The 57,767-nt window shown below is 40.4% G+C and overlaps 1 protein-coding gene and 1 pseudogene across 2 annotated transcripts; both read left to right on the forward strand.

Annotated features, from left to right (window-relative positions):
* Window positions 1-24,676: 24,676 nt before the first annotated feature.
* On the forward strand, window positions 24,677-50,215 carry LOC137709918 (expansin-A7-like; annotated as a pseudogene).
* A 1,567-nt stretch (window positions 50,216-51,782) lies between these two features.
* LOC137709741 (uncharacterized) lies at window positions 51,783-53,305 on the forward strand. 2 transcript variants are annotated; one of them, XM_088695813.1, is made up of 2 exons: window positions 51,783-52,006; window positions 52,288-53,305. In XM_088695813.1, coding segments are annotated over exons 1-2 (873 nt in total). In that variant the 5' UTR covers window positions 51,783-52,005; the 3' UTR covers window positions 53,160-53,305. The 2 variants fall into 2 exon arrangements, with proteins under 2 accessions (XP_088551939.1, XP_068304821.2); XM_068448720.2 differs by lacking the exon at window positions 51,783-52,006 and having other exon boundaries at window positions 52,041-53,305.
* Window positions 53,306-57,767: the final 4,462 nt, after the last annotated feature.

Raw genomic sequence — 57,767 nt, forward strand, 5'->3', positions numbered from 1 at the left:
CATGTTAAAAATCATCATTCCCACAAATTTTAGTCATCTTCACACTTAAGTACATTCTTAATCATAGTCACCACATACTAGTTCACAATTAAGCATTTAAAACCATGTTTTGAATGTAGTAACATGCCTTAGAGAATTTGCTCAATTCCTTACAAGATATGCACTCAATTTTCACTCCGATTTTCTGACTACACCTTAATCTAGTTATATGTAAGAAGATTGATGTAAACATGAAAATGAACACTCACATATATGTATCACAAAGAAAGCAATTTCTGGAGTTAATAAGCATGTTTAGATATGATCTCATGAATGGAATGCTACTACTTAGATGCGAGAACCAGTGACACCACATGCTCATACCAAGTTCAAACTCCACAAATTGAAACACATAACACTCAAGATTGAAGTCACGGGTTGTAATGGGGCTTGGTGTGTTTGGCTAACAAAGAAGTGATATGGAAAACAAAGGTTCTTAAAGAAATAGTGAGCAAAGCATTTGAATCAACTTAGAATTCACTTTTGAATGCAAACTCAACTTTTGAACAAAAAGGGAGAATTTAGACAATTTATGGCCAGATTTGGTGTTTTGGACCCTTTCTTCAACATTCAACACTTAATCACTCATTCTTTCATCTTTTCAAGCTCTTTTTCCTTTCTTTCTTTCTTTTCTTTTCTGTTGAATCTCAAAACATACATATGAACTTAAGAACAAACTTTCCCTCCCCCACACTCATTTTCTTGCATAATGTAACTCAAAAGGAATTCATTTAAGTCATGCTCACTATCTTTTAAGAACAAGGGTGTGGATTGTCCTAAACTAGGCTAGGTGAGGATAATGTGGGTTAACAAAGAATAAAGGCTAAACAAGGCTCAACGGGGTTAACTTAAACAAAAAATGAAGTAGGATACACGGCAATTTGGCTTTGGTGGTGGTCACTACACAACTTCTTCTTGAATATGTGTTATGCGAATCAATAACATGCTTTGAATGAAATGGGCATGAGTTCTAGCATTTGGAACTATATGATGAAACGCCTTCTAAGTAGTAACCAAGCAAAGAATAATGAGATCATGCAACGACTTTTAGAAACAATAATGCACATATTTTAACTCTCCAAATAACGTTTAGGCTCAAGTCTCACAAGGTTGTAGCGTTTGTTTGAGTTCCTTCCTTCAAGCATGTTACAAAAACGAATTTTTCTTTTATGATTGCATGTGAAGTCATACATTATAATCATAACCAAGCATATACCAAGAGTAAATCAAACTTTTCTCCATGTTTATAACTCTTTTTAACAGTCATGCAATTACAAACCAAATCCTCATCATTGTGTTGGAAGGTATCCTAAGACACAAACACACAAAAACGACTCAAAACACTCTTTTTAGGCTTTTCAAAACATGTTTTTCAAATTTTTATGTGATTTTCGGAGTTATAAAACAAAACACACTAAAACACTCCAAATCAGCTTAAAAACATTTTAAAACAGCAAGGAACAACACTTGGAAGTTATGGGTGATAAAATCCAACGAATTTGCATCAACATACTTAGTTACCATCAACATACTTAGTTACCCCCCCCCCCCCCCCCACACTTAAATCAAACATTGTCCTCAATGTTTTAAGCATAGTTTCACACCAAACATAAGTAAACACATAAACAGCACTTAAACATACTAAACATGGCAGAATGTAACTAACAAAGAGAAGAGTTTAGGGACGCAAATCTGGTTATGGAGTGTAAATTCCATCTTCTCCTTGGTGATTACATTGAGGCTTGATATTGGTGATTCCACAGGCTTAATCTTGAACTGGGCTGGAGGATTCTTTTGGTCTCCCCCGAAGGTCTGAGCTTACTCCTTTTATCTGTTTCTTTGTTCAATCTCTCCAATTCGTATTGAAGAGGGTTAGAGGATAACTCAGCATAGTTGTTGCGCTTGTCTCCACATGCTTCAATGTATCATTTTCACTTGCCTTACTTGCTCCCCTTGCAGAAGTGGTCCCTTCTCTGGAAGTGTATCAACCGTTGAAGATGACTACTCGAGAGCAATGCTAGGTAAGCAACCAGGGAATAGATTCCAGGTAGTCGGTTCCAGATCGGAAGACTGACTCCAAGTGCCGGCTGATTGCTTTCTTTCACTTTGCTATGCGAGTAAGAACAAGGACAAAGGAAAAGACAGGGAAAGAGCATGATATGAGATACCTTTGCTTTCGCCTTTGATGATATGAGATACTTTTGCTTTTCAAGAGGCAGCGAATGAATCAGCACATTGGGGAAGAAGAAAAATTGAGTATTTCGAGAGGCTTTGCTGGGAGTGCGCCCTCAGAGGTGAGGAAGAGTTGGGCATTTTCTTCAGGTCTGCCTTGCCATAAAAGATGAAGGTCGACATATATAGGGATTTCCCAATAGCAAATGGTGGTACTGTTCCTTTACCTTTGTCGACAAACGCTTCTTCGATTTTTGAGCAAGCGCCTCTTCGATTTCTGAGCAAGCGCCTCTTCGATTTCTGAACAAACGTCTCTTCGATTTCTGAACAAACGCCTCTTCGATTTCTGAACGACAAGTAGTAGTGCGGATGCGGCTCTGTCACCCACGCTTGTCGGCAAAAGTGTGTAGTTGGGATGATGACCTCCACGTGTTTTCAACTTTGTCAGAGATCTTTTGACAAAGTTGCACGCGTTATCTGAAAAGCCGCGAGTGTGTCTGAAAAGTGTGGCGAACTTTACGCAGGAAAATCCGGCTGTTTGAATCGGTGGTTGTGTCGCCTCTCCTTTTATAGTGGTATCGATCACCTCAAACATGCACACTTTGAAGATTGCCCATTTGTGAAAATCGTCTCCGGCCCTTTTAGATTTAACTCCATCCACCCTTCTCTTTTCACACCTTTGCAAATGGCTAACCCATCTAACATTTGCTTAGATTTGAGTCTCAGCAGTGATCCAGGTGCGCCGCGTCAGGCTAAGGTATGGTGCCCGTCTTTCTTATCTTCTAATGGCCCTCTTACAGGTGAAGACTCCATGATGACGGATGCAACAACAGCTACGATAGTAGCTAGGAACCTCCTCACTCCTAAAGATAGTAGGCTGCTTTCAGGACGGTCCGATGAGTTGGCCGTTCAAGAGTCCTTAGCTCTCAGTGTTCAGTGTGCGGGCTCTGTGTCCAACATGGGCCAACGCCTACTTGCTCGCTCCCGTCAAGTTGAATCGTTGATGGCAGAGGTGGAAAATCTTAAGCAAGAGATCAAACAGCTTAAGCACGAGAATAGAAGTTTGCACGTGCTTGCAAATAATTATTCGACGGGCATGAAGAGGAAGCTTGATGCGAGAATTATACGCGCACAAATTAAACCCTATTTGTGACAATTGTAGTAATGATGTAAGTAGGGATCGTTCTAACCGGGGATTAACTAGGGGTGCTAATCTATTTTGAATTGACTTGAAAACACAAAAACTAAATGTAAATACTCTTAACAAGACTACTATGACTCAGAATGGCTTTGAAAAACTCAAACTGCCTAAAACAATCAAACTGACTCAAATAGAAACTAGAACTTGATTTAGACGAATTTGAAACTGTTTATGACTCCAAAAGCTTAAAGATATAAAAATAAAACAAATACGAATGATTAAGACTCAACGAAATATGGGGGAAATGTGTTTGGACGATATTAAATTAAATGGACAGAATATAATTAAAGGCAAAATGTAAATATGAATGTGATGAAAATATGGATGATGGAATAGCCAAGGGGTTCTTCTCCACATATGTTACACTTGCATACAATATTGATTCTCAGTTGGTCTTTCGATAAGTTGTGAAACTCAACACCCCGGGTTAATTAGGTCCGCTTAAATTAACCGTCAAGTTCTCCTTAAATTAATGAATTGGATGGGTTAGCGCAACGCAATTCACCACATTCTCCAAAAGTCCTTTACGTGAAAAGCACAATAAAGATACAATCAAAGATCATTAAGCATTTATGAAAACTATAAGTGTTGACGAGGCATTCGTTACTATGATGAGCATGAAACTAGTGCCAAGAATTCATTTAACGCGATTGTTTATAAGCAACCTCCACTACTTGTGAATATAAGTTCATAACGATTAGGTGAAATTCACTTATATTCTAGCGTCATATTCATGCATGAAAATTAAGCGCGCATTCTTAATAAACATACATAAATAAGTTATCAATCAAACGGTTAAACAAATTGAATCAACAACTTATGAAATTCCAACGAAAGTTAATCAATTCATATTGCAAACATAAACATAGTTTCGAATCACCCCCTAGCTAAAGGGGGGTTTATTTCCTCATAACTTTGAAATCAAAGAAACACCTAAACATTCCAACAAATCAAACTTGAATTGTATGAACGTTTAGGCACTCTTTTCTTCCATTCCTCATACGTACAAAACAAAGAGAATTGAATTTAAACTTTGAAATCAAAGAAACACCTAAACATTCCAACAACTCAAACTTGAATTGTATGAACGTTTAGGCCCTCTTATCTTCCTCGTTGTTGTAGCACAAGGTCTAAGGTGAGGTTTGGGGGATTATGGAAATGGATGAGGAGTGGTTTGGAGGGTTGGGAAGTGGTGGAAATAGAAGGGAATGATGCTGGAAATGAAGAGAACCCACAGCAACAAGGTTGCTGTTTTTGTGTTTGTTGTTGTGTTGTGAATGGAATGATGATTTGGTGAATGGAATGCAAGGGTATTTATAGGAGGAGTGGAGATGTATATGGCTGTTTGTTTAAGGTGTTTGTGGCTGCAATGATGAAGAGTTAGAGCTGGAAATGAAAGGGAAAGCTGGAAAGGTAAATGAAATGCACGGCATAGAATGAATGGTGCTGTTTTTTGTATGTGAATGCATGCTGGAATTAAAAGGGAAAGCTGGAAAGGTGATGAAATGCACGGCATAGAATGAATGGTTGTTGGTGTGTGAATGCATGTGTTGAATGATTAAAGTGTATGTGGGTGAATATGTAGCTGAAAATGCATGTGAATGCATGCTGGAAATGCAATGTGAAGTCACGGCAAAGGGTGAAGTGGATGTGAAATGGGAGTGCATGTGTGTGAATGTGATGAAAATGCATGTGATGCATGGCAAAGGGCTTTGTTTATGTGTTGGCATGGGAATTTCTGGTTCTAAGGCTTTGTTTGCTTGGGCTAGGCCCTTTGTTTTATGTTCTAAAGTGCACACAAAGCTTCAATTTTGTCCAACACTTTGGCTCCAAGCATAAGCTATCCATTCTTGGCCCAAAAATGCTCCAAAAGGCTCCAAAATGCACTTCTTTGCTCCTTTAGCCCTTAGAACCTGAAATCATACGAAAATGACTTAAAACACTTAAAGAACTAAGAAACAACAACATAAATGCACGAAAACAAGCTAAGTAAGTCGCCTAAATATGTTCCTATCAGATTCCCCCACACTTAGCTTTTGCTAGTCCTCGAGCAAAACAAAACGATAACATACAAACAAACGACACTAAACAAGTAAAACACAACCTAAACCTTCCAACAATCGTCTTAGGGATTTCCAATGCACATGACATGTTAAAAATCATCATTCCCACAGATTTTAGTCATCTTCGCACTTAAGTACATTCTTAATCATCGTCACCACATACTATTTCACAATTAAGCATTTAAAACCATATTTTGAATGTAGTAACATGCCTTAGAGAATTTGCTCAATTCCTCACAAGATATGCACTCAATTTCACTCAGATTTACTGACTACACACCCTACACTAAGTATATGTGAGAAGATTGATGTAAACATGAAAATGAACACTCACATATATGTATCACAAAGAACGCAATTTCTGGAGTTAATAAGCATGTTTAGATATGATCTCATGAATGGAATGCTACTACTTAGACGCGAGAACCAGTGACACCATATGCTCATACCAAGTTCAAACTCCACAAATTGAAACACATAACACTCAAGATTGAAGTCACGGGTTGTAATGGGGTTCGGAGCGTGTGGATAACAATGAAGGGATATGGAAAACAAAGGTTTTTAAAGAAATAGTGAGCAAAGCATTTGAATCAACTTAGAATTCACTTTTGAATGAAAACTCAACTTTTGAACAAAAAGGGAGAATTTAGACAATTTACGCCCAGAATTGGTGTTTTGGAACCTTTCTTCAATCACTTATTCTTTCATTTTTTTTTTTTTTCAAGCTCTTTTTTTTTTTTTTTCTTTCTTTCTTTCTTTTCTCCTTTTTTTTTTTTTTTTTTTTTTTTTTTTTTTTCTTTTCTTTTTCTTTTCTTTTGAAACTCAAAACATAAACACTTAAACATTCTCTCCCCCACACTTATTTTCTTTCATAATGTAACTCAAAAGGAATTCAATTAAGTCATGCTCACTATCTTTTAAGAACAAGGGTGGGGATTGTCCTAAACTAGGCTAGGTGAGGAAAATGTGGGTAAACAAAGAATAAAGGCTAAACAAGGCTCAACGGGGTTAAAACTTACAACATAAACGAAGTATGGGAAGTAAGGCTATTTGGCTATGGTGGTGGTCACTACACAACTTCTTCTTGAATACGTGTTATGCAAATCAATAACATGCTTTGAATGAAATGGGCATGAGTTCTAGCATTTGGAACTATATGATGAAACGCCTTCTAAGTAGTAACCAAGCAAAGAATAATGAGATCATGCAACGACTTTAGAAAACAAGAAATCACAGATTATACTCTCCAAAGAATGTTATAGGCTCAAGTCTCTCAGGGTTGTAGCGTTTGTTTGAGTTCCTTCCTTCAAGCATGTTACAAAAATGAATTTTTTTCTTTTATGATTGCATGTGAAGTCATACATTATAACCATAACCAAGCATATACCAAGAGTAAATCAAACTTTTCTCTATGTTTATAACTTTTTTTTTTTTTAACAGTCATGCAATTAGAAACCAAATCCTTATCATTGTGTTGGAAGGTGACCTACGACACAAAAACGACTCAAAACACTCTTTTTAGGCTTTTCAAAACATGTTTTTCAAATTTTTATGTGATTTTCGAATTTTTAAGTCAAAACACACTAAACACGCTTAAAAACACTTAAAAACAGCAAGAAACAACATTTGAAGCTATGGTGGATAAAACCCTACGAATTTGCATCAAAACACTTTAGTAACTCCCCCCCACTTAAATCAAACATTGTCCTCAATGTTTTAAGCTTAAAACCACACTGAACACAAGCAAACATACAAAAAGCAACTAAACATACTAAACATGGCAAAATGTAATTAACAAAGAGAAGAGTTTAGGGACGCAAATCTGGTTATGGAGTGTAAATTCCATCTTCTCTTTGTTGATTGCATTGAGGCTTGTTCTTGATGATTCCACAGGCTTACTCTCGAACTGGTTGCCACCCATCGTTGATTTTCCTTTGTGCTACTCTTGATCTGGGCAGCAGGATTCTTTTGGTCTCCCCCGAAGGTCTGAGCTTACTCCTTTGGTCTGTTTCTTTGTTCAATCTTTCCAATTCGTATTGAAAAAGGTTGGAGGAAAACTCAGCCTAAGTTTGTCTCCACATGCTTCAATGTATCATTTTCACTTGCCTTACTCGCTCCCATTTGCAGAAGTGGTCCCTTCTCTGGAAGTGTATCAACCGTTGAAGATGACTACTCGAGAGCAACGCTAGGTAAGCAATCAGGAATAGATTCCAGGCAGTTGGCTCCAGATCGGAAGACTGACTCCAAGTGCCGGCTGATTGCTTCTTTTACTTTGCCATGCGAGTAAGAACAAGGACAAAGAAAAAGACAGGGAAAGAGCATGATATGAGATACTTTTGCTTTTGACCTTGATGATATGAGATACCTTTGCTTTTGAAGAAGCGGTGAATGAATCAGCATACTTCAATCTGCCGTTTCCTCCTGGGTCATCTGTACTCCAGGCATCTGGTATCATCTTTGGGGAAGAAGAAAGAATTGAGTATTTCGAAAGGCTTTGTTGGGAGTGTGCCCTCAGAGGTGAGAGAGAGTTGGGCATTTTCTTCAGGTTTGCCTTGCCATAAAAGACGAAGGTCGACATATATAGAAATAATATCAAGTGGTGGTACTGTTCTTTTACCCTTGTCGACAAATGTCTCTTCGATATCTGAACGACGCCTCTTCGATTTCTGAGCAGGTGCCCTTTCGATTTCTGAACGACGCCCCTTTGCTTTCTGAACGACACGTAGTAGTGCGGATGCGGCTCCTTTTGACAAAGCTGCATGCGTTTTCTGAAAAGCAGAGAAAGCGTCGCCGAACTTTGCGCTTGTCGGCTAAAGATATGTAGTTGCGGTGATGGCCTCCACGTGTTGTCTGAAAAGAAGAAATCTTTTGACAAAGTTGAACGCGTCTTCTGAAAAGCCGAGAAAGCGTCGCCTAACTTACGTCGGAAAATCCGGCTCTTTGAATCGGTGGACACGTCGCTTTGGCTTTTTATAGAGCTATCGATCACCGCCAAGAACACACTCTGAAGATTTCCCATTCTTGAAAATCGACTCCGGCCCTTGGAAATTTAACTCCATCCACCCCTTCTCTTTGAACATTTTTGAAAAATGGCAAACCCATCGAACCTTAGCATGGAATTGAGCCTTAGCAGTGATACGGGCGCGCCGCGTCAAGGTAACGTATGGCGCCCTTCTTTCTTATCTTCTAACGGTCCTCTTTCAGGTGAAGACTCTGTGATGCAGGACGCCACAACAGCTACAATAGTAGCTAGGAACCTCCTTACTCTAAAAGATAGTAGGCTGCTGTCAGGACGGTCCGATGAGTTGGCCGTTCAAGAGTCCCTCGCACTTAGTGTTCAGTGTGCGAGTTCTGTGTCCAACATGGGCCAACGCCTGCTTGCCCGCTCCCGTCAGGTGGAATCATTGATGGCAGAGGTGGAAAGTCTCAAGTAGGATATCAAACTGCTTAAGTACGAGAATAGAAGTTTGCACGTGCTTGCCAACAACTATTCGACGGGTATGAAGAGGAAGCTTGATGAGCTACAAGAATCCAATGGTCGGATGCAAAGTGACCGTCAAACTGACCGTCAAAGGCTTTCGGCTTACTTCCAGAGGCACATTTTTCCTAGCTCGTCCAGCGTTTGGCCAAGTATTGGGGCCTGGAATGCTCTAGCTCCGATGCCTCCTGCTCCGATGCCTCCCGCTTCGATGCCTCCCGCATCTATGCCTTCCGCTTCGACGCCTCCTACTTCTAGAATTTTGCCCAGTAGTGGGGCTTCAAGTAAACGCCCTTTGTGAAAGCTCCATCTTTCCTTGTTTAGCAGTGCCTATCAATAAACCAAACATTTTCTCAATGTTACAATCATAGACTCACACAATTAATAAACAAACAAACAATAACAACTAAACAACCTAATAAGGCAGAAACGAAATAACAACAAAGAGAAGAGTTTTTAGGAATCTGGAATTGGAGTGCTTTCTAAGTCTTCCTTTGTTGAATGCATGGGTTGCCTCCCAAGTAGCGCTTTCTTTTACGTCTTGCAGCCGGACGGTACCTCCGTTTAAGCTTGACTAGGTTTCACGGCATCCTCCTTATGCACCATACGGCTTAAGTGGTCAGCCACCACGTTTTCACTTCCCTTCTTGTCCCGGATTTCGATATCGAACTCTTGGAGAAGAAGCATCCATCGGAGAAGCCTCGGCTTTGCTTCCTTTTTCGTGAGCAAGTACTTCAAAGCTGCATGATCAGAATAAACGATTACTTTAGTACCAATTAAATATGAACGGAATTTATCTAAAGCAAAAACCACAGCTAGAAGTTCTTTTTCCGTCGTGGAGTAGTTTAATTGGGCATCATTGAGAGTCCGAGAGGCATAGTATATGACATGCGGCCGCTTGTCTCTTCTTTGTCCTAGAACAGCTCCTAATGCATAGTCGGATGCATCGCACATGAGCTCGAACGGAAGGCTCCAATCTGGAGGTACAATAATGGGGGCCGAGACTAGCTTCTCCTTGAGTTGGTTAAATGCCGAATTACACTCTTCATCAAACTTGAATGGCACATCTTTTTGAAGCAATCGGCAAAGAGGGTTGGATATCTTGGAGAAGTCCTTGATAAAATGCCTATAGAACCCTGCATGGCCAAGAAACGAACGTACCTCTCTAATCGAAGTAGGAGAGGGTAAGTGACGTACAAGGTATATTTTCGATTTATCTACTTCAATTCCTTTTTCTGAAACAATATGTCCTAAAACTATACCTTGTTTCACCATAAAGTGACATTTCTCCCAATTCAAGACAAGGTTAGTTTCAACACATCGCTTCAAAATTAAGGTCAGATTATCCAAGCAATTATCAAATGAACTCCCAAATACACTGAAATCATCCATGAAAACCTCAATGATCTTTTCAACAAAATCGGAAAATATACTTACCATACACCTTTGGAAAGTGGCCGGTGCGTTGCATAAGCCAAATGGCATGCGACGATAAGCAAATGTTCCAAAGGGACATGTGAATGTGGTCTTCTCTTGATCATCTGAGGCTATCACAATTTGGTTATATCCAGAGTATCCATCAAGAAAACAGTAAAAAGCATGACCGGCTAACCTTTCGAGCATCTGGTCGATGAATGGCAAAGGAAAGTGATCTTTCCTAGTCATGGCATTTAGCTTCCGGTAATCGATACATACTCGCCATCCAGTCTGAATGCGTGTAGGCACGAGCTCATTCTCATCATTCTTGATAACAGTTACTCCGGACTTCTTGGGAACGACTTGAACTGGAGAGACCCAACGGCTATTGGAGATAGGGTAAATCACTCCGCAATCCAAAAGCTTGATTATTTCCTTCTCCACCACTTCCATCATCGGAGGGTTGAGACGGCGTTGAGCCTCTCGGGATGGCTTAGTCCCCTCCTCAAGAAGTATACGGTGCATGCATGTGGTAGGGCTTATTCCTTTAATGTCGGCCAAAGTCCACCCTATGGCCGTTTTGTGCTCTCGCAGCACCCTCATAAGCTTCTCCTCCTCCATTGCCGTGAGACTTGATGAAATGATGACGGGCAATGTTTCGCCTTCTCCCAAAAACACATACTTCAAATGGTCCGGCAATGGCTTAAGTTCAAGCGATGATGCCTGAACAACAGAAGGTAGCATCTTAGTGGAAACTGAATTTGAAAGTGAGAGTGGAACCTTACCATATTGTTGTGGCAATGACTCAAGGGCTGCCACAACCTCAATTATTTCTTCACTAGAACCCATTGCAAAGAATTCCTTCTCCTTGTCGTGGCCTTGCATTGGCCCAAATCCTTCATTTTTGCGCTCTATGGCCTTAGTGATGGTTGTTTCCAGGGCGTCCTCGTTCAATTCTTCAAGGTATACCTGCGCCAAAGAATCGATAACATCAATGGAAAAACAAGAATGGTCATCAACGGGATATCTCATAGTTTCAGAAATATTAAAATCAATCACTTCCCCATCGAATTCCATTGTCAAGGTGCCTTTGTATACATCAATCTTCGTTCGGGCCGTCTTCATGAATGGCCTACCAAGGAGAATCGGCAAAGATGTAGAATGGGCTGAATCCTCCATGTCTAGGACGTAGAAATCAGCCGGAAAAATTAAATGGTTCACCTGCACAAGCACATCTTCCAAAACTCCCTTTGGATACGCGTTAGAACGATCGGCCAATTGTATAATTACACCATCTTGTTTTAATTCACCCAAATTCATAGATGCATAAATAGAATAAGGCATGACATTTATGGATGCACCTAAATCAAGCATGGCATTTTCAAAACGATTATGTCCAATCACACAAGGAATCGTGAAACTACCGGGGTCTTTGCACTTGGTAGGCAGTTTACGTTGCAAAACAGCGGACACATTCTCGCTTACCTTCACTACCTCTTTGTTTGCCCTTCTTCTCTTTGTATTGCATAGGTCCTTGAGGAATTTAGCATACTTTGGAACCTGTTTGATTGCATCGAGAAGCGGTATGTTCACTTGCACCTTCCGGAATGTTTCAAGAATGTCCTTCTCGCTTTCTTCCTTTTTTTCTTGCATGAACCTTTGAGGAAAAGGTACATTGGGCAGATTAGGACGTGAAGTACATGAATTTGAACTTAAATTACCTGATTTGGCCGAGTTAGGGTGATTGGGGGCCTGCGGCATTGGGTTTTTCACCCTTTCCGTGGGTGAGCTAGACACTTCCTCAGGTTGTGTCGTCTCTTCATCTACTTTCTGGGCAGATTTGGGATTGTTTGGCTCGGCCCCAACTTCTTTTCCACCCCTTAGGGTGATGGCCTTGGCGGATTCGAATCCTCCCTTTGGATTGACTGTGGTTGAGCTAGGAAGCTTTCCTTGCTCTCTAATCTGTCCAAGGAACTCAGAAATCTGCCCTATTTGTTTCTTCATATCCATCATCTCCTTCTCGTTATTTGCTATCCGGTTGTTTTGATTTTGCAACCCCTGCGAAATAGAGGTTAGTAATTGCATAGCTTGATCACTTTCCAAGGACGTACCTGAATGAGATGATGCCGAAGGTTGTTGGGGTTGTTGGGGTGCATACGGCTTGGAATAAAAACCAGGGGGGTTTGGCCTAAATCCTCCTTGTTGGGCAGCTTGTTGTGGCTCCCTCCATTTGAAGTTTGGATGGTCCCTCCATCCGACATTGTAAGTGTTCGAGTATGGGTTGTTTTGATTTTGTCCTTGGAAACCAATTGCATTGGCAGATTCCCACCCACCATTCTCGATTAGTTGAGGGCACTTGTCGGATGGATGCCCTTGAATTGAGCACACGCCACAAACTTGGTGTTCTTGTGCTTTTGGACCAATCACAACCTGAGAAACAAGAGAAGTAAGATTAGCAAGTTGTGATTGAATTTCAGAAATAGCACTCACCTCATTTACACTTTGTTGCCGTGGGGCTTCCCTTTGGCCCACTCCTTCATATTGTTGAGCGTTGAGCGCTCGGTTGGCTATGAGAATCTTGGCATCCCTTGGTGTTTTGTCCACCAATGCTCCTCCCGCTGATGCATTAAGCATTTGACGTTCGATAGGAAGGAGGCCCTCATAGAAATATTGAAGGAGAAGTTCCTCCTTCATTTGATGTTGAGGACATGAAGCTACAAGGCCCTTGAAGCGCTCATGATAAGCCGGGAATGTCTCACCATGATTCTATTGAATACCACTAATTTTCTTCCGTAGGAGAATCACTCTCGAAGTAGGGAAGAATTTCTCCAAGAAAGCACGCTTCATACTCTCCCACGAAGTCACAGTTCCCGGGGCTAGTTCGTAGAGCCAATCTTTGGCCTTGTCCATAAGTGAAAATGGAAAGGCCTTCATCTTCAATATACTCCCATCCACAGTGACGGGGGTTATGCTCGAACAAACCACCTCGAACTCCTTCAAGTGTTTGTTGGGGTCTTCCATAGACAAGCCATGGAACTTCGGAATATGGTGTAACAAACTGGATTTGAGTTCAAATAAATCAGTCTTCCCCTCTGCAGCCGTGGGGTATTGGATACAAAGAGGCAATGCATTATCCAAACCCGAGGCCGAAAGCTCCTTGATGGTTCGATTGTCCACGGCCATGGTTGGTACTTCCTCTTTAACCCAATCTGTGGCTTCCTCTTCTACGTCAGGTTCGGGACCAGGAGGATTAGACTCTTGCAATTTCTTGTTCCTTCTCAAAGTCCTCTCAAAATCACCGTCAAAGTCGGAGATATGCTCACGAACAGATTGTGAGTTACGGGTCATAAACTAGTACCTACACACAAAAGTAAACAAGATAAGTAACCAACTTAATAGACTTGGCACAAGTAAGAAAACAAGTTGCCACACACTAAACAATTTAAACAAGACTCAAGACAAGGGATTAGCAATTTTGCCAATCCCCGGCAACGGCGCCAAAATTTGATGCGAGAATTATACGCGCACAAATTAAACCCTATTTGTGACAATTGTAGTAATGATGTAAGTAGGGATCGTTCTAACCGGGGATTAACTAGGGGTGCTAATCTATTTTGAATTGACTTGAAAACACAAAAACTAAATGTAAATACTCTTAACAAGACTACTATGACTCAGAATGGCTTTGAAAAACTCAAACTGCCTAAAACAATCAAACTGACTCAAATAGAAACTAGAACTTGATTTAGACGAATTTGAAACTGTTTATGACTCCAAAAGCTTAAAGATATAAAAATAAAACAAATACGAATGATTAAGACTCAACGAAATATGGGGGAAATGTGTTTGGACGATATTAAATTAAATGGACAGAATATAATTAAAGGCAAAATGTAAATATGAATGTGATGAAAATATGGATGATGGAATAGCCAAGGGGTTCTTCTCCACATATGTTACACTTGCATACAATATTGATTCTCAGTTGGTCTTTCGATAAGTTGTGAAACTCAACACCCCGGGTTAATTAGGTCCGCTTAAATTAACCGTCAAGTTCTCCTTAAATTAATGAATTGGATGGGTTAGCGCAACGCAATTCACCACATTCTCCAAAAGTCCTTTACGTGAAAAGCACAATAAAGATACAATCAAAGATCATTAAGCATTTATGAAAACTATAAGTGTTGACGAGGCATTCGTTACTATGATGAGCATGAAACTAGTGCCAAGAATTCATTTAACGCGATTGTTTATAAGCAACCTCCACTACTTGTGAATATAAGTTCATAACGATTAGGTGAAATTCACTTATATTCTAGCGTCATATTCATGCATGAAAATTAAGCGCGCATTCTTAATAAACATACATAAATAAGTTATCAATCAAACGGTTAAACAAATTGAATCAACAACTTATGAAATTCCAACGAAAGTTAATCAATTCATATTGCAAACATAAACATAGTTTCGAATCACCCCCTAGCTAAAGGGGGGTTTATTTCCTCATAACTTTGAAATCAAAGAAACACCTAAACATTCCAACAAATCAAACTTGAATTGTATGAACGTTTAGGCACTTTTTTCTTCCATTCCTCATACGTACAAAACAAAGAGAATTGAATTTAAACTTTGAAATCAAAGAAACACCTAAACATTCCAACAACTCAAACTTGAATTGTATGAACGTTTAGGCCCTCTTATCTTCCTCGTTGTTGTAGCACAAGGTCTAAGGTGAGGTTTGGGGGATTATGGAAATGGATGAGGAGTGGTTTGGAGGGTTGGGAAGTGGTGGAAATAGAAGGGAATGATGCTGGAAATGAAGAGAACCCACGGCAACAAGGTTGCTGTTTTTGTGTTTGTTGTTGTGTTGTGAATGGAATGATGATTTGGTGAATGGAATGCAAGGGTATTTATAGGAGGAGTGGAGATGTATATGGCTGTTTGTTTAAGGTGTTTGTGGCTGCAATGATGAAGAGTTAGAGCTGGAAATGAAAGGGAAAGCTGGAAAGGTAAATGAAATGCACGGCATAGAATGAATGGTGCTGTTTTTTGTATGTGAATGCATGCTGGAATTAAAAGGGAAAGCTGGAAAGGTGATGAAATGCACGGCATAGAATGAATGGTTGTTGGTGTGTGAATGCATGTGTTGAATGATTAAAGTGTATGTGGGTGAATATGTAGCTGAAAATGCATGTGAATGCATGCTGGAAATGCAATGTGAAGTCACGGCAAAGGGTGAAGTGGATGTGAAATGGGAGTGCATGTGTGTGAATGTGATGAAAATGCATGTGATGCATGGCAAAGGGCTTTGTTTATGTGTTGGCATGGGAATTTCTGGTTCTAAGGCTTTGTTTGCTTGGGCTAGGCCCTTTGTTTTATGTTCTAAAGTGCACACAAAGCTTCAATTTTGTCCAACACTTTGGCTCCAAGCATAAGCTATCCATTCTTGGCCCTCTTACAGGTGAAGACTCCATGATGACGGATGCAACAACAGCTACGATAGTAGCTAGGAACCTCCTCACTCCTAAAGATAGTAGGCTGCTTTCAGGACGGTCCGATGAGTTGGCCGTTCAAGAGTCCCTAGCTCTCAGTGTTCAGTGTGCGGGCTCTGTGTCCAACATGGGCCAACGCCTACTTGCTCGCTCCCGTCAAGTTGAATCGTTGATGGCAGAGGTGGAAAATCTTAAGCAAGAGATCAAACAGCTTAAGCACGAGAATAGAAGTTTGCACGTGCTTGCAAATAATTATTCGACGGGCATGAAGAGGAAGCTTGATGAGCTGCAAGAATCTGAATGCCGAATTCAAAGTGACCGTCAAAGGCTTTCGGCTTTCCTCCAGAGGCACCTTTTTCCTGCGTCATCTAGCGTTCCACCAAGTATTGAGGCCTCGAATGATCTATCTTCGATGCCTCCCGCTTCGATGCCTCCCGCTCCGATGCCTCCCGCTCCGATGCCTCCCGCTTCTAGAGTTTTGCCAAGTAGTGGGGATTCACGTAAACAACCTTTGTGAAAGTTACATTCTTTTATTCTTTTTTTTTTTTTTTTTTTTAATTGTAACTTCTCGGAGATCAATGCTTTATTTTATTCAGTGTATTGGGTTGCCTCCCAAGTAGCGCTTTCTTTATCGTCTTGCAGCCGGACGATGGTATGCTCATTCCTCACTTAAGGCCCACGACATGGAGGAGTATGTCCTCCACGACATGCCCTTCAACACTTCCATAATACGGCTCACTGAATGGGCGGGGATAATGATCCTCCCTGATGGTGATGTTTTGTTTCTGAACGTCCATGTACATGCTCCCATCACCTTGAAATTGATTGGGTACCTGCACCAAAGAAGGTAACAACCTATTAGTTGAAATGGGAATCGGAATTGGGATTGGAGACTTACTAGGATGTTGTGGCAGTGCCCCAAGGGCAGCCACCCTCTTGCCAATTTTAGCACAAGGCACGACCATATTGGATGTTTTTAGGGTAGTGGCATGCTCGTTGTGCTCCAATCCAATTCCTTCCTCGATGGTGATTCTAGATGCATCCTTCTTGATTTGTGCGGATCCTTTCGGCCCTATGTCCTTATGCACATCTATGACAAAACAAGAATGAACATCATTAGTATTCTTAATAGATTCAGAAACTTTAAAGTTAATCGTATCACCACCAAACTCCATAGTTAAGGCTCCTTTGGCCACGTCAATCTTGGTGTAGGCTGTTTTCATGAAAGGTCGTCCAAGTAAGAGTGGCGATGGTGGAGAGTGGGTTGAATCCTCCATGTCAAGCACATAGAAATCTGCAGGAAAAATCAAGTGGTCCACCTGCACCAAAACATCTTCCAAAACTCCTCTCGGGTATGCATTAGATCGATCAGCTAATTGAATAATGACACCATCATTTTTAAGCTCTCCTAGATTCATAGATGCATAAACAGAGTATGGCATGACATTAATTGATGCACCTAAATCTAGCATAGCATGTTCGAACCTTTTATTACCAATTACACAAGGGATGGTGAAACTACCTGGATCTTTGCATTTAGGTGGTAACTTCCTTTGCAATATTGCAGAGACATTCTCACTTACATGTACCACCTCTTTCTCCCGAATCCGTTTCCTTGTTGTACAAATCTTCTTCAAAAACTTAGCGTACTTTGGAATTTGCTTTATTGCATCAAGGAGCGGGATATTGACATGCACCTTCCTAAACGTCTCCAGGATGTCTTTTTCATCCTCCTCTATCTTGGCTTGCATAAACCTGCTAGGAAAGGGCACGTTTGGTGGAATCACATTAGAAACAATTGAGTTTGGACCTACTTACATTTGTTGGACGGCCTAGGAGCTTGAAGTGGTTGCGGCAAAGGTTGCTCCACCCTTGCCGTGGCTTTGCCCTTGCTCTCTTCCTCTTTCAGCAACCTTTCATCCTCTTCTTGGCTTGATTTTGGTGGTTGTGAGGTGGTTCCAACTTCCTTGCCACTTCTTAAGGTGATTGCATTGGCAGTTTTGAAACCACCCTTTGGATTGACTACCGTAGTGCTTGGTAACTTACCATTTTCACGGAATTGTCCCAAAAATTCGGCCATTTGGCCCATTTGCTTCTTTAGCTCATTAACCTCCTTTGCTTGGTTCTGTATTCCCTGCGCCATTGTGGTTAGTAACTGATATGTTTTATCGTCATTCATAGACGTACCTGTGTTGGTTTGGGATGATTGTGCCTGAGGAGGTGGTTGTGGTGCCATTGGCCTTGGAAAGAAACCCGGGGGTTGTCGGAATCCACTTTGTTGGGCATATTGTGGTGCATCTCTCCATCTGAAATTGGGGTGATCTCTCCATCCGGGGTTGTAGGTGTTGGAGTATGGATCATGTTTGGGTTGGTTTTGGCCTTGGAAACCAATGGCATTGGCAGACTCCCATCCTCCATTCTCTATCAACTGAGGGCATGTCTCGGATGGATGCCCTTGCATTGAACACACGCCACACACTTGGTTTTCTTGTGGTTTTGACCCCTTGACAACCTGAGACACGAGAGAAGTAAGATTAGCCGATTGTGATTGAATATCAGAAATTGCACTTACCTCATTCACACTTTGTTGCCATGGCCCCTCTCTTTGTCCAACACCTTCATATTGTTGAGCGTTGTGTGCTCGGTTGGCAATTAGAGCTTTTGCATCCACTAGAGTCTTGTCCACTAATGCACCACCCGCCGAAGCATCTAGCATTTGACGTTCCATGGGAAGGAGTCCCTCGTAGAAATATTGAATGAGCAGCTCATCCTTCATTTGGTGCTGTAGACATGAAGCAACAAGTGATTTAAAACGTTCATAATAAGATGGAAACGACTCACCTTGATTTTGTTGGATGCCACTAATTCGTTTCCTCAAGAGAATGATCTTTGCAATGGGAAAGAATTTCTCTAAGAATGCACGTTTCATACTTTCCCAAGAATTGACAGTTCCAGGGGACAATTCAAACAACCAATCTTTGGCCTTGTCCATAAGTGAGAATGGAAAGGTCTTCATCTTCAAAATATTCCCATCAACGTTTATGGGTGTCATACTTGAGCAAACTACTTCAAATTCCTTAAGATGTTTGTTAGGATCTTCCATGGACAACCCATGGAATTTAGGAATATGATGTAATAAACTAGACTTAAGTTCAAACTCATCGGTCTTCTCAGGGGCTGCATTGGGGTATTGGATGCAAAGAAGGGCTGCATTGGCCAAACCCGAGGCAGAAAGCTCCTTGATGGTCCGATTGTCCACTGCCATGGTTGGTACTTCCTCTTTAAATTCAGGTTCGGGACTAGGAGGATTAGACGCTTGCGATTTCTTTTTCCTTCTCAAAGTCCTCTCGAAATCACCGTCAAAGTCGGAGATATGCTCACGAACAGGTTGTGAGCTATGGGTCATAAACTAGTACCTACACACAAGAACTAACAAGGTTAGCAATCAATCTAATAGAGTCGGCACAAGTAAGGAAATAAGGTGCCACACACGGCACAAAAACAAAACACACACACACGGTGCAAAAAAAAATTAAAACAAAACAGAACTGAACAATTTAAACAAGACTCAAGACAAGGGATTAGCAACTTTGCCAATCCCCGGCAACAGCGCCAAAATTTGATGCGAGAATTATACGCACACAAATTAAACCCTATTTGTGACAATTGTAGTAATGATGTAAGTAGGGATCGTTCTAACCGGGGATTAACTAGGGGTGCTAATCTACTTTGAATTGACTCAGAAACACAAAAACTAAACTTAAAGACTCTTAACAAGACTACTATGACTCAGAACAGCTTTGAAACACTCAAAACTGCCTAAAACAATCAAATTGACTCAAACAAAAACTAGAACTTAATTTGTACGAATTTAAAAGTGTTTGTGACTCCAAATACTTAAAAACCAAAATAAGACAGATTATAATGACTAAGACTTAACAAAATATGGGGGGATTGTGTTTGGACGAGATTAAATTAAATGGACAGATATAATTAAGGGCAAAAATGTAAGTATGAATGTGATGAAAATATGGATGGAATGCTAGCTAGAAGGTTCTTCTCCACACATGTTACACTTGCATACAAGATTGATTTTCAGTTGGTCTTTCGATAAATTATGAAACTCAACACCCCGGGTTAATTAGGTCCGCTTAAATTAACCGTCAAGTTCTCCTTAAGTTAATGAATTGGATGGGTTTGCGCAACGCAATTCACAACATTCTCCAAAAGTCCTTTACGTGAAAAACACAATAAAGATACAATCAAAGATCATTAAGCATCATGAAAACTATAAGTGTTGACGAGGCCTTCGTTACTATGAAAAGCATGAAACTAGTGCCAAGAATTCATTTAACGCGATTGTTTATAAGCAACCTCCACTACTTGTGAATATAAGTTCATAACTATTAGGTGAAACTCACGTATATTCTAGCGTCATATTCATGCATGAAAATTAAGCGTGCACTCTCAATAAACATACATAAATAAGTTATCAATCAAACAGTTAAACAAATTGAATCCACAACTTATGAAATTCCAACCAAAGGTAATCAATTCATATTGCAAGCATAAACATGGTTTCGAATCACCCCCTAGCTAAAGGGGTTTTAGTTCCTCATACGTACAAGACAAAGAGAATTGAAATTAAACATTGAAATCAAAGGAAAAGAAACACCTAAACATTCCAACAACTCAAACTTGAATTGTATGAACGTTTAGGCCCTCTTGTCTTCCTCATTGTTGCGGCACAAGGTCTAAGGATAGGTTTTGGAGGGATGGGGAGTGGTTGGAGTGGCTGCAATGGAGGAGAAAAATGCTGGAAAATGAAAGGGGATGCACGGCAAAGAATGGGCTGTTTTGTGTTGGTGTGTTGTGTGATTGTTTTGTGGTGAATGGGAATGGTGTGTATGAATGCATTGCATGGTTTTATAGGGAGAGAATGGATGGGAGAGCATGTTAATAGCAGCTAGGAGGGAATGATTAAAGAGGGAATGCATGTGGAATGACAACTAGGTTGGTTGGTGGAAAGCTGAAAATGCAAAGGGGAATGCTGGAAATGGGATGGAAGGCACGGCAATGGGTGGTTTTGTGTGCATGTGGCTGAATTGTTTGTTGGGAAAGCTTGTGAGTGAATGATTAAAGATGCATGTGGATGAATTATAGAATGGGAAAGCATGTGATTGACAACTAGGGTGAATGGTGGCTGCAATGATGAAGTGGGATGGCTGAAATTAGAATGGGAGGCCACGGCAATGGTTGTGTTTGGGTGCATGTGGCTGAAATTGGTAGGTTATGCATGGGTTAGGATGGTTTTTGGGAAGAGAATGGGCTAGGCCCTTTGTTTTATGCCCTAAAGTGCATACAAGGCCTTCAATTTCGTCCAACACTTTGGCTCCAAGCATAAGCTATCCATCCTTAGCCCAACAGTGCTCCAAAAGGCCCCAAAAGGCTCCACAATGCATCCTTTCGTCAAATACGTCTTATGATCCTGAAAACACACAAAAGAAGCTTGAAGAATTAAAATAACTCAGAATTAATAACATAAATGCACGAAAACGAGCCAACTAAGTTGCCTAAATATGCTCCTATCAGCGAACGCACGAATTGTTTGACGAGGTAGTCCCCCTCTGTCCCAGCATTATTGCAAGTTTCAATGAAATGGGCGACATGTTGCTTCGGGTTGCCTTTTCCATCGAACTGCATGAATTTTGGGGGCTGATAACCCCTTGGCATCTTCAAAGCATCAATCTTCTTGGAGTAAGGCCTTGAGTACAGTACGGAGTCATGCGAGCTTCCTTCGTACTGTGTCTTGATAGTGCTTGCGATCATCTCCTATAGCTGCTGGATAGAGAGAGATCCCATGAATGTCGTTGCTTGGTCTAGCTTCGGCTTCTCTTCAACTTTCTTCGTTGATGGCCAACATTTAGGTCGACTTTCACATCGGGCAGCGCATCTAGTTGGTTGACAAGTGCGGCAATCTGCAAGTCCTTCTTTTCCACAGTCCGTGTGAGCTTTGCGATTGCTTTATTCATCTGAGCTAGCTGCTCCTCGATTGAAGTTGCTCCAGTGGTCATGACTTGCATAGTTGTACTGCCGCTCAAATCAGCATCGGAGAGTAGGGACTATGAGTATTTCCTCGAGCTCTCTCCTCTTGATGCCCTTAGCGAGGCTAGGGTGATCACAGGCTCGTGCCTCAGGTGTTCTTGTTCATTTGACAGAGTTAATGCAAGGGTGGAAGCTGAGGCAAAAAGAGCTTTTGCCTTACTTCGGGTTGTGATGCCCGAAATATCACCACTTGCGGCGATGATGTTCTTGTTCTTTGCTTTGATTGCAGGAACAGCTTGATCCTTTCTTGATGCCATTTGCGTTTTTCGATGATTTGAGGATAGAGATGAGAGGTAGAGATATCCCACCGGGCGTGCCAAATTTGTAAAGACGAAAAATTCCTGAAACAAGAAACAAGAATACGTGTACAAAATATATTTTGTATTAATGATGATTTTGGGTTACAATCTCTTTGTAATGTGATCCTCTGATTCTATCTTCGTAAGGTGTTGATTTATGGATGAGCTGTTAATCCAAAGGGTCGTCGGGGCTTGATCTAGGGATAAACAGTTGATGAATGGATCTTCAAGGGGCGTTGGGCTTGACCTTGAAGAATGGGTGTATCGGTTTGTTGAGGTTATTGATCCAAAGGGCCGTTGGGGCTTGATCTTAGGATGAACGGATGATGAATGATGAACACTTTCTTCAAGGGGCCGTCAAGGCTTGATCTTGAGTTGGTGGAAGTTCTTCAAGGGCCGTTGGGGCTTGACCTTGAAGGAGGATTTGACGAAGAACGAAGAGTGTTTTCTTGATCCTTCGGGATTTTTTTTGAGAGCTTTAGAGTTTCAAAGCTTCAAGGTTTTGGTGTGTATGTAAATTCCTCCCCCTTTCTCTTGATGGAGAAGGCTATTTATAGGCCAAGAGAGTGAATCACCACCATCCATTTTTTTTTGGTGAAGTGAGTAGAGTTGGTAGGTGAAGTAAATGTGTAATGTAGGTGAAATGAATGTGTGATGTAAGTGAAATGAATAAATGTTGTAATTTTAATACATTGGTTAACATTTATTTCACTGAAATTTCGATGTCTACACCTCTTTCTCACCAATTTTGACCATGCCCGCAGCAGTGGCGACCCGTAAGGCAATTCCATGTTGGCTTTGTTCTCACCTGGACTGCCTTCAAACTGATGTGGCAGGAAGGGTATTTCTCCAACAAGTTTGATCTTTTTCTTTAAGGGGGTTGTACTCGATGAAAAGTGCAGTTAGCAAATTGTTAGTTTTGTTGTCCTCTGATTAATCTTCTCATGGTGCTGATCGACTGTATCTTGTTTAAGACTAAGCCGACCAATTTCACATTCCAAAGCAATTTCAAGCAACCTAGTATGTTCAGTGAATTTTCTCCGTATAAAAGCTTTAGAAGGTGTTTTAGAAGCCTCATCATCCTCTTCAACATATTCTTCGTCGACCAACCCTTATGGGGATAAAAATTCGACAGGCTTGGTTGTTTGTGCAATAGCCGTTGCTGATAATGTCTGGCTGCTGAAACTTATTTTTATCTCTTGGTGAGCTGCAAGATCTGGCATGACGACAACAGAAAGGTTCCGCGCTAGCTCTACAACCTGATTTATAGATCATTTCCCTATCAATGTCTTTCTTTTGACAGAGTGAGTTTCGATGGCCATGAACTTTGTAACTTTTAGCATTGGGTCCCACCAGGTGTGCCAAAAATGTTGACCCTAAAAACTACCAAGCCTATATGGTGCACATGCAGAGTAATGAAGAGCTAACTACGTTCTTCTTATGATTGATGCGGGCGTGCCAACTCTCTACCGAGGTGAATCAGGCAAGTAAGATGAATCTATCATGCTGCTGACTTCTGGACCAAGCGACTACAAGGAAGGAAGGAAAAATCTCTGCTTAGGGTTCTTAGAATTGCGAAGTTCAGAATCCTCTGCTCCAGGTTCAGAGGCTTCAACTATACTACATTGAATAGGTATCAGGCTATAAAATACCTCACTTTGTTGGGAAGCTAATGAAGTAACCTTTTTCAGAGAGAGAATCAGAAACTCTTCGCCAGCGGAGACTTGGATAGGTAACCAATAAGGATATAAGAATGTTGTTTAACCAAACTAAATTGTCTCCTAGGTTAGGTAGGTTCTACGGCTCTAGTATTGTTTAATCAAACTGAAGGTGTCGTCAATTGTTGACACATGATGTTTAACCAAACTAAATATATGTCAATGGGGAGTGAGTGCTTTCTTAGTATGCGAGAGGGTTTTGCGTAGAGCGTTGTTCTGTGTATTGAGTTGAAGGTGCTTTTTCGTTGCAGAGGCTTTTCTATTTATAAGCAAGGCTTTCATGATAAACAAAGATGGGCAGAGTCTTGATAGGATTGAGCTCCCTCAGCATTTACCTGAATATTCCAAATTATCTTCTCTTAGCCGAAACTAGAAAAAATCCAAATTGTATTTCAAATTGACGGGTTAGTGTGAGCTTATCCATGAAATTATGTACTCTTTGAATAGGAATCTATTTTATGAAAGATCCTGACTTTCGTGCTTTGGTGGGTCTTTGAGTCCACCCTTATCCAGTCTCAGCTTCATTCAAGCTAGTATTCTAAACCTAGTATCTTTATGAGCCCAATTCATTCTTATCTAATTAAGCATGAATTCTGATCTTTTGAATAATTCTAATTTTACGAGAATAATTGTCAATCCTTAACAGTTTCAACCCATCAAGGACTCGACCGAGCCATGCTCAAATGTAATGCAATGCCTTCACAGTACCTTAGTCTTAAGGACTCAGTTGGGCTGACATCTTCTTGGGCTAGAATGCCCTCGGCTTATAGAACCAATGTTGGGACAAGTATCGAGTCTTACCACTTCAGATTACTCATTCTCGGCCCAAACTTATATTTTGGCCTCAAACAACACTTGATTAATAAAATTAGAGGTATGGATTAGAAATTGAATTCAGCGACAACCTTTCTGGTTACAACCACTTAAATCCCTTGATCATAATTAATTATATTTAGTTCTCTATAACCTCCAGAAATTAAAATATAGTAGTCTATAATACAATGTCAAATCAAAATTTGTCTTCTGTGCATTGGATTATTCAACACATTGTGATATGATAATGATATTTGTTAAACTTTGACTTAAAACAAGAGCAAGTAATACTATTGTAGCCAATCAGAATGTATCCTTTATCATGCAACCAGTCACCAACTTAAAATTCCATCAACAAACTTAAAACCCTTTAGAGAATGAGAATTCAAATACTAAAAAATAAATTGTTTTATTCATGGCACAATATTTAATTATTTGTCAACTGCCTAAATTGCAAACGACATTACCTGCCAGCACGTTAGATAGAATGAAAATATTTAATATATTTAAGGCCTCAAAAAAAAATTTTTTTTTTTTAAACAAACGGTATTATCTATATTATGGGAGAATGGGCAAACTTAATCTCACAATGAGATAGCAATAATATGGTTCAAATTTGTTTTTGACGAGAATCAAACCTAAGACCTCTCATTTACAATTGAAGATGAATATCACTAGACTGTAGTACTAAATAGCCAACTCTGGCTTGACTAATTGTAGGGCATAACCTTCGTTGGGGTCACGAAGTCGTTTCTAGCTACATGAAATGTAAAGTAGTTGAACATTATATAAGGCATGCAAAACGTACTAATTGGCATTGCACTTGTACTTCATCCTAAACAGTCTTAAAGTAATCTCTCTATCAACACAGCCACGGCTTCTTTCTCTCCTTCAAGGAGCTTCAACTTCCTTCTGATGTCATTGATGCTGGTAACCATTAGCACAACAGTGGCTGCAAAGGTCATTTACCGGCCGAGTCCATGGCACCTTGCCCATGCTACTTTTTACGGCGATGAGACCGCCTCTAAGACTATGAGTGTATACGCTGTTAATTTATGCTTTTAATTAGCTTTTTACAGAATTCAAATATATTGACCAAATGATTTGTTTCCAAATAACTAATATGTTATATTATCAAACTAAAAACTAAAACTGCATATTCAAACATAAGTTAACCATATATAGTTTTGTTGAAATTAATTGCATATGTATTTTTCCATTGACTGTATTGGTGACTTCCCACACCAGAAAAATGTAGCTAGCAAAAACGATGAACACTGATATTCGGATTAAGTACTTTATCAATTAATTAATAAAGCTTATGCTTAATTATTCTGTTTTCTTGGTACAGGAGGAGCTTGCGGTTATGGAAACTTGTTCACTAATGGGTGTTGTGGATGCAAATTTCTTCCTCTTTGTTCTTGGACAAAATTGCACCTACAAAACAAATAACACCTTAGGTCAGGCTGAAAGCCTCACGCGCCCACGATGAATTTGGAGGAGGGGGGGGGGGATGTTTGGCCGAAGAACCTCCAATGCCAAAGTTAGAATTTTGAGGGAAAAGTGTTTGGAGAATTTTTGAGTGTTTAGCAAGAGTGAAAACTTAGCATTTTAGAGAAAATGAGGTAGAATATATAAGGCATGGCTGGTTCCCTTGGGAGAGAAGGTTTCTGGCCTCTTGTGTATTTTTTGGGTGTAATTGGTAGTTTAATTGACCATTAAAAGATTAATTAGGTAATAAATCCATTAATTAGCCAATTAACATAATTTAAAAGGAATGTTTTGGGGGTTACCTTGTGGAGAAGATGGATGAAATAGGTTTTGAATATATACCTATTTGGGCACTTTTGACTTGATTGTGGGATGTTTGCCCATTGCTCGCGCGTAGGAATTCCGGTGTTCCTCAAGGGTAATTTTGTCCTTTTTGCCCAAAAATCCACGTGTCGCCTCTTGATTATTTTTGGCTCCACAAATGCCCCCACACCTGTTAGGTTGCTCACAAAAAAAGGCAACAGGTGTAGAGATTTTCTTGCTTTAGGAAACTTTGGATTGTTTCCTATTTTGATGTTGATTCCCTCTTTATCAGGAAATTAGATCATTCTAGGAAAGGGAAATATATTTCTCTCAAAGCCTATTTAAGTCCACCTTAGGTGGATTATTAAATCAACTTTGGAGAATGATTTATTCTACCCTACAAGAGAGAGAGAGAAAGAGAGAGAGAGAGAGAGAGAGCTTAGAGGATATTTGATCCCCCTCCTCTAGCAATCTTCTACATCTTGGCCATGCAAAGGATCGTCCTTCATTGCTCGCTTCGTCTTCTCGTTGCTTCTAGGTAAGAAAAAATTAATTTTCTTGTCTTCATAATCTTTTTGGGAACCTCGTGGCTTTCAATTGGCTCAACGGGGATCGAGGAAGTGTGAAAAAATGGCTTAGGAAGCCACGGCAAGGTAGTGCTGTGTGTGGCTTCATCTGACTTGGGCGCTGGTGAGAGGGAGGATAGGCCAGGCCGTAGGGCCTGGCAAGTTTGCTGGGCTCCTACGACTTGGGCTTTTGTTGTTTTTTTTCCTTTTTTTTTTTTTTGTTGGGAAGGCTGGGCTCAGGCCTGTGCCTAAGGAAGAAAAGAGAGAGCGAGGTCGAGAGGCCTATTTGAGCACATTTTTTTTTTTTTTTAACAACCCTCTAACGAATTCCTCTTGTATCTTTGTAGAATTTTTTCAAGCATGTCCTCCTCAAGCCACAAGAATGATGATGGCATGTCGCCGTTGTATTGTCAAGGTGAGTCTTTGAGCAAGGTTGGCTACTTCAAGGCTGCTCACTTCAAAATTAGTTCCGATGACTTGTTTAGAGACTTCCTCGAGGTATATTGGCATGCCATTCCATCTGGAATGTGTGTGAAGCATGCTAAGGATGGTATCAACCGTGAGGCATGTGATGGGGCTCGGAGAGCCATCAAGTTTCACCCCTACTATTTTGTGTTGGGGTTTACTTTTCCTATGTCGTGATTTTTCCAAGAAGTGCTTTGCTCCATGAGATGTGCCCCCGCTCAATGCTATCTTAATGTAGTCCGTGAAATGGTGGGATTCCACAATCTTAGCCAATTCTTTGACTTAGATTTGACCGTCAACGAATTTTGGTACTTTTTTGACATAGGCCACATCGAGGGAGTTGGGCAGCTGCAATCTCGCCATCAGTTTTTTGATAATTCGAGCAAAGGAGATCATGACTGGGCCAAGGAGACTTTGGAGATAATAAGTAGAGAAAGGGAGTCTGATTCTTCCTCCGAGCCGCGTGTTCCTATGATCTTTATATCTGGTAAGTAAGCTGCTTAATCTTTCGGCTGCTTTGTATTTGTGCTAAACTGCTCTTTAATTTTTTTATTGTCTTCCGCTGCTTTTCTAGATTCGAAATTCAGCTCTACTCCTAAGACTTCTCCAGACATGAAGAAAGTGCATGCTGCTCTTGGTATCCACTCCGAGTATCGTGAATGGCGCTGGCTACTTAGTCTTCTTCGTACGGAAAAAGGTGGGCTACCCCCGAGAGAAGAGATAAAATGAATCAAGGCTGAGGCGTTGGCTCGTCCTATCACTGTGGTGGAGCCTACTACAAATGAAGGTGGGAAAAGAGGCCTTCCCCACCTGCCCAAGAGACGCCTGCTAAGAAGAAACCAAAAACTTCTTCCACTGCTCGTGAGGGTTCACCGGATGCTCCCAAGCTTGTGATTAACTTGACTTCTTCTAAAGGCGAGAAATAATAAGTTGCTACATCTGTACTGGTGGCGCCTTTCGTTCCGAAGGCTGCTAGCTCGATTGCTGAAAGAATTGCCCAGTGTAGAAGTGCCTCCATATCTTTGGTGTTGAAGTTTGTGCGAAAGCGTTCGTCTAGGGCTATGTCTGGTTCACCTTTGGATAGGCTTGCTACCATGAAGAGTGACAAGGTGCCCCCGCCTGCTAAAATGGCACCAAAATTTGTTCCCTCTACTACTAAGATTGACTCGTCTGCTGAGAAGAAAGAGACAGTTCACACAGGCAATCGTGAGAAATCCACCAAGTCTGTTTCTGGGAAAGCTGTAAAGATTTGTGCACTCTTGAAGCCAGACCTGCTCGAGGACATGGATATATGTGACAAGTTTGTTGATGGCGTCAAAGGAATTGTAGCTTAAGTTCTTTTGCGAACCATACAACCGAGTATAGGAGGACTGCTCTGCTGGCCATGATGCAAAAATTGGCGATTTTGGCAACCAAGTCTATGCTTCTTGATCAAGAAGATACCAAGGCTGCTAAGAAGATGGCAAGAACTGTGGCAGCCAAACCTTACTCCTCGGCCGAAAAAGTCAATAAATTAGAATTTGAGCTTGTTGCTTTGAAGAGGTCTAATATCTCTGCCTCCACTTCTTTGCAGCTTGAGACCACTCGCCATGTGATCGTGGATTTAAAGATTAAGCTTAACGCGATCCAGGTAAAGTACGAAAGTGCAAAGAAGGAGATCGACTGTTACATACCACGTATTCAAGATCTTGAGCGTGCCATCTCTGAATTCCACTCCGCTGCTTATGCAAAGGATGAAAAACTGATAGTTGCATACAACTAAGTGATCCACTTTAAGAAGGTTGTTGATAGGCTTGAACCTCAAGTGTTGGAACTCCAAGGTGTTTTGAAGATCAACGCCAATTTGAAGAAGGAAGCGAAGGAAATGCAATGGGTTTGTGCTTGCCTGCTAGAAGAGCATGAGCAGTTAAATGGTGAGAAGGTTGGGCTTGAAACTTCGTTTACTCAAAGTCAAGCCAATTTCTACAAGCTGGGTTATGTAGATCATCTCTTTGGGCGGCCATCTGATTTTGAGTTTTCTAGTAAAGACTTCGAGACCTTCTTTATTTCTTTAGAAAACTAGCTTGCCTTTACTTTTGAGTCTTCTATTGGTGAATTAGTTGGAGAAGTTGGTGCCCAAGCTGGGGCAGCTGAGGATGAAGCGCCGGATGGTACCGCAAGCGCCGGATGGTACCGCTGCTGAAGGTGTGGCGACCAAGTAATCGTGGAATGTCCAAGCTGTTAAAAAGTAGTCTTCTAGGTAGCCTTTAGGATTTTCTTTGTTTTTCCTTGTTTCTTTTACTTGAACTCCTTCGGTCTTTGCTAGTTGTTTATCAATTTTGCTAGAAAATTTAATAAACTTATTTTGTTCGCTCTCTTCCATCTTCACTTCTTTTGTTCATGCCCTAACCTTTAGACTTTATAGACCAGTGGCAGACGTGCTGCTTTTCTATAAACAGACAGTCCTGCGTAGCCTATGCAGCCATAGGTGTTGGTGTAGAAATTTTGCAAAGTTGTTAGCCATAGGGTTGGCAGTTGGATGTCTTACTTACAGAAGCAAACAAATTCACTTAACCACTAGGCTGTTAACCTTGGCTTTCTCCAATTCTGTAGGTTGCGTAGCAAGTTGCATAACACTTTAGGACTTGGTGTAGGTTATTACGCACTTGGGAATGATGAATCTTATCAACTACGTAGCATGTCGGCAGTGGATAAGGCTTTGTACATGCATGCTAGCTTATTTAACCCTTCATAAGAATGTGCAGTTGTATAAGTCTAGCGCGGCTTTACTGATTGAAGGGCAAGTCGTAGGTAGTCTTTCGAAAAACATAGGCTACCTTAGTGCACTCAGTAGCAGCTTTAGGTTTCCAGGGCAACCGTCCATAGAGCGTACAGCGTAATGTGCCCCCTCCGTCTCTAGGGCCCAATTCCCCACAGATTAGGCCAAGAGACCCAAAATCCTTCAGTTAGCTAAGCCTTGAAAAAGACCACTGTGGCTATTTCTAGGAATCCCGGCGCAAGCCATCGTGCATCTAGTTATACTAGAGCAACCAGGCTCATCCACGTTTGGATATTCGGAGTATAGAGTTTATCCTTCCACTTTGGAGAGCAGACCCATGTAGGTGTCAGGCAATTAGTTTACCCTCTCACACTCGAAAGCATGGTTGGTCCTTCATGGGGTGTAATTCCTGTGGTGAGTCCCTAAGAAGGGTGTGATCTTATGTGAAAATTAACTTAACACACAAATTAAACCCTCTTTTGACAATTGTAGTATATATGTAAGTAGGATCGTTCTTAAACCGGGGATTAGGAGGGTTTGCTAAAACACTTTAAACTAACTCAAATACATAAAACTAAGCTTTGAAACACTTAAATAAACCTAAAAGACTCAAAACAAGTTCACAAGACTCAAAATAAGCTAACAACACTCAAAACTGCCTAAAATCACAAACTGGGCAGATTCTGACTCTAAACACAATTTTGGACGAATTTTAGTTTTAACTTGACTCAAAACACTTGAAAACACAATCTAAAACAGATCCTAACTAGTTAGACACTCTAAAATAAAGGGGATTTTGGTTTTGGACGAAAATAATGTAAATAAAACAAGAACTAAACATGAAAGCGCATCGTAATCAAATTATTCCTCAACACCCCAAGTTAATAAGGTACGCTTAAATTAACCCTCAGATTTTCCTTAAGTCATTGAATTGAATGGAATTAGCACATCGTAATCAAATTATTCCTCAAAACTTCCCTACATGAAAGTGCATAATAGAGAAACAATCAAAGATCATTAAATTCTATGAAAATCATAAGTGTTGACAAGGCGTTCGTAACTATGAAAGCGCATGATACTTATGCCAGGAATTTACTTAACATGATTGTGACTAAAAACCTTTACTACTCATGAATATAAGTTCACAACGATTAGGTGAAACTCCCTTATATCCTAGCATCAGATTTATGCATGCAAATTAAGTGTGCACTCTTAATCCACATACACTAACAAGTTTTAATTCAAATAGATAAGTAAATTGAATTCACAATTCATGAAATCACAACAGGAAGTAATCAAATCATATTGCAAATATAGCCATGGTTTCGAAATTCCCCCTGGCTAAGAGGGGATTAGTTCCTCATATCACAAAACAAAGATTATTGAATTTAAACATTGAAAACACAAGAAAGATTACACCTAAAATGTTCCAACAGCTCCAATTCGAATGGCAGGCACGCCTAAGGGCTCTCCTCCTTCTTCCTTGCTGCGACACAAGGTGTGGTTGGTGGTTTTGGGGGCGATGAATGGTGTATTCTTGCTTAGGATGATGAATGATGGTTGATGAGGGTGAAAAGTTGTGGCAGGTTGTCTATGGAAGTGAATGTATTGAATGAATGATGTAGAATGGTGTCTAGGGTTGCGGCAAAGGTCTTTCTGAATGGCATGAGGGTTTCTCCCGAAATTGTGGCTGAAAATATATATATATATATATATATAGGTTCGGCCAACCCTAGGGTTAATCAAATTAAGGTTACAACTTAGAAGATTTAAGGATTAGGGCCCTAGGGTTCAGCACAATTAATTAAATCCACTAAGGAGAGGGTTTGGCCCAATTAATTTCAGAAAAGGATTTGTATAACCCAAATCCACAAGGAATAAGGCCTAATAAATCATAATCCATAACGTAAAAGGGATAAAGGGGTGCGGCAGATATTGGAGGGAAAAGAGAGTGGATTGCAAGGCAAGGCAAAGCTTTCTAGAAGGGAATAGGAGCCACCTTTGTAGGGTTTCTATAAACAATGTGTTTTGTGGCTGATTTGGGACTTCTAGAAGAGAATGCTTCTAGACATAGGTTCTAGAAATATATACTTAGCTCCTTTTGCAGCTAAGATTAAGGCATGATAAGATTAGGATAGAATAAGATAAAATAAGGTTGGATAAGGTTTTGGATAATGTTTCCTCTTTTGAGCTAATTCCTTATCTTCTTTGTCTTGAATTTAATTTCTTCATCTTCTTATCAGATTCCTAGCCTTTTGAACTCCAAATTCGTCCATCCATCTTGACCCATACATATGTTATCCATTTAGTGCCCAAAATGCACCAAAATGCACTTTCTTGCTACTTTAACCATTTGGTCCTACAAACGCACGAAAATAGCTTGAAATACTACATTAACTAAGAAATAACAACACAAATGCACAAGAACAAGCTAACTAAGTCGCATAAATATGCTCTTATCAAATTGCCCTACACTTAGCTTCTGCTATTCCTCGAGCAAAACAAACAAACAAAAGAAACAAAATATACAACCTAAACCTTCCAACGTTTGCCTCAGGGATTTCCAATGAAACATAACATGTCAAAGATCACCACTCATATAGATTTAAGCAATGCTTACCCTCTAGCATACTGAATCATAGTCACCATTCACTAGCTCATATTTAATCAATTAAAACAACATTTTGAATGTAGTAACATGCCTTAGAGAATTCCCTCAATTCCCCACCGGATATACTCTCTATTTTCACTCAGATTTTCTGACTACACTCCCTACACTAGGTATGTGTGAGAAGATTGATGTAAACATGTAGACGAGCCACTGACATATGTTTTAAACGAAGGAAGCACTTTCTGGAATTATTAATGCATGTATATATATGATCTCATGAATGGAATGCCACTACTTAGACGCGAGAACCAGGGATACCATATGCTCATACCAAGCCCAAACTCCACAGATTGACTAACAAAGAAAGGTAAGAGGAAACAAACGTTCTTAAAGCAATAGTGAGCAAAGTAATGAATTAGGCACTTAGAATTCACTTTAGAATGTAGAAAACTACCTTTTAAACGCAAGGGAAGATTCATGCAACACCTAGGGTCAGATTCAAACTTTTGGACCCTTTCTTCAACAATCAATACATGGGAGTTCACTGTCACTTATTTGCAACTCTTTTTCTTTCTTTTCTATACATATTTTTTTTTTCTTTTTCTTTTTCTATCCATGCCTCTTTTAAGACTTTGGAATACACACACACACAAAAATCCCTTCCCCCACACTTGTTTTCTGCAATAATGTCACTCAAAAGGAACTCCTTCTAAGTCATGCTTCACTATACTTCAAGAACAAGGGTATGGAAAGTACTATTCTAGGTTAGGTAAGGCTGATGTGGTTAACAAAGAAAATAGGCTAAACAAGGTTCAACGAGATTTAAAGCTATAGAACAAATGACAAGGGTGGATTCGGCTATTTGGCTATGGTAGTGACTACTAAACAACTTCATCTTGAATATGTGTTATGCAAATCAATGTCATGCTTTGAATAGAACGGGCATGAGTTCTAGTATTTGGATCTATAATGATGAAACGCATTCTAAGTAGCAACCAAGCAAAGAATAATGAGATCATGCAACGACTTTAGAAAACAAGAATGCATAGATTAATAACTCTCCAAATAAACGTTTAGGCTCAAGTCTCTCAGGCATGTAGCGTTTGTTTGGGTTCCTTCCTTCAAGCATGTTACAAAAACTGATTTTATCCTTTGTGATTACATGTGAATTCGTAAACTATAACTACAACCACGCATAAACCAAAGAGCATATCAAACTTCCATCCATGTTTGTAACTCTCTTTAACAGTCATGCATTAAAAACCAAATCCTCATCATTGTGTTGGAAGGTACCATGAGACACAAACAAACACACAGAAACAACTTTTTTTGGCTTTTTCAAAACACTTTTTTCAATTTTTTTTTTTCATCAAATTTTCGGATTTTTACTTCAAAACACACCAAAACAGTTCAAAATGCATTAAAAACACTTAAAGACAGTGAGAAACAACATTAGAAGTGATAGGTGATAGAATCCCACGAATTTGCATAAAAACACTTGTTTACCCCCCCCCCCCCAACACTTAAATCAAACATTGTCCTCAATGTTTCACACGAAGACTCACATAAAAGCAAACAAACAACAAACAACTAAGCATGATAAAATAAAACAGCAAAAAGAAGGGTTTAGAAACGCAAATCTAGGTTTGGAGTGGAAGTTCCATCTTCTCCTTGTTGAATGCATGGGTTGCCTCCCAAGAAGTGCTTGCTTTAACATCTTCCAGCCGGACGAATATGCCATGTTAAGCTTCACTAGTTCCCGCGGCATGGAGGGGTACATTATCCACAAGATGCTCCTTGAAATTCTCATAGTAAGGCTTTAACCGATGGCCATTCACTTTGAATTCTTGTCCAGTTTTCAAGCTTTAAACTTGGACTGCACCATAAGGAAAGACATTAGTAATAACAAACGGGTCAACCCACTTAGAACGCAACTTACCAGAAAAAAACGAAGGCGGGAATTAAAGAGTAGCACTTTCTGCCCAATGGAGAATGATTTGCCTCGAATCATCTTATCATGGAAAACCTTTGTCTTCTCCTTGTAAATTTGAGTGTTTTCATCAGCCTCATGCCTGATCTCTTCAAGTTCATTCAATTGGAGCTTCCTATGAATTCCAGAGGCATCAAGGTCCATGTTGAATGTTTTGACAACCCAAGGTGCCTTGTGCTCCAATTCTATGGGAAAATGGCATGGTTTGCCATAGATGAGCATAAATGGGGACATGCCAAGAGGTGTTTTATATATCGTGCGATATGCCCACAATGCATCCTCCAAACGTACGCTCCAATCCTTCCTTGTTGGCCCAACGATCTTCTCTAGAATTTGTTTGATCTCCCTATTTGAAACCTCGACTTGCCCATTAGTTTGAGGATGATAAGGTGTTGAAACCTTATGCATAACGTTGTACTTCTTAAGCAAAGCCTCAATGGTTTGATTGCAAAAGTGAAAACCTCCATCACTTATGATTACTCGTGGTATTCCAAACCTTGCAAATAGGTTAGTTCTAATGAAATCTGCAACCACTTGAGAATCATTAGTTTGGGTGGTTTTTGCTTCCACCCATTTCGACACATAATCCACAGCAAGTAAGATATAAAGGAAACCATGTGAGGAAGGAAAAGGACCCATAAAACCAATGCCCCAAACATCAAAAATTTCAACAGGAAGTATGACATTTTGCGGCATTTGATCCTTTGCATTTATATTGCCCATTCTTTGGCAATGATCACTAGGCGTACAAAAGGTTCTAGCATCCTTAAATAAAGTTGGCCAATAAAATCCACATTCTAAAACCTTAAGGGTTGTGTGTTGTGTCCCAAAGTGTCCCCCACATGCATAAGTGTGACAGAATGTTAAAATAGAATTGAATTCCATGTCATGCACACACTTACATATAATCTGATCTGAGCAATATTTCCAAAAGTATGGATCATCCCAAACATAAAATCTAGCATTTTTTTTCAATTTATCACGTTGGGTTCTGTTTAAAGTGTTTGGAACTTATTTAGCCACCAAATAATTCACCAAATCAGCATACCAAGGCTCATTTACCTTAATGGACAACAATTGCTCATCAGGGAATGTTTCTGAAATAGGTAAGGGTTCCTCCTCATGTACCATACGGCTTAGGTGGTCAGCCACCACGTTTTCACTCGCTTTTTTGTCTCTAATTTCGATGTCAAACTCTTGAAGAAGTAGCATCCATCGAATTAGCCTTGGTTTGGCTTCTTTCTTGGTGAGCAAATACTTTAAAGCTGCATGATCAGTGAAAATAATAACCTTAGTACCAAGTAAATATGATCGAAATTTATCTAAAGCAAAGGCAATGGCAAGAAGTTCTTTTTCAGTGGTCGAATAGTTTAATTGAGCATCATTCAATGTCCAGGATGCGTAGTAGATAACATGCGGCTTCTTGTCCTTTCTTTGGCCTAAAACAGCCCCTAATGCATAATCGGATGCATCACACATGAGCTCAAACGGAAGGCTGTAATCAGGTGGAACAATGATGGGTGCCGTGGTTAGCAAGTCCTTGAGGTGTTGGAAGGCTGCCGTGCACTCCTTATTGAAATCAAAAGTCACATCTTTTTGTAGGAGACGGCAAAGAGGTTGGGAAACCTTTGAGAAATCCTTGATGAATCTTCGATAAAAGCCTACATGTCCAAGGAAAGAACGAACCTCTCTAACCGAAGTAGGAGAGGGCAAGTGGCACACAAGATCTATCTTTGATTTATCAACCTCAATACCTTTTTCAGAAATGATATGACCTAAAACTATGCCTTTTTTAACCATGAAATGACATTTTTCCCAATTTAGAACAAGGTTAGTTTCAATGCATCGTTTTAAAATTAAACTGAGATTATTCAAACAACCATTAAATGAATCATCAAAAACGCTGAAATCATCCATAAAAACTTCAATAATTTTCTCAACATAATCTGAAAATATGCTCATCATGCATCTTTGAAATGTGCAGGTGCATTGCATAAACCAAATGGCATGCGACGATAAGCAAATGTACCAAAGGGGCATGTGAAAGTGGTTTTTTCTTGATCTTCTGGAGCTATCACAATTTGATTATAACCTGAATATCCATCAAGAAAAAAATAAAAAGCATAACCTGCTAACCTTTCAAGCATTTGATCAATGAATGGCAAAAGGAAATGATCCTTCCTTGTAGTGGTATTGAGCTTCTTATAATCAATACAAACCCTCCAACCTGTTTGGATTCGAGTAGGAACAAGCTCAATTTTGGCATTTGTCACCACAGTTACTCCAGATTTCTTTGGAACACATTGAACCGGAGAAACCCAAGGACTATCCGAAATTGGCTAGATCACTCCACGATCCAATAGCTTGATTAACTCTTTCTTCACAACTTCCATCATTGGAGGGTTAAGTCGGCGTTGAGCCTCTCGAGATGCTTTAGACCCCTTCTCCAAAAGTATACGATGCATGCATATGGTAGGGCTTATTCCCTTGATGTCGGCCAAAGTCCAACCAATTGCTATTTTGTACTCCTTTAACACCCTCACTAACTTACCTTCTTCTTGTGCCGTGAGTGAGGAGGAGATAATGACAGGCAAGGTCTCTTGATCTCCCAAGAAAGCATACTTCAAATGGCTTGGCAATGGTTTAAGTTCAAGAGAAGGTGGCTGCACAACTAAAGGAAGGGGCTTATTAGCTAAAATTGAAATTGAAATTGGGTCCAAAGACTTACCAGATTGTAGTGGCAATGACTCAAGGACAACCATTATCTCAATCATATCTACATTAGGAGGCACGACATGGTGTTCTCCATGCATGTCGTGGGTGGCCAAAGTGGCTTATCCATTGTTTTTGAATTCCATTCCTCTTGTAATGACCAATTCAAGTGCATCTTCATTCAATTGTTCATAATGGTCCTACGCCAAGGAATCAATTACATCAATAGAAAAACATGAATGATCATCACTAGGATACTTGATAGATTTAGAAAGATTGAAATTAATAACTTCCCCATCAAATTCCATTGTCAAAGTCCCATTAAACACATCAATCTTAGTGCGGGCATTTTTCATGAATGGGCGTCCAAGGAGGATTGGCAACGAAGGGGAATGGTCTAATTCATCCATTACAAGCACGTAGAAATCCGCCGGAAAGATTAAATGATTGACCTGCACTAAAACATCTTCCAAAACACCCTTTGGATAGGCATTAGATCTATCGGCCAATTGAATAATCACACCATCATTTTTTAACTCACCTAGGTTCATAAATGCATAAATTGAGTAAGGCATGACATTACTAGATGCACCTAAGTCTAGCATGGCATGTTCAAAACGATTATTGCCAATAACACAAGGAATTGTAAAACTACCCGGATCTTTGCATTTAGGGGGTATTTTAAGTTGTAAAATGGCTGAGACAACCTCCTTGTTTGAAATTCTCTTCCTAGTGATGCAAAGTTCTTTTAAAAACTTGGCATACCTTGGAACTTGCTTAATTGCATCCAGAAATGGTATATTGACTTGTACTTTTCTAAATGTCTCCAGAATGTCCTTTTCAGCCTCCTCCTTCCTCGATTGCATGAATCTACGAGGAAAGGGTACATTTGGGGGAATAACATTAGAAATAATCGAATTTGGAACCTTCTTACCTTTGGAAGACGAATGGGAGTGTTTGGGTGGCTGCGGCATGGGTGGTGCTACCCTTGCCGTGGCTTGCTCTTGTTCTTCATCCTCGAATTGCAACTTTTCATCCTCAGTTGGGGCTGATTTAGATGGGTGTGAGGCTGTTCCAAATTGTTTTCCACTTCGCAACATGATTGCTTTGGCAGATTCGAATCCTTCTTTTAAGTTGACACTAGTTGAACTAGGCAACTTGCCTTGCTCTCTGAATTGGCCCATGAACTCCGCAATCTGCCTTACTTGCTTCTCTAATTCATCAACCTTTTTGTCCCTATTTTGCATTCCCTACACCATAGAAGTTAGTAATTGAAAATTTTGATCATTATCTATGGACGAACCTGATTTGGATTGGGCAGGTTGTGCTTAGGGTTGTGTGGGTGCATACAGCCATTGGTAGAATCCCAGAGGTTACTGCCTAAATGCGCTTTGTTGTTGGAGTTGTTGAGGCTCCCTCCATTTGAAATTTAGATGATCTTTCCAACCGAGATTGTACGTATTAGAGAAAGAATCACTCCTTGGTTGGTTTTGGCTCTCATAACCCACGGCATTGGCAGATTCCCACCCTCCGTTCTCGATCAATTGAGGGCACTTATCTGTGACATTGAGCACACGCCACAAACAGCCACACTTCGTACCTTTGATATTTCAACCACCTCATTAACTTGTTGATGTCGTGGTATGTCTCTTTGACCAACGCCTTCATATTGTTGAGCATTTAAAGCTCGGTTAGCAATGAGAGTCTTGGCAGCCATGGGCGTTTTGACCACTAAAGCTCTTCCCGCTGAGGCGTCTAGCATTTGGCATTCAATTGGTAGAAGCCCTTCGTAGAAATATTGAAAAAGAAGCTCCTCCTTCATTTAGTGTTGTGGACATGAAGCAACAAGATTTTAAAACGTTCATAATAAGTTGGAAATAATTCACCTTGGTTTTATTGAATGCCACTAATCCTTTTGCGTAAAAGAATGACTCGAGAAATTAGGAAAAACTTCTTCAAAAACGCTCGTTTCATACTCTCCCATGATGTGACAGTTCTGGGGGCTAGTTCATACAACCAATCTTTAGCCTTTTCCAAGAGAGAAAAGGGAAAAGCCTTCATCTTCAAAATGCTCCCATCAACATTCACCGGGGCCATGCTTAAGCAAACAATCTCAAACTCCTTCAAGTGTTTATTAGGATCTTCCATGCACAACCCATGTAACTTAGGAATATGGTGCAATAAGCTAGACTTTAATTCGAACTCGTCGGTCTTGTCTGGGGCTACCCTTGGATATTGAACACATAGAGGCATGGCATTGTCCAATCCCGAAGCGGAAAGCTCATTGATTGTTTGATTGTCTGCTGCCATAGCTTGTTCTTCCTAAAAAATCTGAGTCGTGGTCTCCTCTTCTACTTGTACTTCGTCTTCTTCAAGATCTGGTGCAGGTTGAGGTGGTTGGGGCTTTTGTTGATTCCTTTTCCTTCTTAAAGTTCACTCGAAATCGTCGTCAAAGTCTATGTTATGCTCATGAACCGGTTGAGAACTCTGAGTCATAAACTAGTACCTAAAAACAATAAAACAAAACAAGGTCAGCAACTAAAACCAAAAACACACGAAAATAAACAAAAAGAAATAACAAGGGATTAGCAAAGTTGCTAATCCCTGGCAACGGCGCCAAAATTTGATGCGAAAATTAACTTAACACACAAATTAAACCCTTTTTTGACAATTGTAGTATACATGTAAGTAGGGATCGTTCTTAAAACGGGGATTAGATTTAAACTAACTCAAATAGATAAAACTAAGCTTTAAAACACTTAACTAAACTTAAAGACTCAAAACAAGTTCACAAGACTCAAAATAAGCTAAAAACACTCAAAACTGCCTAAAAACACAAATTAGGCAGATTATGACTCTAAACACAATTTTGGACGAATTTTAGTTTTAATTTGACTCAAAACACTTGAAAACACAATCTAAAACATATCCTAACTAGTTAGACACTCTAAAATAAAGGGGATTTTGGTTTTTGGACGAAAATAAAGTAAACAAAACAAGAACTAAAACTAGGCAGATTTGCATGAATTTGGTGGAAATACATGGATGATGCGCTAGCTAGGAGGTCTTTCTCCACACATGACATACTTACATACAAAACAATCTCCAGTTGCTTTTTCAATGAACCATGGACCTCAACACCCCAGGTTAATTAGGTACGCTTAAATTAACCCTCAGATTTTCCTCAAGTCGTTGAATTGAATGGAATTAGCGCATCACAATCAAATTATTCCTCAAAAGTTCCCTACATGAAAGCGCATAATAGAGAAACAATCAAAGATCATTAAATTCTATGACAATCATAAGTGTTGACAAGGCGTTCATAACTATGAAAGCGCATGATACTTATGCCAGGAATTTACTTAACATGATTGTGACTAACAACCTTTACTACTTATGACTATAAGTTCACAATGATTAGGTGAAACTCCCTTATATCCTAGCATCAGATTTATGCATGCAAATTAAGTGTGCACTCTCAATCCACATACACAAACAAGTTTTAATTCAAACAGATAAGTAAATTGAATTCACAATTCATGAAATCACAACTGGAAGTAATCAAATCATATTGCAAATATAGCCATGGTTTCAAAATTCCCCCTAGCTAAGAGGGGATTAGTTCCTCATACTCACAAAACAAAGATTATTGAATTTAAACATTGAAAACACAAGAAAGATTACACCTAAAACGTTCCAGCAGCTCCAATTCAAAGGGCAGGTACGCCTAAGGGCTCTCCTCCTTCTTCGTTGCTGCGGCACAAAGTGTGGTTGGTGGTTTTGGGGGCGATGAATGGTGTATTCTTGCTTACGATGATGAATGATAGTTGATGAGGGTGAAAAGTTGCGGTAGGTTGTATATGGAAGTGAATGGATTGAATGAATGATGTAGAATGGTGTCTAGGGTTGCGGCAAAGGTCTTTCTGAATGGCATGAGGGTTTTTTCGAAATTGTGGCTGAAAATATGTATATATAGGTTCGGCCAACCCTAGGGTTAATCAGATTAAGGTTACAACTTAGCAGATTTTAAGGATTAGGGCCCTAGGGTTCGGCACAATTAATTAAATCCACTAAGGAGAGGGTTTGGCCCAATTAATTTCAGAAAAGGATTTGTATAATCCAAATCCACAAGGAATAAGGCCTAATAAATCAAAATCCACAAGGGAAAATGGATAGAGGGGTGCGGCAAATATTAGAGGGAAAGGAGAGTGGATTGCAAAGCAAGGCAAGGCTTTCTAAAAAGGGAATAGGCGCCACATTTGTAAGGTTTCTAGAAACAATGTGTTTTGTGGCTGATTTGGGACTTCTAGAATAGAATGCTTCAATACATAGATTCTAGAAATATATACTTAGGTCCCCTTGCAACTAAGATTAAGGCACGATAAGATTAGGATATGATAAGATAGGATAAGGTTGGATAAGGTTTTGGATAATGTTTCCTCTTTTGAGCTGATTCCTTATCTTCTTTGTCTTGAATTTAATTTCTTCATCTTCTTATCAGATTCCTAGCCTTTTGAACTCCAAATTCGTCCATCCATCTTGACCCATACATATGTTATCCATTTAGTGCCCAAAACTGCTCCAAAATGCACCAAAATGCACTTTTTTGCTACTTTAACCCTTTGGACCTACAAACACACGAAAATAGCTTGAAATACTACATTAACTAAGAAATAACAACATAAATGCAAAAGAACAAGCTAACTAAGTCACATAAATATGCTCCTATCACGATCTTCTTTTGAAGTGCAAGAGAGATAAGTTGTTGTAGACATGCAGTCAAGCTAAGCTGTAAATTACTTCTAAATTCCTCATTGAAAAATGAGTGAAGCGAATGAATAACTTAGCTATAAAAGACTGCATAACAACTGGATAGTCTTCGGCTTATGAGGTGGTACCCATTAAGCTACTTGAGTCTTTGAGTATTGATATAGTGGGAGGTCACACATGGTACTTCCTCAAGTTGTAGGCATTCCATTGCTTCTCGATCTCTTTGTCGTTCATGGTGAGGAGGGTGTAATTACCTTTATTGCCTACTCTGCTGATCTTATATGGACCTTCCCAGATAGGATCCATCTTTTTAGAGCCTTCTTTATAGGCGGTGATGAAGGCCTTTCTTAGAACTAGATCTCCAGGTTGAAACTACTGGATCTTGGCCCTTTTATTATAGCTTGAGATGAGCAGCTGCTGGTAGGCTGCCGATGCAAGTGATAGTCTGCTCACGTTTCTCTTCTGCTAGATCTAAGTTTGTGGCCATCTCCTTACTATTCTGCTTAATGCTTGGCAGTAAAGTGCTGATGCTTGGTACGATGATGTTGGGAGGAATGATTATTTTCGAACCAAATGCCAAAGAGAAAAGAGTCTCACGGATTGCTTGTCTTTTGGTGGTGTGATATGCCCATACACATCCGGGGAGTTTGTCTTGCCATTTTCCCTTCTTGTCAGTGATGGATTTCTTAAGGCAGACGAGGATCATCTTGTTAGATGTTTCATCCTACCCATTGCCTTGAGGATATCTTGGCGTGGACATGTGCTGCTTAATGTCATACTTTTGGAAGAATTTCACTAAATCTTTACAAACAAATTGCGGGCTCTTGTCAGTGATGATGGACTGAGGGATGCCAAATCGGCAAATGATGTTCCTTCATATGAAGTGCTCTATGCCTGTCTGAGTTGTGGTCATCATGGGCTTTACTTCTACCTATTTAGTGAAGTAGTCGGTTGCCATGATCATCATACCCCTGCCCACAGTAGCAGGTAGCATAGGTCCTACCAAGTCGATTGCCCACTACATGAACGGCCAATGACTTGTTTGTGGGTGTAGCTTGCTAGGAGGTAGTGCTGATACCAGCTTGTAACGTTGGCAACGGTCGCACTTTTGTACTAACTTCTTAGCATCTTGGTGCATGGTAGGCCAGTAATAGCCTGCGTTAAGAGCCTTCTGTGCTAAGGATCAACCTCCGAAGTGATTTTCACAAACGCCTTCGTGGATTGAGCTTAGAACCTTCAAGTCATCGGGAGGCACTAGGCAACAGAGATGTGGTCCATTGTAAAATCTTCGGATGAGAATGTTGTTCCACATGTAATAGCGTGTTATTTTAATTTGGAGCTTCCTAGACTCCAATCTTTTTGGAAGGAGTGTGTCGTTGACCAAGTAGTCTATAATAGAACTTTTCCAGTTGGGAATTATACTAACCTGTGACACTTTGGCTGCTGAATCCATCTATATGCTTAGCTTGTCTAGATATTCCATCGGAATAGAGTGTTTAAGTTGGTGGTCGAGGGCGGAGCCTAGGCCGACCAGTGCATCTGCATGGGTATTGTCTACCCGTGAAACTTGAGTGAGACTGTACGTCTTAAATGCCTCAAGCTACTTGCGTACCTTCTCTAGATATTGTACCATCCATGGATGTTTTGCCATCTACTCCCCAGTAATCTGGCTGGTGATTAGCTGGGAATCGGAACGAATAACAAGCTTCTTCACTGCCAAGTCTTTTGCCATTCGAAGGCCTGCCAATAGGGCCTCATACTCTGCTTTGTTGTTAGATGCTTTGAAGCCTAGAATGATCGTATGCTCGAGCAATAAGCCGTCTGGGGTGACATGGACCACACCTGCTCTCAAGCCTTTATAGTTGGATGCACCGTCGACATGCAAATGCCAGAAATCTCCGTTGGACGGAGCAATAACAACTAAAGTGTGGTTGGCTGCTTTTGGGGCTTCACTAGGTCCCACTTCATCACTCATTGAGTAGCATAGGACCATGTAAGATTGATCGTAGAGGATATTGAGTCATGACGATGACTGGATGAGCTTGAAAGTATAGTCTGAGCTTCCGAGCCGCAACAACTAGTGCCAAAATTAACTTTTCGATCTTCAAATATCTTGTTTCCACATCGAGAAGAGTTTTAAAAGTGTAGAATACTGGCAGTTGGGCCCCCAGCTCTTCTCGTGAGAGCAAAGCTCATTGCTACTTCGGAGACTACTAGGTAGATATGTAAATCCTCCACTGCTTCTTCAGGTCTTAGAAAGTTTTTTCACACTCTTCATCCCATTTGTCTCGTTGTGCCCTTTTGATAGCCTTGAAAAATGACTTGCATTGATCTGTGGACCGTAAAAGAAAGAGGTTGAAGGCAGCTACTCGTCTGATCAAGCTTTGGATCTCTTTCAAGGTAGTTGGAGACTTCATCTCTAGGATAGCTCAGATTTTCTTAGGATGTGCTTTAATTCCTCGTTGGGTTACTAAGTAACCTAGGACTCAGCCTGAAGATACTCCAAACGTGCATTTAGTGGGGTTGAGCTTCATCTTGTTCTTTTTGAGGATGTTGAAAGTTTCCATCAAGTTGCGGATGTAGTCTGACCTTTGCTTGCCCTTTACCATGATGTCGTCGACATAGACTTCCATGGTTACCCCAATTTTCTTTTTGAACATTATGTTTACTAACCTTTGGTAAGTGGCTCCCATATTCTTGAGGCGAAAGGGCATAACCTTGTAGTAGTAGGTATTACTCGATCACGAACGCAGTTTTCTCCTTGTCGGGCTCGTACATGGTTATTTGGTTGTAGCTTAAGTATGCGTCCAAGAAGCTGAGCAATTGGTTCCCAGAAGTTGAATCTACCAATAAATCGATCCGAGGGACCGGATAAGGATCTTTTGGGCATGCTTTGTTAAGGCTGGTGTAGTCTACGCAAACCCTCCATTTGTCCTTTTCCTTTTTCATCACTAGCACAACGTTGGCCCTCCATTTGCCCTTTTCCTTTTTCATCACTAGCACAACGTTGGCAAGCAATGTTGAATGTGCTACTTCTTCTATAAATCCGGCCTCCACTAGCTTGTCAATTTCTACTTCAATGATCACTACTCGCTCGGGTGTGAAATGTCTTCTCTTTTGGATCACCGGTTTAGCAGTGAGGTTGATATACAGCTTGTGGCAGGCTACCTCAGGATCGATATTGGGCATGTCGAACGGTGACCATGCAAAAACGTCTTGGTTTTCCCTAAGAAAAGCCGCGAGTTCTTCCTTTTTGGTTGGGCTTAGACGTGAGCCGATTCTAGCCGTCAATTTCAATTACTGAGGATTAAGAATGATGTCTTCGGCGTCTTCTTCGGTTTTTCATCCTATCTCGTCTGCTTTTGCGCCATCTTCTCGATCCGCCTGCTGTAATTGATATTTGGTAGCCTCTTCGTCCCTTTGGACTTCCGTAGCCTCCATGGGAGTAAAGGTCTTCTTCTTTGACTCCTTCACCACTTGCACAATACATCGTCAGGATGTGGCCTGGTCAGACTTGATCTCTCCGACTCTTCATCTCGAGATCCGGAATTTGATTTTTTGATACTTGACGGAAGTGACGGCATCCAGCTTGATTAACCAAGGTCTTCTAAGAATCCCATTGTAGGGAGATGGGTCACTTACGATCATGAACGTCTACTTTGAGACAACTGGTGGTGTTGTCGCGTCAAGTTTGATGTGGCTGATAGCAGTTGAGTTGTGCCGGTTGAATCTGGTAAGTACCTCTGCTCGGCGTATGATTGTGTTTTCCAGGCCCATCTTCTAAATGACTGGCAGCTGAAGTAAGTTGATTGCACTTCCATTGTCAACCATCATTTTGTCACCTATAGCATGGGTTAGTTAGACAGATACTACTAGTGCGTCCTTGTGTGGGAAATCGATGTATTCTGCACCTTGCTCAGTGAAACCAATAATGGGTCCAAATGGGGTGTCGACTGCTTGGACTTGTGAGACTAATAGAGTCGACTGGATCTTCATCTTCTTAGAGTTGTTGGTGGCCCCCAAGTGCTCAGACTCAGTGAAGATACCATTGATTCTAATCATCTTAATTGGTGGCTTTTCGTCGTCATCTGTGTTCCTTCTCGGCTGTACAGCTGGCTTTTCCAAGTATTTGTCGACCTTGCCTTCTTTCATGAGCTTCTCTAGGTAGTTTTTCCAAGTGTAACAGTCGTCGGTTGTGTGACCAGGACCTTGATGGAATGTGCAATACTTGGTGTGGTCCAACTTGGAAGTATCTCTTTTTTATTTTTTCGGCAGCTTGAACCATAGCTCGTTCTTAATGTCATAAAGGATTTGATGGATCGGAATTAAGAACTTAGAATAGTTCTTAGTCATTGGGCCTTCTTTGGTCGTGGGTCGATCCCTATGCTTGGCCTCATGACTGCCCTTGCTAGACTGCTTCTCATCCCCCTTCCTTTAAGCCACTGCTGACACTTTTCGATGCTGCTCGAGCACCTTTTCTGCTTGTCGAGCCTCTTCCCAAAGTGCATGCTTCTCTGCCAGGGCAAAGGAATCAGCTAGAGTTAAGTCTTCTTTCATGATCATTTCTCCGAACAGTGGGTGGTCTATTGGGAGTCCTTTTTGGAAAGCTACACTTGTTATTAAGTTATCGCATCCAACGATCTTTGGCTTCTCTACTTTGAACCACTTTACATAGTCACGGAGCGACTTCTTTGGGTTTTTCTTCTTGTTGAAAAAGTGGTCGAACTTTTTCTTGATGAGCGGTAAGATGAGTATTCTTTGGTGATAACCAAGGAAGGATCATCAAAATTCCAGATGGATCATGAGGGCAAAGTGTGAAACTAATCTTGTACCTTACCTTGCAGAGTAATGGCGAATATTTTGCACATAAGGGCATCGTTATTCCGGTAAAGGACCATTGCGCGTGGTAGTGCTTCAAGTGCCTCTCCAGATCTTCATCTCCTTTGAAAGATGTGAAGTGTGGCATGCTAAACTTGCATGGAGGCTCTACCTACTCGATCTCATCCGTGAAGGATGACCTGTTCATGTTGGTCATATCCTGCCGTAATGCTTTATCGACCACTTCATTGCATTAGAAATCACGTAATCGTTCGTTGAGGAGTCTCTTTACCTCTTCTTGGATTTTCCTTTGTTGGGGTAGCAGAGCTCTCAGTTGCCCCCGATCTTGACCTGCTGGTCTAAGTTGCTTTTCTATGTTCTCGGCATGTCCATGTCGCGACAGCGGTGCATGTGGTTCATTCCTAGCAAGCAAGGGAATTCTTTGCAGGATGCCGGTTGAACTTGAGCCAGATTGAGTGACTACTTCTCTCCATTCGTCATACTACCTGCTCCGATGAAATGTGGAAGTTGCTCCTTGTGGGCCTAGCCGCGAATTAACAGTTTTCCTGGAAGACTATTCATGTTGATCATTGATGTGTGGTCCTAACCGTGAGTGCATATTTGCCCGTAGGCTTAGTCCAGAGTGTACACTTCTCCGTGCGCTAAGACGAAAGTATACACTATCTCGAAGACTTAATCAAGAGTGTACGCTGCCCGAATGCTCGGTTTGTGGCTAATTGAGTGGGTTTTTGCCGGGACACTGCTAAAAAGGTTCTTCGTCTGCCCTTGTCCTACTCCGGGACACCTCGCCTGAGACACGTTAGATCTTGGTGCGTTGCAAGAGCTAATTCACCAAGGTCATATGTTGTGCAAGGGTGATCATCAACTCTATAACTTTTCGGGACAAGTGTCGTTCGCCATTCGGATTAGAAGAGCTTGGAAGGAATATGCCTCCTTGAGCAGTGGAAGGGTGGTAGACTCCAGGCGTGAGATTTGAGTTGGGAAATGTCAAATCTGCGGAGAAATGTGGTGAAAATGCCCCTAGCTTGATGGTTAGTCCGGATGGTTGAGATATTCTCGGGCCGACTTAGGCTGTTTGGGAAACCATGGAAGCAAGCTAGGCGGCGGGAACAAGCTGGGCCGTGAAAGCAGGCTGCTCGGCATGTAATGCACGCGGGTGCAAGGCTTGGGCTCGGCTTGGCAACGTGTTGGCTCACATTGGGCATGGAATGACATGGTTTGGGCCGTGGCCTTAGTACCGTAAGCCTTGGATGGCACGGCTTGGGCTTGCTTAGATGGCACAGCTCGGGCCGTGGTGGTGACACCATGGACCTAGCCGTGGGTGGCTACCGTCGTAGCCATCGCGGTGGTTCCCGTGGTGGAAACTCATGGTGGTGGTGCCGCTCCATTTATTGTCACATTTAGCCTCGTGGATCGCCACGGTCCTATCTCTTGAATATTGGAATTTTCACTTGTTGAATTCTCTAAATTTCTAGCCATTGTACTTCCCTTTTACGTTTTATCAAAGAATTTTTTTAAATAAAAAATTCTACTAATAAAAACGTACAAAAAATCTACAAATGGACAAGAAAATAGAAAAACCTTGGATGCGAGAGTCTTCCACAAGTGTGGGACTCAACTCTCAATGAAAGCACCAATTTGTTGATGCAAATTTCTTCTTCCTTGTTCTTGGACAAAATTGCACCTACAAAACAAATAACACGCCAAAAACCTCACGTGTTTGGAGAATTTTTGAGTGTTTAGCAAGAGTGAAAACTTAGCCTTTTAGAAAAAATGAGGCAGAATATATAAGGCATGGCCAGTTCCTTTGGGAGAGAAGGTGACCGGCCTCTTGTTTGTTTTTTTGGTGTAATTGGTCGTTTAATTGGCCATTAATAGATTAATTAGGTAATAAATCCACTAATTAATCAATTAACATAATTTAAAAGGAATGTTTTGGGGGTTACCTTGTGTAGAAGATGGATGAAATAGGTTTTGAATAAGTACCTATTTTGGGCACTTTTGACTTGATTGTGGGATGTTTGCCCACTGCTCACGAGTAGGAATTCCGGTGTTCCTCAAGGATAATTTTGCCTTTTTTGTCCAAAAATCCACATGTCGTCTCTTGATTATTTTTGGCTCCACGTGTATGGTACAGATACAGTCGCACTGAGCTCAACCCTATTCGACAATGGATAAGCTTGCGGAACTTGTTACCAGATAAAATGTTACGGGGCAAGTGCATGCTTTAGAAATTCACCACTGTCACTGCCACCAGCCTTTGTCCGCCAAACTGGTCCAAGGACTCCAATGCCGGAGGCTGGTGCAACCCTCCTCGCACACACTTCGACGTGGCCAAACCTGCCTTCATGAAAATTGCTCAGTGGAAGGCCGGCATTGTTCCCATCATGTACCGCAGGTACGCCATAAAAATTTTAGGAGACATTATGGTTGGTTTACTGAATTGCAACACTTAGTAAACTGGTAGACTACAGAGACTAAAATGAAACTTCGCTTAAACTATAGCAACCAAAATTATGATTTGGCCTTAACTAAATAGTTGATTGCATAAGATCACATTTTCACAATTGGACTGCAAACCTTCTATGTGATTTTCTTGCAGAGTTCCGTGCATGAGGTCAGGCGGGCTTCGATTCTCTTTCCAAGGAAACAGGTACTGGTTGCTGGTATATGTGATGAACGCAGCAGGAGGAGGTGACATTGCAAGCATGTGGGTGAAGGGAACCAGATCAGGGTGGATAAAAATAAGCCATAACTGGGGAGCCTCGTACCAGGCATTTGCAACCTTGATAGGTCAAGCCCTCTCTTTCAGGCTAACTTCCTGCACAAGCAAAGAGACTATATTTGCATGGAATGTTGCTCCTTCAAACTGGAATGTGGGTTTACTTACAAATCAAATGCGAACTTCCATTGATGCACAAGAAGCACGCACATATGCAGAGATTATGAGATTAATTAATATACCTATTTTCCACACTTTTTTGTTTTCTTAATTTTCTTCTTTTGCGCCGCCACTCAGTATTACGGTCTAATAGTATTCCTCTTGTGAGAGGTCTTAGGTTTGAATCTCGTGGATGGCAAATTCGATACCAAATTAGGTTGCCCATTATGTGACTTGGCTGAACTCTCTCTCCCCTAGTGTAAAAATATCAATGTACTAAAAATAAAATTCTTTATTTGCCCCCAAGGCCTTTATCAGTAGCTTTGGCTTGGCAAATTTTTCCTTTGTTAATTTGCATCTGATATATCCTTTGCTAAAGGGATTTTGACTGACCACAATGAGAGTGGACAACTTGTTTCCAGTATTATTTGGTTGAAACTATGTGTTTTGCAATGCAATTGGTAGATTGTCTTAGTAGATAGATCATTTCTCTTCAACTTACTGCATTTTGGGTTTAATCACTCTTAGCTTGTAGCTTGTAATACATAAACAAAATGCAAATATCATCTTACTAGTAAAAGTTGTTATCATCTTTCATATCATACATTTCCACTCTTGTATGAATTTGAAAAATGCTTTTGTCCCAATAATATTTGTAACATTTAGAGCCATAACAAATTTAATTTAGAAGACACTTATGTTACCTGTAAAGTACCAATATGATCATCGTCATCAGCCTTGTCAGCAAATAGCATCAAAAGCATGAAAAAGACCTTGTGATCAAAGGAAAGGGATCCTCTCCAGATCCCTTTCATCAAATCCTTCTCATCAACTAATTCGGACCTTTAAAATTTAATTCAATGGCTAAAAACAAGAGCCTATTTTAAAAATTATAATAACTTTAGCCGTTGTATCAAATTTCAAGGATCCGAATTGATTAATGAGAAAGATTTAGTAGAAGGGATCCGGAAAGGATCCCTTTCATTGATCAAACAGCACTTTTAGTCAATGGTGATCTAACACCACTTCACAAACACATAATAATGCACTCTTAGACTGTCAATCCCAAATTGTGAAGTGATCATAAAAAATAAGGAGTATTTTATGTTCGCCCTCTTATATTAAAATGCTAAGCGTTTCGGTTGGTTAAAAGAATATACTCATGCAGTCAAAGTCGTACGTTTCACTCTCTTCTTTTCCAATATCGTTCGTATAAATTAAAATTAGATTGTAAATGACAACTAAAATAGACACGTACACAGCTTCAATAGATAACCGAAAACGCAATATTTTGTCCAAAACACCCACAAGACATTGAAGACAATGGTCATTGCCACCATGTTGTTTGCATTTTTGTATACTATTTCATCCATGTGAATTGTGGGCCATATAGAGAGGAATCAAATGAAATGACATGCTTGCTATAAACGTGAGCCCCACACTTAAAGTGGTTAAAGTGGGGAACATGTTATCAAACACAATTAGGAGTATTATCTCTTATTCCCTCCCAAAAGAGAGCCATGCCCTCTCATTGCATTGCCCTAAGCACGCTAAGCCTCCCTTTTCCACTTCCTTTTGCCATCATCACAAAGGCTCCAACATCATTTCTTCAAACCTTATCATATGATGGTCCTATATGACTACTCTCCTTTGCCAACCCAATATTTTACTTTCTTTTTCAGAAACCCAACTTTCCATTTTCTCATGAAACAAGCAGGCATATATATTTTGGTGTTGTAGAAACTTGATTTTGTTTAGGATCAGAAAATGTCAAAACCACCTAACATATATTCTCTCCAAGACCTATATAAGGGGAGAAACAAAGTAAGAACTTTCTTTTTCCTTTTTATTTGCTTACCCTTAATTAATCCACCATTGCTTTTTCTGAGTTATAAAGTCCTCAAACAGTTTAAGCCTAACTCTTTGCAACCCTGTACCTGTTTAGATCTAGTTTTTCATAGAATTTGATAAGCCAAAGCCATATTCTTTTAGGGTACAAGTTTCCGAGAAAATCAACCAAAACCATTGTAGATTTATTTATTTATTCTCACATATGGGCTCTCTCTTCTATCTCACATTGGTTGTTCTTTCATTCATATGTGCAGTGTTAACAAAAACTGAAGCTCAGAAGATCCAATCAGCCCGTCTTCTCGACCTTCTCATTCGAGACATCACCTTCAAGGCGTATGACACACGCATCAAGACAGGAACACTACACACTGTAAATTTACCGGCAAACTTCTCTGGCATATTTGTTGATACAGCAAGGTTCAGATGTGGAAGTCTGCGAAGGTATGGCGCGCAGATAAAAGAATTTCGTCTATTCACTGGTGTATCTGTGCATCCGTGTGCTGAGAGGGTCATGGTAGTTAGACAAAACTTGGGATATAATTGGTCTTCAATATATTATGCCAACTATAACCTATCTGGATATCAGCTTGTTTCTCCAATTTTAGGCCTCTTAGCATATAATGCCGGTACTGATGTGAACTTCAGCAACCCTTTTGAGCTTGGCATTGAAGCCGGAGAAAAACCCATCAGCATTGACTTCAAAAACATCACAAGGATGAGCAACGAATTGGATACGAGGCCATTATGTGCAAGTTTTGAAGGTGATGGCAAAGTGACATTTGCAAGGGAAACTAAACCTTACATTTGTGCTGCCAAAAGGCATGGACATTTTGGGTTGGTCATCAACAAACCTATTCCGGTGCAGTTGAGGAAGAGAGAGAGCCAGTGGAAAGTCGCGGTTGGAAGCTCGGTTGGATCTGCATTGGGTGCTTTTCTTTTGGGGCTGCTTCTGGTGGCAATGCTTGTGAAGGTGAAGAAGCAGTCGAGGATGGTGGAGATGGAGAGAAGGGCTTATGAAGAGGAAGCCTTACAGGTATCAATGGTTGGACATGTAAGGGCTCCTACCGCATCCGGTACTCGAACAACGCCAACAATCGAGCATGAGTATATACCTCCTCCTCACTGAATTGAATTCAATTTTGTTCACACTAAATTATTCTTTTTGTAACATTATTTAGTGAAATGGAATTGTGAGATAGAGTTGTATTGTATTTAACCAAATTTTCCAAGCCTCCATTTGTTGCCACTACTAAAAAAATAGGGCTTGCTCTACGAACATTTGCGCGACGCAACAATTTTCATAGGTAAAATATCTTTACCCAATGGATATTTCAGTTGGTAGGGCAACAATGGTCAACATTTATGGTTTACTCAAAACCTTTATGCGACAGAGGATGTCATAGAGCAAGTAATATTTGTCAGACAAACTTTTCGTGAGAAGATGGAAAAAAATAAGGCTCAATAGTAGAGGATTTGCTCGACACTTACCTATTACTTACATGACAAAATGATTCGTTGGGCAAACCCCTATTCATCAATTTATAAGTATGTGCCTTCCTCTTCCTTTTTATCCTCAATACCTTCGTCTTCCTCTTTCTACTTCGTGCCTTCCTCTTCATCTTTCTCCCTTCTCCCCTTCTTCTTTGCTTCAATACCCCCTTCTCCCACTACCCAAACCCTACCATTTCACCACTTTGCACAAAGGTCCCCAAGTATGTCACGAAAAACACCAGCAGCAAAGGCATGACTGTGGTGGCTAGAGTCCATAATTAGAATTATGATGGTACCTAGGCTGACACGGCTAGCTAGGGGAAGGAGGTGCACCTTCAGTTATGGAGGTCTAGGGAGTACATGAAGAGGATATCACCATAATGTGAAAGAACATGGTGAGGATACCACTGTAATGTCGAAGAAGGTAGTAACGAAAAGTTACTTGAATGTCTGGCATGCAAAAGAACATGGAGTGGAAACCACCGTAATGGCCAAAACTCTAAACGCTATGACTAAGCCTTTTTTAAAAGCTCTAAATCCTATGGCTTAGCCTCTTTTCATTGTACTTAAGTTAGAATAAACTTGAAGGGTTTTGTAATCCCTAACAAATGCATTAGGCATTACAAAATTAGATTTGTCTTGTATCACAACATTGACTAATATCATGTAAATTTATCTTGCATCACCGTGATAACTCATATATTTCATGCATTTATACCATCATTTTCTAATCTTTTTGTGATGTTTTTTAGTTAAACTGGTTGCATTTTACCTTATTTTGTGTTAGTGTGCAGTTACTTGTACTTTAGGATCAATTTTGAAGGCAAAAGAAGTGAAAACATGTCATGGGGTTGACCCTTATTCAAACGTGGAAAGAAGTTTAGTGGCCTGTTTTGAAGCCCAAATAAGGAATCCAAGACAAATCTGGCTTGTTAGAAGACCAGGAATAGAATGGGAAAGGAATTGGAATATCTAGCCTAATTTGGAGGAGCCAAATAAGGAAAAACGTTCAAAACTTTGGCTTAATGGTTGGGATCACCTTGCAATCAGCTACAACCCCATTTAGCCTATAAATACTAGGGTTTCAGATCACTTTTTCACAAGCCCCCCTTAGGGGTCGCCCAGAGCTCTCTCTCTCTCTTCTCTTTCTTTAGCCTTTCTACCAGAAATCATGAAGCTGCACTGTTCTTGAAGGATTTCAACATCAGAATTGCTTCAGGGGGTTTCTTCTATGAACTTTAGTTTCACTCATGTTGTTCTTGATATTTATATATTTTGTAATCATGTTGTGTAATTAAGTTCATAGTTGGGGATTTCGATGTAGCCTTGCAAAACTATTCCATGTTATTAAGTTAAAGTATTCGATTCATCAATCTGTTTTCTTGTTTCATTCACTGATTTTTATAGTTCAATTTGTTTGTTTATCTTAATGTTTGATCACCATTATGGTTTCTTACAGATTATTTGATCAAGGTTATAGTACACATCATGCTTAATCTTGGTAGACATCTGAATAAATGAAGAAATTGCTATGCATACATCCTGCCATTTGATTTCTTTGGTTCTTGGAAGTTTTCTAGTTATTAATGGATTCTTATTTGGTAATCTAAGTTGAACATCACAACTAGGTTGCAGATTAGGAGTACTTGATCACAACCACACATCAAATAGATGATCATAAATGAGTAAAACGAACCCTAGTTGCAGATTGGAGAGTTGAATACGTTTTGACTCAATTTTCATGGAATTGGCTTGTAATGGTGAAATCGGTACCCCTAGTTCCATTCTCATTATTTCTGAATCAACCTATCATTTATCTTTATCATTCTTGCATTTTTAAGTTATTTAAGTTTTCAATTGAAAGAACAAACACTTAGTGGAATTATAAATAAAAAAACACGTAGTGTTTTGGAATCGATGCTCTATAAAGGGACATGCATTCTACGAAACTAGTTTGGGCAATCTAACCGTCAAATATATTTGCATATAATTCAAGATTTCCTACACAAAAAATACCCAAAAAAAAAAACTTCAAAGATAAAGTAACAGGACAAAATAAAGGGTACACTCAACAACATAGCTTTTGCTCAATGTTTGCCTTATACTTAACTAATGGAGGGTGTAGGACCATGATTTTCTAGGGTTAGAGTAACGCTGATTCGAATATAGTTACCTCAAAAGTCCGGTCATGGACTCACCGGCTTCAGGCAGAGCTAGATCAGACGGAGCAATACTGCACCATCACTATATTATAGGGCAATAGGCGGCGTCCTAGTGACTTTGCTAGATGACCATGCTTGTTCCGCAAGATACGTGATCTGATCCAGATGTGGACACAATCATATCTCTTAAGTCTTGGAGTTCCTACACTCAAAGAATTGGCATGCGCAAGTAGTCATAACTCCTAAGAGGGTGCAATATGACAACCCGTCCCTAAATTTATGTTTTTATTTATTTTAATTGAGGGAATTGACGAAAATGCCCTAAAGGCAAGGACCTTGACTTTTGTTGACCATCGTCTAGAGAAACATATGACTTATTCTTTCAGCGTATTTGAGTAGCACTCGTTGGTACGAATGCATAGGCGAAAGCCGTTTGCGAGTTCGGATCATAACGGTATAGTTATGGACGTTCGAAGTTGTTTTTCCTTATTTTTTTATCTTAATCCTTTATTTAAATGAATTCCCACCAGGTGGGAATTCAGCCCAATCACAAAGGAAAGTTAAGGGAACCAATGAGAAGGTGAATTAGTGACCAATCAAATAAAAATGTTAAGGGACCAATTAGAAGAGGAGAGAGAAATGGTTATCTCCCTTTCAACCCGTGCATACCATGAACCCATTTTCGATCCGGCCAAAATTCCGGCCAATCTCCACCATTTTTCAGTTAAAATTAACACATCCATCACCTGCAACCTACTCCACCACCTCCCCTCTACCATCTCCTCCTAATTTGAGGGTTTTAGGTCCTAACCCGCGAGGAACTTCACTGGAGAACCGAAGGTGCTCGACGACGATTCCTCCATTCTGGCGAGTTGTACCACCCACCACCACCCTTAATTAACTTCCCTTAGACCCAAGAACAAGACCTAACAAGTGGTCGAGGCGTTGGAACACCGAGGAAGGAGAATCGAAGAACACCCACCATAAGGTTTCTGGTGGGTTCGAGCTAAACTGGGGCTTTTCCGGCCAAATTGGACTTGACCACAGGTATAAAACTTGCTCTACTCATTGAGATCTTCATTTCTATGAAATTTGAGAATTTTGAGAAATAATTGATGTTTCCAGCGAGTCGGGGGTGACCAACCACAGTGTGGTGCGGCGCGTATGGGTCGAGACCCCACTACCCATCATTGACTAATTTGGATGCCCTAATTCCATATGTGAAGTCCGATTAACAAAATTTCATGGTTTGGTTGCAATTTCGCTAAGGTCCGCCACTTGGTCATTATTGACTCGACGATCCAACCGTTGGATCGTCACCAAACTTTAGTAGGTTATCATTCATAATATTTGAGGACCTTTTGATAGGAGCATATTTAGGCGACTTACTTAGCTTGTTTTCGTGCATCTATGTTGTTAATTCATAATTGTTTTAGTAGTTTAAGCCATTTTCGTGTGTTTTTAGGTTCATATGGCTAAGGAAGCAAAAAGATGCATTTTGGAGCATTTTGGAGCAAAATTGGGCTTGGAATGGATAGCATATGCTTGGAGCCAAAGTGTTGGACGAATTTGAAAGCCTTGTATGCACTTTGGACATAAAACAAAGGGCCTAGCCCAATCAAACAATCCTTTGAGCCATGCAAAACCTCTAGCCCAATCAACAACCCTTAGCCACATGCATTCACATGCATCACAACCCCAAAACCATCAAGAACCACCATTCACACACACATGCACTTACTCCTTCATCATTACACCACCTTCTCCATCTTTATTCCACATGCATTCATCATAATTCACCCTAGCTACCACCATTCACACACACATGCACTTACTCTTTCATCATTGCACCACCATTCACACACACATGCACGTACTCTTTCATCATTGCACCACCAATTCAACACATGCATTCACACACCAACAACCTAGCTCTTTTTCCATCATTATTTCATCCACATGCACTCTCAATCATAACAACCACATTCACTCTTAAACAATCACCCACATATTCTCCCATTCCCCCTATAAAAACCCATGCATTCATACACAAAAATCACATCTCATTTTCATACACAACA

Source organism: Pyrus communis, chromosome 6 (assembly GCF_041283825.1).
Source record: "Pyrus communis isolate YQ-2024b chromosome 6, ASM4128382v1, whole genome shotgun sequence".
Classification (NCBI taxonomy): Eukaryota; Viridiplantae; Streptophyta; class Magnoliopsida; order Rosales; family Rosaceae; genus Pyrus; species Pyrus communis.

What these genes read in the sequence shown, in the direction of transcription:
- LOC137709741 (XM_068448720.2), top strand. Translation starts at nt 52,236, where the DNA reads ATGGGCTCTCTCTTCTATCTCACATTGGTTGTTCTTTCATTCATATGT.